This window comes from Rhea pennata, chromosome 2, assembly GCF_028389875.1.
Source record: "Rhea pennata isolate bPtePen1 chromosome 2, bPtePen1.pri, whole genome shotgun sequence".
In the NCBI taxonomy this organism is placed as follows: domain Eukaryota; kingdom Metazoa; phylum Chordata; class Aves; order Rheiformes; family Rheidae; genus Rhea; species Rhea pennata.
In genome coordinates this window covers 117,291,758-117,363,846 of record NC_084664.1, presented here as the reverse complement: position 1 = coordinate 117,363,846, position 72,089 = coordinate 117,291,758, and positions in this window count along the sequence as shown.

The window sequence follows — 72,089 nt, the reverse complement described above, 5'->3', positions numbered from 1 at the left end:
CATGTCATGACAATGTCGGATACATTCAAGTGACAATGTTTTTTATACATGCCATATCAAATACATGTTATACAAAATCTCATTGCAAAGAGCAACAATATAATTTGGATATTTGCAAGAGAAATATAGAGTCAACATTTTTTGAATATACCAACGTACACTAAAATGTTCTCCTATACCTCTCCTACTTTTCTTTTACTAATGCTATACCAATAGGTCGATAATTCCATTAGCACTTCCATCAGGAAATTCTAACAGGTAAAATTGTCTAAAGTGGTTTGGATCGTGGTTTACAGATCATTTAGACCGTGTGCCTGATTGGATTGCACTTCAATTCTGTTTTGTGTTCATGACTCTTTCTTCCACAAAATTGGATATGTGCAATGTTCTACTAGTTTCAAGGATTTTTTTTTTAACAATTTATAGATTTTACTGCTGAGTAATACCTCCTTTGGAGGAAGTACAGTCAGAACTATCCCTCTAGACTAAAGTTCAAACCTCACTCTGGAATGACAAAAGTATCTCCGCTCTGATTCTCCTCTTAAATTTGGGTATGAATCCATCTTAAAGGTTTGTAGCTCTATCTAGAATAAAATGAGAATGATATAATCTGTTCCTACTCAGCTTTGTTCATAAACATCATCATCTGTGCCTGTGTCTTACTTCTATCCTTTCAATCATGCAGGCTTATCATTTGTGTTTGTTGAACTCTGGTGAAGGTTTCAGTAGGAGATTTTTTTTTTTTTTTTTTTTTTTTTTTGAGGTGATGAACTTACTCCTTTGAAGTGCAGCACAAGTTCTAATAATTCTGCTGAAGATGAGGAGATATCTGAATAAAGGATATGAGAAAGATTATTCCAGGTTCTTGAGACAGACATATGATGGAGTGGGAGTGTCTGTTTAAGGTACAAAACATTTACAATATTAAGTGAGGGGCAAGCGTCTATTAAGTAAATTGGGGATAATAATACAGATCTACTTTGTAAACTGCTTTGAAATATATCAAAATGCTATTTATAAAGTTACAATGCATAAAGTTATGATACTACTTGAAAATACATACAACTTAACCATTTCACTGGAAGTAAGGTGTGCATTTATAAGCTACACTGCATAGTGATGGATGCTACTGTTGAATGAAAACTTCTGAAATATTTGCTACAAGTATTTGTCTTTGTTTAAAAAGCATTTGATTATGCTTTGCATCTGCTGTGGAACCAACAAAGGTGGCATTACCCATGTCAACTGATAGAGGCTACTGATGCTATCAGCTATTACAATTATTTCCTATGGTTTTAAAAGATAATTTTCATAGTTTTGAAAAAAAAGTCATGAAAAGTCTATATAGAGAGCAGACACAACATGATCCACATTAAAAATAAGGATATTAAACATTTAATTTAGATTTTAAAAAACATCACGCACAGCTCTTCCCAAACAGCTTAAGCAAAGAAGTGCTGCTTTGCAAAATTTCCTGAAACAGCTATCATATTCATGATTCAATATTCATTCACTTTTGGTTATTTTCTTGGTTTTATGATTCTTTGGAGTTTACTATATTTACATGTTATTCATATCCCAAATTTCACAGCAGCCTTTTCAATATGTTCATAATGTGCTGTTCAGTGAAGGAGTAGAACTACCACTATCTTAATTTCATGAATAATTCACATGAATGATCAATGAATGATCAAATATAAAATTTTCAGAAAAATAAACTTTGACCAGTATCTGTGCTCTTGGCAAGATAACATATGCAACCATATAGCCCATGATTTCAGTGGAAATTCAAAATGCTGAAAAATATATCTCTTCTGGTTATGTTGAGTAAACAGAAATTATATTTTAAAATTTTATTTTAACACTGTATTTTAACATGAGAAGAAAGAGGCAGAGCTTTGACTTTTTCCTTTTTTCTTTTTTCTTCCTCCTGCTTTCAGAACTGGATGGTAACCGAAAAGGAATATTTGTAAACATTATTCTGAAGAAAATCTGTTAATCAGTTTTTATGGTATTTTCCAGGCTTTTTATTATGTGCTGTTACGAATATTTGTGCACCAAATTTCTAAGAGGTCTGTGGAAAGAGAATAAACAAAAAAGATGAGCAAGACTATGACCTGACAAACAATGCTGTTGATATGGATTTGTCTGAGTATTATGTCAAAAGTATTAACTTGGCCGCCTTGAATCTCTTGATCGGTTTAGAAAATATTCTCTCCCAGAGTAGCAACAGTATTCCCTGATTTGGATGAGCTTTACATAAAATAAACAGTAGATTATAAAATATAGCTTTCAGAAAGAATAATCACTGCAGAAAAGTTCATAAGCAATCCTCAGTGAGCAGGATGCCATTGCATCAGTTTAATCAATTCTCAACAATGCTGGCAATCAAAGTAAATTAACTGGCAGGTTATAGACAAAGAAAAGTAGAGATTTACTGAGTAATTGGAGTCATTATGAGTAATTTGTATAGTATTTTCAGATTCCATTATATATTGTTTTAATGTAAATATAAATATTTATCAAAATCAATGCACAACATAACAAAATAGACTGAACATACCGAAATAAGTATACCAAAGATATTATTCCTAATGGTTTCCCTTCATTATGTTCAGACTAGTCCATGTCTTCAAAGGAACTTCAGATATACACAGCCTCAGGTACATGTATTTTATCAAACAAGAATGCTAAAGGAATAGACTTAAATTACAATAGCTGTAATTCTCAGACTCCATCATCTATACTACTATTTTCTGTAGACCTCTTTAACAAGAGAATAATAACTGTGCAACTTTGTCTAATGAGCTCCTAAGTGAGGAATGCATTAACAAATGTTTAAAATTCTTAGAGACTTAAATCCCAATTACATTAGCAATTGTGAATATAAAGAAAATCCAAGAAAACAGTAAAAGAACACACTCTATAAAAAGCATAGAGGCCACCTGAAGTGTAGCATCCATTCGTTTTTTCAATTTTATACAATGTTCTTTTGACCTTCTGCACGAACAAGAGAAAATAGAGGACAAACTTACTGTCTTTTCGTATCTCATCTTCTCATGTAATTCATTAGTCACATATCTGCTTCTCAGATGATTATGCTCAGGCACTTTATTCATCTCAAATCTACATTCAAATATTTTTGCCTTCTACTCAGAACCACTCTTATTTACTCCAATATTTTTGCTCTTATTTATAAGCAATCTTTGTTTCTTCACATTTTGAGGTGTATAGAAAAGTACCTGTCCTTTATGGTTTCAATTACAATTTTTTTATTAACTTTGTTAATGCCTGGACTTCAGTTCTGCAACATCATGGAGGAAGGCAGTTAGTGAAACATAAATGTTGATAAAGGCCCCTTAAACTTTCTAATCACGAAAATTACCATAAAGCTAATATGATGAGAAGGGGAAGGTGAGAAGTAGACCAGATATCAACACTCAAGTCATTTCTTGATGACAGATCCTAAATCTTCTAAAATAAAACATGGCTGTATTATTCATGAATACTCTAGGACAGGGTCAGTAGGGTGATTCTGTGCTGTTCATTTATTTGATAAATTAATAGTATCTTTGAGATTATTTTCAGAACATTACAATTTGATAGTTTTGCACTATCAATATATACTGAATAAAGGTTTAAATTGAAATGTCATCCAAATCTTCCCCCGACTATGAGCAGATGATTTAGAGTTGCCAGTTAGGATTCAAGTTTCAAATGCTTTCTTCCAATATTCATTGCTCTCCATTCTATTACTTTATGAAGTCCCTCAAAGTACTTTCCTATTCAATTTTGTCAGTAATAGTTGGACAACTGTATATTTGCCCTTTTTTCCCATATTTACTAATTACAGATAAATAAATTAAAATCTAGACAGGAACTTTGAGGTAATCCACTTCCATACTGAAGGAAGATAGCCAATTGCTTTTGGATTTGCCGATTTATAGAGTAGTCTATTTGTAATCCACGGTAATATTTCTCTTTCACTTACCTTATGAAAATGCAACAGAGATATAGCCAAAAATTAACCATTTTTTATCTAAATTTTGCTGAGATATTGTACTTCTATAAAAAAGTAGATTCTGAAGAATAATGTAATTTTACTGGAGTATATGATTTTAGGGGAAGTGTTGTAATCTGAACCTATCCCCAAATCTGAATTTTTTCTTCAGAGGTGTGCCAGAAACAGCCTTTTAAAGTATGAACAAACTTCTTATACTTTAGAAATAAGTAGTAATTATTATACTGTTCTTAGATCAGTAAAATTATCTAGAAAATTTTGAAAGGATAGGAATGTATTTGAATCATATGATCTGTAAGTAGATCTATATCCTTTTGATGAACTCCTGTATTGCAGAGGTGATCCAGCTGGTATTCATGAATGAGAGAATTATCAAATACTTTTCTTTCAACTCATTTGACCACACAGAGATTATAATGGAGCCAAGGAAGAATATAAGCAATCAGTCATGACATTTGCAATGTAAAATATCACCATGCTTACAAATAAGGCCACAACATATTAACTGAGAACATACAGAATGATTTAATGCTAGCCTGTAAAGAATTTCTGCCATAAAAAAAATCCCTGCTGTCACATGAGCACACAGACTATAACAAAAACAGGTAAGCGAATGCGCTAAAATGAATTCTCTGAACATGTATTCATAACTGCTTACCAAAAATGTATTGCAACTTCAGTCAGCTGTCTCTGCCAGTCTCAATAATCAAAACGATGTTGTATGGTCAATCTGGGCGCACAAGACAGCTGTTTTGTGGAGTACTTGCTGTGCCTGCAGGGAGCTGAGTGACCACAGCTACAATCAACAGTAGATGCAATATAATAACCTAACACTGCTCTCCTCTACACACAGCAAGACTTAACATGCTACAAACAACACTAGTAACATTGCTAGGTTTTCTCTGAATTGTTCAGAATATGTCTGTTGAACTGCAGAGAAAAGCAGAAAAAATGTCAATAGAAATACGAGAATGAAATATTGCTTTTCTCTTTCATTTTTAACAACTGTCACACTCTTTTCATTTAATGACTGTCTAATTCAACCAAAAAAATGTGTGTAGGACACAAATCCAGAATATACATTTACTTCTTCTTAACAAGCATGTACTTCTTGATCCTGCCATAAAAGTCTCCCCTTGAGAAAATCAGTGCAGACTACCTTTCATACATGCAGACCTCACCATACAGAAACATTCTGCCCTGATGGTGACAGGAAGAAAAGGACTCATAGATCTCAAAAAGGGATTCAAGAGAAAGAGATAATTGCTAGGAGATTAAATCATATTTAATATTTACCTCACGATTTAGAAATTTCTTTCAGAAATGCAAGATTTTTTCAGTCAGAGAAAACATTATAAGCCCTTTTGAATCTAAAGAGCAAAAAAAAAAAAATGTTTATCATCTTGCAGTGTAGATAAAGATGCTCTTGACTGTATGGTACATATTTGGTGCCCTTCCTGTACACACTTTTTTTTCTCCCTCTCTCTCTCTTTTCTATCTCACTGCTGCTATATCCCACTCTCAACTTTTATTTTATTTTCATTTGAGATAGACTATTCAGATAGATTGTTGCTTATTCTGTCTGTTTAGTTGGTATGTTCATGTTTCAAAAAGAATTCTTCAGCAGACTTGTGTTTGTGTTTCTTTTGCAATCTTATAATATCTCCATAGGTTTAGGATAGAATAAATCAGAAAAGGGATCTTAGAATGACATCTAGTTCATATCTCACTTGCAAAAGAACAATCCTACACTTCTCCAAATGAGGTTTGGTCGGATGCTATACAAATCAGAAGTCATTACTAGCAGCAATCGGTGGAGATAATTACTACAGTGGAAGATAAAATATAATCTCTCATGACATCACTCCAAGCATTACTAGAAACACTATGTAATGTTTATATATTTCTGTCAAATATATAGTAAAGAAAATAATTTCATTAAGTAGGATAGAGAGTCTTTGACTGTAAGGTAGATGTCATTATTTTCAGTGAAGTCCTTCCAAGCCAAAGAAACTGCACAATACATGTTCAAATAGCAAACTATTCTTCTTCTTCAATTATGTAATCTACAAATGGCTGAACACCAAGATTTCCTTTCAGAGAGGTTGTTTCTAATCTTATAACTTTTGTACCAAGTTTCAATAGTCTGCAAATTTTTAGAACCCAGAATAACAGGGTTTATAATGGAAACACTGACACCCTTGGAACTATAGATGTGCCAGCTACTGCAATAATAATCAGTAGATAATTGCTTTTAGCTTTCCACTCAGTGAATTAGGACAGATGAAATTTTTCATTAAAAGAGTTTTGCTGTAAGAAAGTTCATCTCAGGACATATCCACAATAATAAACTTACTGAAGCTTGCTCTGTGATTTTGTAAACTTACTTTATTTTATATTTATATTTATTTTTGAATCCAGAAGTGCTAGTGTGGTTGAAAACATTCAGAATACAAGGCTTAATACCTAACTGCAGCTCATCTATCCATGAAACACTTCATAAGAGTGTTATACTAAAGCTGCTCCCTATGGCTAAGTAGTCAGAATTATGGCACACATTCTAACAGAAGGAATGGGTTTAGCAAAATTCTTACCACTGCTACCATTTACCACTCTCTTGGTTAATCAATCATTACTCAGAGCAGCAAGTCCCCGAAATAGAAAGTTTTCTTCCTCATGTTAACTTGAACTACAGGATAATGTTCATTTAAACTGTGCCAGGTAATGATTTCTTCTGTCATGAGAGTAGCTCAATATCTTATCTAGAAAAAACTTTCTTTTTAACAAGCTTTTCAGAGAGTAGACATGAAATCATTAGAGTATTCTTTACTATAACCTTTTCTTTTGCTTCTAACTGCTGGTTTGCAACTAAATTTTACTCTTTTCTTTTTCCCATTTAAAGTCTCTAGAAGTGCTGTGGGCAGGAAAAGCAGTGAAGCTGGCATATTCTGTGTTTGCATCTACTGTCTTCTGTATCCTTATATATCGATATTAGGTGGCCTGCAGAGCCCAGAGCTAGTTAAAATATATATATATAATAGATACAGATAAGATCATCTTGCTTTTTCACTAGTTTAGGAATACAATTTTATTAGACTTATTAGTAAATTTATAATAATTTATATTGAGCACCCATCTAAGAATTTGAGAATGATTTCTAATTTCATTCACTTAGGTTTAAATTTCAAAGGTCCTAAAATGCTTGAAGAAGAACAGCTGCTGTTATTACCATCTAGTTTGCTTCCTCTTCCTCCCACAAGTAAAATAAAACAAAACCCTCCATTCCCACTCCAGATCCTACCAACCACTTTTAGAATTAAGTTTCTTAAAATAGGATATATAATATGATCACAGTGATTGCAAAACTATAACAATTATTGAGACTGCCATATAAAGGAATCAAGAAATGGTGGTAACATAATTGGGAAAACGACTAATTTGTCAATATGCAGCTAAGAGTCACATTACCATATAGTTCACTAATTAATCATACCTTCAGTCACATTGCATTCAGCCTTGCTTTTCATTCTCTCTCTTTTTTTTTTTTTCTTCATTTTGTGGATACAATGTGTTCTCCTGTGCAGTGTCAAGTAAGTTTTTAAAAGGCTATAATTCCATCATTAACTTTTCAGTTACACAGCTCCTCATGACTCATTCTGTTCTTTTTTTTTCTCTTTTTTTCTCTCCTCATTTACTCTGCTAAACCTCCAGCCCATAAAGCTATACATATATGGGAAAAGTTCTCTTATCCAAACACTCAAATTGGAAAATAAAGATTTTTCAGAGTTTATCAAATTACGTGTTATAAACGTTTTTAGTGAGAAAGAAAAAACAGATAGGAATATCTTGCTGTTAAAATCAGACCAGAAACTTACACTCCTTCTTCATCTCTCAAAATATGATTAACTTTTCTTTTAATTCATGTGTGGGTCTAATCTTTTTAAATGCATCATATGAAGTATAAATAAAATACTATCCTTTTACAGTATGGGTAGAGTAAGTTCTGTATGATATACTGTCTCTAGTATTTTTATTTATAGGTATATTTTTATGTGTGATAGGTATATACATGTATGTGGCAGGTAAATTTCAAGAAGGATAAAGAACATTCTTAAGACAAAACATTTTTTCTTTTTATCTAGCACTCTTTCTGTCACATTGGAGCTGCACAAGACACTTTTCATTGGTTCAAAAGAAATGGGACCAATATGATGTTTTAAATGAGTGAATAAGCTGCCACAGGAGTGTTGTTAGGTTTTACTAGGTTTGTAATTTATCCAATTAACTTAATTGGAAGGTTAATTTGTAAACTAGCTGCACCCAGAAACACAAAGAGCCTATGAAAGACTATGAGGAATTTTCCCTTTCTGTTGCTTATGAAACAACTTGAGAAGAATGAGTCCCCTGAGATGTTGCTCCTTCAAGTTGTTATCTTCATAAGACATTTAGTCTCTTTTTGATTAAATTGTTATCTGATCAAGGCAATTGCTTACTCCAGACAACAAGATAAAGGGCCTTGATGCTGCGTTTTGCCTATTTTATAGTTTATTGTTTTATAGTTAAAGGTAGATCACATGGCCCACAAGCAATATATTCTCCCCCGAGATCTTTTCTCGCTCTTTCAGACCACAAGAAACTATTAATACTGGATTCTTCAGATTGTCAAAGCAAATAAAATATGATATTGTCCATTTTCTTTGTTTGCTTTGTTGTTCCCAATGGACTTCTGATGGAGCCACTGCTCTAGTATTTTAAATAACTGAGATAATCAAACTATACTGACGTAAGTGACTCTGAGCTTTATGGACCACAGACTAAGACAGTAAATGTATTTACCTAATGATTAGGAAATTCAGATTTTGCTATGGAAATTCAGAACTCTTGTGTCCTATATTTGTAAAGCATCTGAAAATAAAGAAGGGGAATGGCAAACTTTTTATATTCCTTTTTTTGTAAGTAAGATTCAAGGTCTCTTCATTATCCTTAATATCTAAAAAAAAATCATAACATGTAGAATAATTTACAATATTTATTGATATTAGGACAAAACATATCTCTTTACATCATTTTTTTTAACCCTGTAGTAATCTATCATGTCTATAGTGATAAAACATTATTAAGCTCATTGAATTTCCAATTGCCTCATGTATGCAAGTTGTACCTTTTTTGGCAAGGAAAGTGCTAGACTTGAGGAAAGATTATATTGATCTCATAGTTTGCTATTAATTCCCACTAAAACTACAAATTTATAACACCTATGGGGATTTAAAGTAATTTTGTGACGTCTGTTAAAGTCACTGCCTGTAAAAATTCATCCATTCATTTGTATTGTTTTAATCTATGAACATTGTATAGTCAACACATCTTCTAGATATTAGATTGCCAAACGTACATAGTTTCTAGAGGAAGTTTTTAAAATATTTATCTTGAGGACATTTGACTTCCAGCTGAAATCAAAGACCTGTTCCATCAAAGTTGTATGCATAGGTGTCTTCCTTCTTTTCCAGTACTGTAAATAGCAAAATTTCAATTGATAGTGGCATGAAAAATATCAGGCATCTAATGAAACTTAAACTGTCAGGCTATCAGGCACACACATTTCATCTTCTCTGTGATAAAGCAGCATATTAAAGCTCTATGTGGAGATAGAAATTACACAGAAAATTACTGTAAGTTTGTTGCATTTGACCATAGAGACTAACTCAGCTCTTATGGAAATAAAATAAAATAAATTAAAATCAATGCATGTGTTCCTATCTAACATTTGGAATCTGAATGGATAAGGATAGTTCTCAAAGGTTAACAATGATTGCTTGTAATGGAAAGTGATATTATGCAATTGTTGTTCAGTTAGGACAAAATGAAATAGAAATGAACCAATAACATAGAGAGTACATTATTGCATTTCCATAATGCAGTTTAATTTTGCAGTCCTTCAACAATAAAAGGAAATGATTCAAGTCCAATAGAAAAAAAAGGAGTCAAAGTGAATGAAATATCTTACTTTTACAGCTGTGAGGACAATTCATAATGTAGCAAATGCAAGTGCAGTAATAAGATATGAGAGTAAAACTGACAGGAATGAAATTATTTTATAGTGTTAAGATTGTAAAAAAAATAGAAATGAATTAAAGTCATTAGTGGAATAGCATCAGCCTATACTTTAAATCACATTAACAAAATGATTTATATGCTGAATTAGTGTTACAAATGATATAGTATTTTTTTCTCTGTCATATATATATATATGTTTGTTGCTTTATTTCCTATACCCATTATAAATGCTTGATACAGTAAGAAATATGTCTAGACACAGCCCAAAGCCCACTGATAATGAACAATATGAAAAGAAGCAGTTCTATGAATTGTTCGGTAGCCTACTATGAAGACAAGGCCCTAATTCTGCTTATTGCAGACTACGCAACATCTTCAGCATCCATTGATGTTCCTGAAGTATAACAGCGTTATGTTACATTTCATAGTACCAGTGAGTCCCTAAATGGCTTTTGCATGAATCAGAGTCAACTCTAGCCTTCTATTGCTGCAGATGACTGTGGAATTTACATAAGATGAATGACAATACTTCAGTTTGTGCCCATTGCCTCTTGTCCTGTCACTGGACACCATGGAAAAATATCTTCTAAATATAGCTACCTGGATAAATAAAAGATACAAATAAAAATAAAAGGATGTGGGGTAAGTTTGGACACTGAACCACAGTTTATCTGAACTGCTTAATTTTTGCTCTCAGGCTTTTGATTGAACCATCTTAACCAACTGTCTCCTAACCAAGTTGAGGTATGATTCTTGGTATATCTCTCTACAAGAGCTTCTTCTAAAAGTCAGTACTAGTGATGTAGCACTATGTTTGACTGCCTGGGGAGTTTTCTAGTGCTATTCAGTAGCTAGTACTATTTTTGCATGCCACAGCTTCAAATCAGTGCTGTAAAGTACTAATCTGGAACATTATATCAGGCACTTTGAAGTGAATAAAAATACTGTTTGTGTTGTAGGCCCACAGAAGAGACCCAGGGACAAAAGCAATGTTGTCTGACATAACTACCTTGCACAAGCCATAAACCACATGACTGAGATGTGCTAGTTGGCCTCTGTTTTTTACCTTTTAGATCTCTCAGAAGGAGCCTTATGCTCATTTCATGTACATTCAAAATATCTGCAATAATGTGAGTGTATCTTAGTGGTTGGCAGATCTACTCCATCACACACGTCTACTGCAAGTGTTTCTCAGCATCTGCACTTGGTGCCTCATAGGCTCCACTGAGCTATCCCCTAACCTCTTCTCCTAACTGCTGTAGGAATGAGAAGCAATAAAGAAAGTGAAGCTACTCAGAAAAAAATAGAAAGAGAAAGAGTAAGAGAATAGGGAAGTGGATTCCTCTCATGTTTTCTCTTCTTAGTTGGCAGCCTTACACTTGTTTTGGTGTTTTGGAGTTTGGGCATCTGGCAGTGGTCAGAATGGAGACAGCCTGAGTGATGCCATGCAGACAGCTGCCATGGACAGAAGTACTTAATATTGTAGCCAAGAAGCTTGCTTGGTCTTGATGCTGAAGGAAGAACCATATTCAGGGAGACACCCTGCTGCTACTGCAAGACAGAACTTTGCTGACACAAGAACTGAGGACAGAATAGAGAATTCTACCTACCTTGCAAGAAAGCCTTTAGTCAGCTCTCCTAGAGTCTAAGAGCCAGCAACAAATACTTGGAAGCACAGGAGATAATTTCTAATCAAATATCTCATGCTATGTAAAACATGGTGAAAGGTTTGTGTCATTTGTCAGCCATGTAGATAACAGGAATTTTCACTCATGAAAAGCAGACAGATATGCTACCACTAACTGTAGATGAACCTGATGAAGTGCTCTGATGAACTAATCTTTCTTTTCCCCTAGAGAGATCTTGCAGGAATGCAATATTGTCTTCAAATTCTACAATTTAGTGCTCTTGCTTTAACCATACCATAGCTTCTACTCAAAACAAGGTATGTAGGTCTCAGTAAAAGAGGAATGAGCTAAACAGTCCCAGCTACTCTGATGTATTGAAAGCACAATTGAACATAATGAAATAAACATCTAAATAGGAAAAAAGGAAAAAAAAAAAAAAAAAAAAGAAAGAAAAAGAAAGAAAAACACAAGGAGACTCTTTGTCTAATTCCTTCAACTCTTCTACAGATCACTTAAAATAAAGAATACAAGAATGATACAACAACTACTTGGGCCTTAATTTAACCCTGAAATCCACAGTCACAAATATACATATGTATGTATGTATGTATATGTATGGCAGGTATATGTCATATATATATGTGGGGTGTGTGTATGTGTGTGCGTGTTATGTATATAATTTTACAAGGCATCAGATTTTAATGTTCTCCAGTTCAACCTTCCCATGCACTGAGTTTGCAGAATCAGAGACTGCCTGTCTTTTTAATCATCCTCTATCCTCCTGAGAGCTTTTTGAACCTCTCATGACACCTCTGGATGAAACTGTTACTAGCTTTTACTTTTGCAGTTACATGAGAATTCTTTGCTTTATATCATGCTATTTTATCCATGTGCTGTAATTTTTGTATTTTCAATAGGTACAGAGATAGAGATTTACATTTTTATTGCATTTTTATTTTGGAAAAGATGTTTATATCCTGAAAAGTATCACATCATCAATTTTTTTCACTGTAAACATGATAACCTCTAACATACTAATGAAATATACTTATATTTAGTAGCTGAATTTAATGTTTTATAAAATGGGAAATTTAATGTTACATCAGATTTTCACAATACCTTTCAAAATTTTGATATATAGAATAGAACACTGATAAAAATGTGCATATCTTATATCATTCCATTCCTCATTATTCTAAACACATATTCTTGCTGCTCTGTTGCCTTCTGATTTAAGCCTTTATGAATTGTGCAAGCTCAGCAGCCAAGGTGTCTACAGCTTGTCTACCGCAGCATTTACCCAAATGTACACATATTATGGGCATTCTTTATGAAATTAGATACTGACCCCTCTGTAATAGGAGACATAATCCTAAACTGTGATCTGGAGAAGGGAATATATTTTCTTTTCTGTGGAAATATTATTTAGTCATGTCTGGACGTATAAAATCTGATATTAATAATATCTTAAAGAGACTGATAAATTTCTAGTATCTAGACATGTCAGTCAATCAGAAGCCCATGGTTAAGCCTATGACTGTGATCATCAATTGCCTTATCAATTTCAGGATACATCATCTTACACAACTTGAGCAGCGCCAAATGCCTTTGGGAGACTGAAATTGCTGCCTTGTTGTAATTTTTTCTATTTCAGAGTATCTTCCTGTGCTCTTTCTCTTCACTTTCCACCTCTCACAGCAGTATACTTACCAGTTCTTCTCTACTTTAAATTTTATGGATTTTAGTTTTTAAGGATAAAATCTTACTCCAAGGATATTGATATTATTGTTACTATTATCATTAATTTGTGTTTACAAAGACTTAATTCATTAGTCTACAAGTACTACTGAAGTTAAGCATTTGATTTCTCTCAACAAAAAAAGTGATAAAAATGAGATGTGATCTGTTTTTTCCTTTGCTTTGCAGTATAATGAGACATCATATGATAGAAATATTATAGTAGCTTATAGAACTCTATAGTAATACCAATTTTAAAATACTTCTAATTCTCAGGACTAACTTTTACATTGTGAATAAAGTAGCCTATTGGTCACCTAGGCTGAAAATTGATTTTCAGCCAGAGCACACTGATCTTCCTGTATTTTGGACTCACATTCATCTACTTATCAATTTATTTGTTTATTGTATAGGGTACAGTAAAGAGGTATAATTGCCTTATATATCTCTAGTTTTCTTTCCAGAGGAAGGATTCACTCTGTGATACTACACAAAATATGCCTGTCTACACTTATTTTTTGTATATGCTTTAAATATTGCAGTCCTAAGTTTCTCATCAGTTCTGCTATCACAGGCATGTCATAATCCTCCTCCCCCCACCCCAAGAAACCACAAAAGGATACAAAAAAGCCCTGTCAGCAGCAGTATTGTATCAATAAATAAAGCATCTATTAATCAAAAAAAAAATCTTTGTGAAATTCCTTCTCAGATGACAAACTAACTAAATAAAATATAATAAAGGAGATATTTCTGACAAAGATTTCAGAAAGGAAAATAAGCAAACAAAGCAATTCTAATTCGCATTGCCTACATTCAGAATGTAGGTCAATGGTCTCGATTTGCTCCTAGTGCCCTTATTGCGACAACCTTTCCTGAGCCACTGTCTTACAAATAATACTTAGTCAAATAATACTAATACTCTAAATTTATACAGATATGAAACATACAAATTTCATTTTGTATATTCTACTATTTGGAACAGTGGTATGGCTTATCTGATGCACTCACCAGATTAAAATCAGTTACTGAAAACGAGAAATCACTGAAAAATCATTTTCAGTAAAGATCAAATTATACTTCTGTTCAAAGAGAAGTGAAAATACCTGCTAGTCTGTTCTGGTCACTGTACTTTCTTATGCACTGTGTGCAGCATTAGCTGTCACAGCAGAAATCATGACTCCGACTGCAATGGAGTTGTAGCGATAAAATTCCCATGGCTATTGAAGATATCCCAAATATGAACTTAACATCTTTTCAGTTTGTTTTCAAAAGTTATAGAAATATAGAAGTTTTCTTTGCCATTGCTCCTGATGTCATTCAGTCAACATATATAAGATCACCATATTTTATAAGAATTTGATCCTGAGCATGTTACTGAACATATTTGAGCTCCCTAATCCTTTAAATTCTTGTGTGAATATGCTGTGTATACATGTAGAGCGACAGCCAATCCTGTTGCAAACGGAAGATGTGGGCGGAAAGGCAATGCAGGAGAGCAGCAAGCACTAGAAATAACAAAAACCCTGAGGTAAAGACAGGAGGGGAGACGTTATGGTAGAAACTGGAAAATGGGACTATCAGCTATGTAGCTGGATAAGAGCAACATAAAAAGAGAGAAAGAGCAATTCATAACAAAAAGGTCCAGTGGGACAATAAAAGGCATCAATAAACCTATATTTTATCATTTTCTCTGTAAAATAGTCTCAAGTACAGAGAAGAGTACTTCTGGGATATATGGCCTCAAGAGATAACAATTAAATAGAGACCAGGGACCATGAATGGAAACAATATGTGAGACTCCCTGGCATATGATAGGCTGACTGGGAATAAATTTCTTTGAGAATAGTTTCAAATTGTTCTCTAGGTTTGCCAGGCTCGTAAACAGACTTGTTTACAGAAATTCAGTGGAGCATGTTAAAGTTAGACTGAAAAACACAGTCAGTTTCCACACGGGGGAAGTTAGAGTGGACCAGTGTCACTCATCACTGCCTCTCAGGGTGATCAGGAATGCCATGAGAAAAGTGTACAGGGAGCTCCAAGAACAGGTAACCTCATATGAGAGAGGAGGCATCTACCACCTCCTTTCAGCAAAGATGGTAGCTCTACAGCTGCTAGTAGCTGGGTCAGCTCTGTCAGTGGCAAAGGTATCGAAACGACACTCCTGAGGATTACCTAAACATATACCCTATTAAGATTTTTGTGGAAATTAACTCACTGAGTAACCAAAGTAGTGATGGAGAATTAGAATTTTAGTGCAGGCAAACTCAGATACAAGCATTTTTAAGTTTTAAACTCAGAAAGATTGCCAAATTCTGCCAACTCCACCTTTGGAAATTTACAAGTAATATATTACGTGATTGGCTCTCAAATTACAGGAATGCCACTGTTCTATACAAGGCCTTAATTTTTGTAGGTATTTGCCCTATGCCGTGTTTACACATACATGTATACAAACATGCAGTCTCACTACCTACTATCCACAGAAATCCTCATGTTTAACCTTCAGTCATTCTCCCTTCAGCAAACTTTAAAAAAGCTGACTCTGTCTCCAACCAATTTAAACTTAGTGCCAATTATCTCACCGTAGTGTCCAGAATGCCTGGAGAGCTCTATGAAACTTTGGTCAGAAATCACAACTATTTCTACGTTATATATACCGACAAGGGCTTCTCTCAGTCCCTGTGACATCTTCCACTGCATAGACATTCATCTTTATTTTTCCAACTCTGGCTCTTCCCAGTTTGCCTCAGGCTTAAGATCTTGCTTTGAACCTATAGTTCTTGTCTATGACTTCATTGGTCTAAAGAACATACTACACTTTTCAGATATTTCATAAAGAGGAAAAGAAAAGTAAGAACAGAGACAAGATCGATTGTCGACAAGACATTTTCTGGAGCTTCTTGAATTCCTCCCCATTTCTCACCCCGCTGGGAACTACAAAACCCCACCAAACTTCTGCATTGAGCAGTACCTTGTTCTGAGAAGACAATTATTGATTCAGTCTATTTGCATTAAAAGCTTCTTTTTACTTTTATTTCTTTTGTTCCTCATTGTCTCCCACAGCATGCTTGTATTTAAATTGGGATATTAAGATCTTAGATAGCTGGACTACTAGATGAGTGAAAAAACGGCTAGATTATCAGGCTCAAAGAGGTAGAATACAAACTTCAAAGTCTATTCTGAGACCCATTAATATCTTTAATTCTGTTCGCTATCTTTATCCTAGAGGAGCAGATAGAGTGCATACTCATCAAGTCCAGGAACAGCACCAAACTGGGCATTCAGACAATCCTGGACAGGCTGGAGAAAGGGACAGACAGGAACATCATGAAATTTAATGCTGAAAATTACAGTAGTATTGAGGGACATGATTGTTCCCCTCTAAGTAGCACAGGTTAGATCACATCCAGTGAGGAATATCACATCCAGTTTTGGGTCCATCAGGACAATAAAAACTGAAGTAAGTCCAATAGAGGGTCACCTGTCTGGCTGGGGGCTCTTCACAGTGCTCCTCCCTTCTAGGAGGGCTTGTTCAGCTGGGAGAAGAGATGATTTTGAGTGTAACTAACAGTATCTATATGGATGTCATTTAGAACCTCCATATAGGCAGTAAAGGACTATTGAGGACCAGGTGTTTTACTGATGTGTAAATGGGATGGTGAAGAGAACATGAGACAATGGGGATAATTTGTAATGAAGGAAATTCCAATCGGATGTAAGAAAAAATTTTCACTCTGAGGATAACTAAGCATTGGAGCAGGTTACCCGGAGATGCTATGGAAAATCTGTCCTTGGAGGTTTTCAACGGACAAAGCACTGACCAAACTGATCTGAATTCCTCATTGACTCTGCTTGGAACAGGAGGCTGGACTAAAGACCTCCTGAGGTGCCTTCCTAATTGAATGATTCTAAGAATAATAGATCATTCTTAAGACATTAGCATTGCTGTAAAACAGTAGGAAGTCTGTTACTCTCCTTTTATACTTATTGTGACGTTGAAGTGTCTCAGATTGCTGGAGTTGTTCCTTGAGAATGCTTATCTGCCTCTCTCCCTCCTATTTAGTTTTTGGAAAGATGTTGCCTATATCTCCACAAGCTGTGTTTAGAAGGTGCAATACTTATTTGACTGTGCAACTTTACTGTGTAATTTTTCTTTGTAGCCATAATGACATTCTTTTCAAGAAAGTGATGGCGTATCCTTAAATCCCAAATGAGATTAATATTTTTTCTTGCCTTATGTTTCTACCTACAAGTCCCCAGTGATTCTAACATCAAATTTCTAAGTGAAACCACTCCTATTTTTGGCTCTGTTGAACAATATACTGACAACTGACAGTGCTTGGTTCAATGATGCTGTTCATTAATTTAATAGCATTAAATATTGACCAGAGCCCTAGTCTACAGACCTGTTAGCAATTTTTACCTCTGACAGAGGTTTCTATCAAGCTGCTAGACCAGGTGTTATGAACACTAGCACTGATGTGATTAAACTTCTACTCTGCAAATTGCATGAATTCATGTTTTATGCAGTATGATTTGTGTTCAGAAGTTACTATGTTTGTCATGTTGCCTTTTCACAACATTTTGGCATAATAGGTTTGGTATATATTATCATTTGTTTCACTGAAGCATTTTCAAGTGAGACTATCTCAGGGAAGGAAAAATAATAGTATAGAACAAGAACACAATTTTTCCCCATCGCCCATGTAATCTGTGTCTTCTTTATCTCCCCAAGGAGATAAAATTTTCTGCACTACCAATATAGGTTCTTCTATTTGACTTTTTATTTCATGAGGTTTTAATAATTTCTTGAGGTTCTTTGACAAATCTATTCATTTCAGACCAGTACAAGAAGTCCTTCATACTTCTCTTATAGATTTTTCGATATGTAAAAGACCTACTTGTAGTTACTATTTTTATTCCCTGTAACATCCTAGGAATCGCATTCTCATGTTATAGAACAGAAAGTGGTACTGAGAGCATCTTCAAACTGATGAGACATGCTGGAAAGTAGTGTTCTAACCATCATGTGATAACAGTCTTAATGGTTTTCTGCAAGTACTTGTTCTCATGTCTCCTTACAACAGAATGAGTTTCTGTCCACGTGGACTAATAAATGGGCTTCTATTTAAACTATTGACTAGTCTTGTTTAAAACATTTGTTTGAAACATTTTAACACTGATGAGGTATAGCATGCACAGAAAAGACCTTCACAGTTTTAAGAACAAGGTAGAGTAAAGAGCAAAATCAAGGGCATTTTTGTAGCTCGGTTCCGTTTAAAGGAAACAGAACAAGAAATCAATCCTAATCTACCATTTAGAGATTTCTTAGAAGTAGTTAGTTCCTCTAACTTCAATTCACTGCTCGGTTTCTTGCTTTTCTTCCTTTTTTTCTGTCCTTTTTTTTTTCCTCTTTTGACTGAAAATGCTCTGAAAACATGTATTTATTCATTAGGCAACTCTTGGTGCATGATGTCAGAGAGACAGTCTGGCTCCAAGCCACATTTAAAGAGCTATCTAACAGCAGCTCTAATGGTCGTAGCCCTTGATCATAACCTCATCTGAAGACTCAGCTTCAACAAGCCATTTTTGCCCCATAAAAACCATTATACTATCTCCTTCATATACTTTTTGTCCATCTGGGTTATGATTTCTCTTTCACATTATATGAGGGCAGAGAAAAAAATCAAATTTTAAAAGGCAAGGTGCTGGTACTGTGAAATCGTTTTACGTAGGTTTCAGTAGAGTCAGCGGGTGTTTCGTCTGCGCTGGGAGAAGAACTGGGCGCTGCATGCGCACTGTAATTCGGTGGCTCTGTTAAAGAGTGCACAATGTCACTAATAAGCTTCTATCAAGCAATAGCAATGGGAAACTGGTTTCCTAGCACTAACTGGCTGCCTGACGGTACCCGGCTACTGCTGAAAATGAAAATGACATATGAATTCTACTGATCAGAACATATTACGGCAACGTGCAGAAAGGAGCAAGTTTCATTTTCCACAACGGAAAAGAAGGCACTTCGTAAAGGCTAAATGTTCCAAAGGACAGGTATCTTGGGTGCACTGTGGGTAACGGATGGGTGTCCTGGGGCCACTTCGCGTTAAAGAGAGCTGAGTGTCTGGCAGCAACACAGGCATAGCCAGACAAGGGAAGCTGCCTGAAACACTAAAGAAAAAGGCTAATTATGCATTTAATTGAATCCATGATAAACACGGGATTGCTAAGATTTCTTTATTGTCTTTTGTTTGTGTTTTTGTTTGTCTGTTTAACTGAGTTTCAGTCCTGAAAGGACAATCTTATTATTCATCTCAATCTACAAGACGAAATCTCAGAGGCAGGCATATCTGTACACTATTTTCAGTGCCTCTATAGGCTGCCTTTTGAAGGTTAGGTGAGCACCAAAATGTTACCTTTTGTTTTCTTTTTTTGATTTTTTCTGTGTACCACGAGATTCCATGTTTTCTCTTTTGAAGCTTATGCTGTCTGTTGCTTCTGTGTTGTTTGAATCCCTATCTAGTCCCACTTGCTTTTTCTCTCTCTCTCTCTTTTAGCTTTCTTTTTCTCTCCTAGTTTTTATCTGTGCAATTCCTTGGAGCTTCATGCTGAAGAAACATGACTTGACTGCAAGCTTTCAAGAGTCACAAATGAAATGAGCTTAGGAACTCTGTGTCTCTTGATGCTAAGTGCAAAAAACTTTCCTAAATGCTGTAGTTTTGGCAGTCAATTACTGAAGCCTGAGAGAAAAGCATGCAGTAATAAAATTATGGGCAATACTGAAAGGAATACCAGAAAGTAGAAGCAGTCTTGATTTAGTGGAGAGGAGCATTATTGATTCTTGTCCTGCACAACAGAGTTTAAAAGCAAATAAAATCCATTCCTTTCAATGGCAGACATTTTAAAAGCCACTACCTCTGTAAAATGTTTTAAATCATATTGCACTGGAGTTGCATTGTCTCTTTATTCTTTGTCATTTCTGTCATTCCAGCTGCAAAGTTTTGCCATTACCCCATTCCACGACCTATTTCCCTGATGGCTATAATTTGTATATCCAAAGATCCAATTGCACCAGGGTTGTGAGCACGTTAAGCCTTTTCAGCCAACAGGATCCAGCACTTCAAAATAAAATCCCTAAGGAAAACCTAGAGCTTATAGGAAACAATTTTGGACACTTGAAAAATCCCTGACTTTAATTCAGTGTCAGTTTCAACCACCAACATGTAGCTAGGGAGAAGCGTGATCCTTGAAACGCCTCTGTTTCAACAGAGATAAGCCACGATCACCTGAGCTCCTTCAACAGCTTTGATTTATTATGGATTACGTTATTGTCAACTTTGTTTTCTTCTTCTTTCTCTCACTTCTCATCTTCCAACAACATGGAAATACTTCTCAGTGAAAGGTCCTTGCTGAATTAAATCTTGCGAAAGATTCTTTGCCTCGTTTTTTAAAATGGCCTCCATTTCTTCCTGTAGTAAGAGATGCAGTAGAAACTTCTGTGCATGAGTAGCAGAAGAAAGTCTGGCAGCCTTCACCTCCACCTCCCTCACATGAAGATAAACTACTGTCTTTGGCACAATGCTGTAGGATTCGCTTGGACAGAAGAATTTTATAACTATAGGATATTATGTTCAATTTTTCTTCTTGTTTTTCCCCTGATTCCAACTCCCCCCCTCCCCCGCCTTCTCCTCTAGGTCTTGGGGCACTAATTATAATGTAACCAACACTTATTTAATTTTTACAAACAAACAAAAAATGAAATGGAAAAAAAAAGTCAAAATTCTGTTTTGTATAAAAACTGATTATTTATTTCAAACAGGACCAACTTGCTCCTTCAGAGTGTTGATGCAAAGAGGAAACACGTGGATTTACCAGAGAACCCAGAAAGCTTTCACTCCTGTATTAGACTCAGTTGGTGCATGGTGCATGAACACCACGTGTGACTCACAATCATTTGACAGAGAAATGGCTACGCAGCTGCTTGATCTGCCATCTGCACTATAACTAGATCTGGCTTTGCATACACAGATGATGGAGAAATACTCCCCGTTATACTCCCAGGTAGTACTGTTTGTTGTTTTCAATTACTGCAGATTTTTTTTTTTTTGATATTTTATAGGAGAACATGCAAGAAGGAATGCTGTATAATCTGACAAAAATGAGAAATCAAATTCTTCACCTTTCCACTAGAAGTTTGATAAGTAAAAGGAGCTTTTATCCTTCCTGAAGAATAAGTATCAGTATAGACTCTTCATAGAAGCAGTTAAATCTATACAATACCTGCCTGATCTAGACCTTCCTCAGCTTGCGTACTTCTACCCATCTGCAAGGACTGAAGAAAGATCTCATAGGACTACATCAGAATGGGCTTGTGAATAATTTTGTTTTTTATTACATATTCCTACAGGCTTTTTACAAGAATTGCCAGGCAGGACCTCTATGCAGTGAAATGAATGAAATACAATAACTTGCATTGCACACTTCCTTCTCCATAGCATATTACAACTTCATGGTACACATAACTATGACATCAATCTACTTGAAATCCTCTTTGCAGACACTTGCTCCATTCCCCCTCCTCCTCCCCCTCCATATGTCTGTGTCTGTGTGTCTGTGTGTGTGAGAGAGAGAGACCTAAAGAACCTCTATAGCTGTCAGAAATATTCCTTTTAGAACTCTGCATAATATTTTGTGATATATGCTATTTTCCTGGATAGGTTCCAAGTCTGAGTTGGTGCTTTTAATTGATGCTTTTAATAGTAAAACAACTAAGTTATGGAAAATGCTTATAGACAGCTAACACTAACTTCCTATAAGCACAGCTAGTCTGTATCCAGTCTGTATTCAGGGGGCTATCAACAGCTTGTCCCTTCTTAGTGTCTCAGAAGTGGAAAGAGCTGACCCTATCCAAATGTTTTTAGCTTCCAACATTAATTATATTTTCAGGAGGCTTGCTAATTATATACACTAGTTTTCAGACTTTTGGGTAATATTTCAAAAATTTTACTCTGTACAAATTAAGAATGCTATTCTTCTGCATTTTATGCAATGTGGAGACCATTTCTGTAAATGACTACAGAGAGAAATGATTCTGAACATTTAACATTATTGTGAAAAGTAAATTTATAAACATATGTAAACACACACACACACACACACATGTAGGGGAGAGGGGATATATGTATGTAAAAATAAAAATTCCAAATATGCATTCTTTCTTGCAGGAATATCCTTGGCATTGCCAATTTATGAACCAATAAATCCAATGTAGGTAATATAAAAAATCTTTCACTTTTTTACAACTTCACTACCACTATTGGTCTGCAAATATACACTTATACAACTTATCCTTTCAGTTTTGAAATAAAAGAGAAACTGGTTTGATAAAAGCATTTCAAAATAGATATCCAGTAGATGTAGATTAAAATAAGAAATAAATAAATAAAAATATAATTTCTCAAAATTCTGAAATAACTGTACAGACTTTATCCATTCTGTTACCTATAGGTATCGAAGTCTTTAAATATAGCTCATGTGTGTACCTATGATGATGCTGATCATCATTTCTTTTAAAAATCTCCTGAATTTTAACCTTCCTCCCTGTATAGAAGAAATCTCTTAACTTTGACCTCTATGTAGAAAATAATGACTACTCTTAGTGATACTTTCAGCACTGTTAATCTCTGTTGTATCTAGCATAACCTAAAGTGTAACTGATGAGCATTAGCAATAGCCTCTAGTCAATTGTTCTCAAACTCATCAAGCAAGAAGCTTAACAGCCTTGATTAAAATATCCATCTACCAAGTGTACTTGACAGCTGAGCTTGAGAAATGTGCTATAGAAGAGATAACACTGGGAATACTTTAAATGGGCCAATACTTCTGATCAATTTGTCAGTTACAGAACAAAATGAAAGCTTAGATAACTTTAATATTTAGATAAAATTACCTGATTAAATCCATACTAGACGGACATTGTGAATTATTCTTAAATCAGTTTTTAGTAACATCTTTTAAAACTAGGCAGAGGAAGTAAGAAATACTGTTCTGGAACCTTTCCAGTTGTGACAACAGTTTGTACAACACGCCAGAAAGGGAAGATTTACATTTCACAATCCACAAGACATTTGGAATATCACAGAACATTTCTGGCTTTGTTCCACGGGGTGCAATATCACAAAAGCATCTACATAAAATTGCGGTTTACATAGCAATTTCAGCTCTTTAATCCTTGCTACTGGTTCATTTTTGTAGATCTCTTCCTGAAATTAATCATTTAGACATATGTAGTTCAAGCTGTGACCAAAAAGCTTTCTACAGTCCACTGTACCCCACATTTAAAGTAATGAAGCCAGTATCAGCGATACCAACTTTTATCTTTTCAATCATCCTGCATATTTATATGTTTTTGTGACATTTTTTCTATGATTTTTCACCACTTTTAATGCTTTATTATAAAGTTTTCTATTTTCTTGCACTTTAAAGAAATTTGATCTCTTCTTCTGCCTGTCTTCATATTGTTATTCAAGTTACCAATTTTACTTGCAATCGGTTTTATATTATTAATTTTATCTGCAATCAAGTTCTGATATCTGTAAATAAATAAAAAAACTTTATTTTTATTTCACATATTCACAAAACAGCATCTGTCTTCAAGGACTTAATTTCTTATTGTATGGTTTGTTCACTTTTAAATAATTGGACAATAATTTTTTTTTTCACATCTCCATTATAATGGATCATAAATCTTGAACTGACAATAAGAGTTTTTCTTCTCAAATAACAGTGTATAAGATATTCTGTAAAAGTATTTAAACCTGTCCAGGTCTTTTTCAGATTAGGGAAACAAGTCAACTGGATTCAACATTTTTGCAAACTGTATGAATCTATTTTCAGACTCCAGATTTCAGAGAACTCACTGTGTTCATAATGATGGAGTAATATGTCATAATAAAGTGATAAATATATGATAGTAAGACAATATTAGTGAGACAGAATTTTTGTATCCTGACTTCAGTCATATATACCTCTAGGTACCCAATGCTAAGAGGGCTACTGCTGCTGACTGTAGTCATTGCAGAGAATTCCTTATTTTCATACTTTTTACCTGAAATAATTTTATGAAATAAAGGGAAAACTTCAGTGTTTCTTGGCATTAGAAATGAGAATGTTGGAGTTAGGAATGTAAGTTTTTATGTAAAATTTTACATGTCTTCTTACAGAAAAGAGTTTGTACTTTATGGCCTAGTTTCTGACTGCTGCTGCTAAGTCTAGGCGTGTAATTGATAAAGGAGAAGAGAGATCTTCACTGGGTTCAGGAAATCCATCCTTCATAGTGATGCTTGTACTAATGGAGGAAAAAAAAAATCCAAGCTCATTGAACTATTTTTATTCTATGAACCTCTAATACAAAGAAAATCACCTGCTTAAGGCCTTTTGGATTGCAGACGTTGGATTTCTACCATTAACAATATACTAGAGATTTGACATAACTAGCTATATAATTTATTAAGAACTTCAGATTAGAAGCAATTGTAGTACAGTAATGTAGTAAGGTCTTTCACTATTACGGGACCTTAAAATAAAAATTGCATTGTGAGATAGTGTTGAAATTAGAGCAGAAAGCGGGGAAATATTCACAAACAACCTATGAATCTCAAGCTCCCCTTGAGGCAAAATAATGGTAATGTATATGAAGAGCTAGCTTCTTACAACAAATTTTGCCAGGCTCTATGCAAAGCTTTTCTGAGCAGGCTTCACTGTGACTATATCATGAGATTGTAGGCAAGTTGAAGAAGTACTTTAGCATTAAATACCATGGGATATGTCATCTGGAAATTCCCAGTACTATACAATAATACAAGAATAAGAAATTTAGTTTAACTGGGCAATATCCTATTTGTAGTTTTAAAAAAGGTGGGAAAAGATATGAACGGTAGTTCCCAATTAAGCCTTTAAGGAGCAAAAGATAAAAATAAACCTGATTTGTAAAAATCTTCCAGCACTTTTCTTGAAAATTATTTCATCTAGTATGCAAGAAAAGTCTGATAAATATATATATGAGAATAGCAAAGGTCAAAAACAACAATAAAACAAGTTTTATTTGGAAAGGAAGCAAATACTGAAAGGTAGCTTTCTGAACCTAAATTTAAACTTCAATTTTTGAAAATACTGCCTGAGACAAACAACACTGGCAGGAGAGATTGTCTTTATTGGAATTGCCATTTGTGTCTTTTGAAAATGTTCCCTAGTGAACCTCTTTCATGCAAGGCAGTCAAAAAGTGAAACTTGGGAAAAATCTCAAAGCAAATTGAGGGAGATGAATCCTCATAAATCAAAACTGAAAGTAAGGACTAAATCCTGCAAAGGACTAACAAAGGACTTGCTCTTTTTTATCATACAAGCTAACCAGCATCCTATACATTAGAACAAATCAACTACAATTCAGTGATGTATGTGTCTATATCCCAGAGAGACAATTAATAGGTTTTCCTTTTGAGCTCTCTGTTTAGCAATCATAAGATAAAAAACACTAACTATTTGTGAACAGTGAAATTTACTCCTATTTCTGCTAGTTTTCTACTTTTTTTTTTTTAATAAATTGGAAATTCACTTACATGCTTTTAATGGAGATTTTCAAAACCAATTTAGAGGGAGTAAGACTGCATTGGTAAAACAAGCAGCTATAAAATACAAACAACATTAAAGTTAATGAGTGCCAAATCAGTATTTACAGGTTGCTTGAGAGTCCCTCTAAACAGTTCTAGTTGCTACAGGGCATAATAATACCCACATCAATAGCACAGTTGTTCTTTTGACATTGATTTTCAAAATACCTGCCAAGCAGTTTACGCTGTGTTACCATACAAATGTCAGTCAGAGGTAGGAAAATGGCCGCTTGGGATGCTGGTGCTGAAATGTTGCGTTGCGTGGAAATGCTAGTGTCGGTAACAGAAAATTTAGGATTTTAATAAGGACCAATAGAGGCATTGTTTAAGGTGATAAATATGGATCTTCCTCTCCTGTCCTCACCTCATACTCCCCCCACCAAAAGCCCTTGACGTACAGATTTAGTGACAATATTGAGTTAACAACCACTAGCAGTCTCCTAGGTCCCATCTATTCCTCCTTTACATGTTTCTACATACGGAATGAAACTGCTGTGATTCAAAAAACAACAAATGGATTGTCCCACGTTGTCAATCAGAGGGAAACTGATGCCACTGAAGAATATGACCTTATAAAATGTCAATGTTTGGTTACAGCAAGTAAACGAGAACAGAGTCTTTGGAGACAGAGATTGAAATTCAGATTCTAAGTGCCCTTAGATGCAGCAACTTTGCCTAGTGATTTATAGATCTATTTGAAGGTCTGTTTGGTACAAGTTACAGTTCTTGATCATGAACAGGTAAAAATCAGAAAATTGCATGTTTAAAAGGAATTCAAGCCAAAAAATGATTTTTAAATGATTTTTTATTTATTTTCAACCCTTAACATGTTATCTTTCATACACCCAGATCATAATTTCAGTGAATTTCTGTTTCAACAGAAATTAGAAATAACAAAAATTACAGTCTTTTATTGAATATTGCAGTTACATATGCCTGCAGTGCCAAGATTCAATAAAATCATGGTACAGTTTACAGTCATGTGGTCATTGCATTTCTAAGATATGCTAAGGAAAGATTTCAAACACACACACTCGCAAAGAATGCTATACAAGAGAGAGAGAAATCATGCACATATTCACTTAAAAAGGAAAGAATATGCACATATTTTAAATCATCCTGCATGTCTTTCTAAGATGAAATTTCACCTATTCATAAATATACATGTTTTAGTGTTTAAATAAAAATTATATAAACAGAGAACAGCACACAAATGTAAACATACACATACATATACATGTGTCCATAAACAATAAAAATAGTGTGTTGGACAATGACAGTGATTTTATCAGTAATTTCACTTTGATAAGTATAGAGTCATGACCAGAAATGGAAAATTATCCATGGCTGTAGGACAGCATTTCAGTAATTAGACCTATAAACAATTTTGGTTTAATAAAGAGTACAATACTATTGACCCTGTTACACTTCTCTTGGTGTTATAAGATTTCTAGTGTTTATTGAAGGAGGTAAATACAGTTTTAAGAGATAATGCATTTATAATCATTACTTACCAAGTTCTTCATTTAACTCCTGCTTCAGTCCTAAAACTGTGTGTCAATCTTGCAAGAAGAGTGCAAGAATTGTCTGTGGATTCCCATTTGAAGTCTAATCCACATTCCCTAAATGGTCTTAAGATTGACTTTGAATATGATGAGCATTTATAAACTTCAGCCCTGGGTAGGGCTGACTGCACAACACACTGTTGGAACGTATAATGCCTAAAGTCTTAGACAGAGCTTCCTTTCAAGTATATATTTATCAGCATACTCGATTCAAACTATTTCCAAGTATCCCTTTTGTCTTTAATATTGTGTCCCATCAGAAATGCTGAGCAAAAAAAGCTGGTGCAGAGTCATACTTCAAAGAACTCTAAAATCATCTGCCCCAAGAAGAGATGGAAATTTCAGGGAGCTATGGCTGAATCTAGGCAACAGAGTGACATGTAACCCTGCTTGGGAATCACCTGGAGCTTTTTATCCTCTCTGGGACCCTCACATAAGAGTCAATAAAGAAGCAGTAACTGTACGGAGGCTTTGTCAATTGTGGTGAGATGGTAAGCTGATGATTTATGAACACTTAAAGGGTTCATAAGACAAAGATTAAAAAAAAAAAAAGGCAAAACCTCCTCTTTTCTCAAAATTGTATTCAAATATATTTTCTCCTCTTTTGCTAACCATTTATCATTTACAAATGCAGATACTTACAGAATTTTTACAATGATTTAATTAATGCAATAGATCAATACAATTCTTTCATGTCACTTCACAAGGCAATAACTGAAACAACATATATATATATGTATAGACACACACATATATCTATACTGCATACAACCAAAAAGTTGCCTTTTGTTCTCTATTATATGAATATACTCTAGTAATATTTTACAAAGTAAGCTGCTCCTAGAAAAGTCACCCTTGCATATGTATCAGAGCCAGTTCTAAGTATTTATCTCAGGCTTACTTTAATTGAAATTCACTTCTTTAAGTTGATTTACATTAGTATAAGTACAATACATTAGTATTACATTAGTATATACCAATCTTAGTATAAGACTGGTAAAATGTGAGCTAGAAAGAAAGAATCAGGTCAACATTTTTTAATCAGAATTTTAATATTCACACAGTCAGTGTGGTATGTAGGTTAACTTCATAACAGCTACATGAAGTGAATTGATATGCAGTACTATATCATGCCAGCATACCAATACAATCTATAATTTAAAACTTTTCCTTTGAAACTAGCTAAATACAGATTAAGAAGATAGATGGAAAAAGTCTCATCATCTATCAAGTAAATAAAACTATACATCAATGAACATGCATAGGCATTCTTCTTTGTCATCTCATGTGCTCTGTGAGAGCAATACGTTCCTGATTAGCTGAGATAGTCTTCTTTCTTTTCTTTTTTTTTACAGTTCAGATATTCCATGGAGTAACATAAATTGACATCTAATTATACTGACTATATGCTGTAAGAAACTTCATTGATGATTTCTTCACAGAACAATGAGTAGGTGCTATAATTCTTAAATGCTTAGTAACAAACTTTCTCCACTTCCTTGCAGGATAAAAAAAGATTGAATATACTAGGTTTTGGAAGTGATATTTATAGATGTTTGTAATATATCTTCAAAGAAAATAGCCATATATATATATATTTTTTTTTTCTGGAAAACAGAAGTTGTACTAGAATGCTTCAAACCTGACTGAGAGCTTTATTGAAAAAAAATCACAAAAGATTAAGGACTTGGGTCTGATTTTGAGCAACGATGTGATACCCTAAGTGTTCCCAGGAAGAATGAATGTGTGTGGTATCAAGTATTGGCAGTTTATCTGTTAACTAATGCTGGGGTGAATGGCATTTCCTAGAACCGGGGAGCAGAAGGAACCCCCTTGAATAATAAGAAGAATCCATTGGGTGATGAAGAAAAAGATCAGCTAATGTCTTATAGTATTCCTACTTTGTTTACTTTTCTTGTTCATATCCCTTTCACCATTTGGGCTTACGGCTTAGCACGCAGCTGAGCCACCCCAGGTCCAAAATGACCATGCAAGTTCAGTAAGCGGATCTCCAAGGCATTCCTTGCTTTCTCCTTTCACCATATTTCCCACTTCAACCTTGGGGGGTGGAGGGTTTTTTGGACTTCTGCCTTTTTACAACTGAGCTCATATTCTAGTCCTACATAACTATCATCCCCATCTCTGCTCCGACTACACTTAAGACAGAATATCTCCCTTTTTTTTATCAGTCATTAGCAGTGAGCATGTATGTGAGAAACAATGTGGATAAACCAGGAAGGAAAATAGCCTGTTTATCTGGCCACCATTTTCTTTGAAGTGGTGAAATAAAGCATTACTATGCAAGAAAATAAGTCTTTGTAAACACTGATAAATATGTGAGGTACGGAATTTGTGAGGATAGCAGCTAACTCTTTGATTAGCCTTCCTTTTACAGCATGAAAACTCTTCTAAGCCAGAGATTTCCTACTGTATTTTAAAACTTTTTGCAGTGATTTGTAACTTTCATAACCTATTACTGGACTGTACTGCAGAGATCCAAAGAACCACTGGAATTAACACTCAGTTATGACTATTAAGTAACTATTTACACAGTTATATTGTTATATAGTTATATAGTGCTATAACTCTTTATGTAAGAATTAGTGTTTTGATGTCTAAGGTTAAACATAACATTGCACGCATATATTTATTATTTCAGTTCAACTTTAACAGCATGATGGCCAGCAGAGCTTCTATGACATCAATTGAAATGGAGTGGAAGGGGTTAAAACACAAATCAGTTTGAAATAATATAAAAAGGAAAATAGTCCAAGTCAGTGAAAAATAAAATAAAAGCTGCAGTCAGTATTGCCATCAAACCATCAAATGCTTCTGAAGAGACAAACAGTATCAGGTGAGAAATAGTTCTCTAATGAAAACCAAATGTCAAAAACATATGACATTTCATCACATTCTTTAAAAAAATCTACTAGAAAGAGCTGCATTGAAACCACCATCTGGTGAAACATCCATGGCATCAAAATCCAGTCTTTTGATAATGATTTTTCAATATCCTCTTTTGAAAAGCAGCTTGACCATACTTTAAACTGCAATTAAATAATATGCTCTTCTTAAATGTCTTTTATAGCTTTGCACAGTAAAAATTGCTCTTGTATTCTGCTTTTTTTTTAATAAAAAAGTGGCTTAAGATACATAACCTCCCATAATGCTTTGCAAAGCCAAAGACTGGTTGATTTGATGGTGAGAGATACATAAAGCTTCTGAAGCTTTAATTAATTAAAATAAGTCTCTTCTGTAAAGGCAAAATTATTCTTCCCTACCAAAATTATTCTTCCTTACCAGCTCCAACATCCTTGAAGTAGTTTGTATTAGTCCAAAGAAATGGAGGTACAGTCTAATCTGAATTATATCCTTCGATGTTAAATAATAATAGCATATGTCACTTGTTCAGGGAAAGTATTTTCTTATTCCATAGATGCATATTTTGCCAATATTAGTTACTACTTAAGTGAATAAAGAATTAAAGTTTCAGTGTTAATTTCAGTAGAAACTTGTAAGGGTTGTCATTTAGTTTCCACCTGTGTCAGGTTTTAAAGTGTTCATGTATTTGATATTGTTCAGGGTTTTATTTTATTTTATGTTGTTTCCAGTTCTGCAGAGCTGAAATCAGACTATTCTCTCCAAATTTTTAGAAAAACCTTAGAAAGTATAATTCCATGTCTTTTAAGTCTTTTGATCATCAGGAGGCAGTTGCAATAGTCTCAGATTCTTTCCCTTGGTTCTACTTTTTGAGGTTCCACTTTTTTGTACAAAATAGAAATTGTCTTAATCAATGCCCCATTTACCTTTCAGATATTTTTCCATTTCTCCTGCTGTCATTTGGAGAAGATCAACTGTTGATTTACGTTTTCCTCTCCATTCTCCAACATATAGCTTCTACCCTTATGATTCTGAATGTAGTAGAATCAATTGTCTCCTCTACAGTTTTGCAAGTGAATAGTAGTGAATAGTTTATTTTTATTTATTTAATTATTTATTTAAGTTGGCAAGGAAGGTGAATTTATTGTAACAGTTTCTGCTGCTCTGCAGCAGCATGGAATTCACATTTCTTGATTTCATATGTTCCCTCCAATGAGAAGATTCTTTGCCGTCGTTTCATATATTCTCATACAGGGAAGAGACCTCTGTGTAAAATGTATTGACTTAAATGCTCAGAATTACATGAAACAGCTAGCATTCCTAATACGTATGTATGCACGCACACAAGCCTGACGCTAAGTACAGGCAAATTACGTACTTGCCTATGGAAACCAAACAGCCAGTTTGTCTGCCTATTTTGGATAAGTAATTAAAACCTCAAATTGACTGCTACTTTTGCTACTGCCAAGAGAGGAACACTGGTTATGGCCACTGCTCAGGACAGCCCCAGCAGCAGCAATCGCTGACTCTCCCCTTTCAATGGAATGGAAATAAGGAATAGGAAGCTCAGTTTAGCTGCAATTCCCTCCCTGCTTCACTCTTTTCCTCATACCTACCTTTTTCAAGAGCACCCCGACACTGGCCTAGCTCTGGTAACTCGTTCTTGGGAAAACAAAATTCAAGTCCTGAAACAGTTCTGTGTAAATATGAGTTTTCACAGTTCTCCAGGATTTTTGGGAGGGAATGAGACACATAATATCTAACAGAAGCTTTGTAGTTTGATTGAGATATCATAGAATCACAGAATCAGTAAGGTTGGAAGGGACCTCGAGATCATCTAGTCCAACTGCCCTGCTCAGCAGGGTCACCTAGAGCATGTTACACAGGGTTGCATCCAGGCGGGCCTTGAAGATCTCCAGGGAAGGAGACTCCACAACCTCTCTGGGCAACCTGGTCCCGTGCTCTGTCACTCTCACAGGGAAGAAATTCCCCCTCACGTTCAGGCGGAACTTCCTGTGCTTCAGTTTCTGCCCATTGCCTCTTGTCCTGTCACACAGGACAACTGAAAAGAGCTTGTCCCCGTCCCCTTGACACCCTCCCTTCAGGTACTTGTACACATTGATAAAATCCCCCCTCAATCTTCTCTTCCCCAGGCTGAAGAGGCCCAGCTCTCGCCTCTGTTCCTCACAGGGCAGGTGCTCCAGCCCTCTGATCATCTTTGTAGCCCTACGCTGGACTCTCTCCAGTAGCTCTATGTCTCTCTTGTCCTGGGGAGCCCAGAACTGCACACAGGACTTGAGATGAGGCCTCCCCAGGGCTGAGGAGAGGGGCAGCATCACCTCCCTCAACCTGCTGGCAACACTCTTCCTAATGCACCCCAGGAGACCATTGGCATATACTGATTTGGACTGCTGAACTGTCATATCATATAACGTCAAAGCTTTGTGATATGATTAATGTATCTTGATTTAACATATGTCCAAAAGAATTTTGTCCATGACTGTTTGAAAAACTTGCCTTCTGCAATTTATTGCTAGATGGATAGCTGAGTTCTTAAATATTTGGTAGGCATTTTGTTAAGTGGTCTCAACTGACATAAAATAGCCAAATCTATGGCAAAGATCTCACACACAGACATTAGGACATTATCCTTTTTTCTTCCACATCAGAATATGATTAAGCTGAAGGGAGGAAATAGTCGATGTGGATAAAATAGACAATTCTTAGTTCTCTACACAATCTCTGTTCATCATATTAGAAGCCAAGTGCCCTCCTTGGGCACAGGAAGGTAAGCTTTGAAAACTCTCTTCTGGATTCTTAACAAGTGACTCCATTATCCTCTAAATGAACTATAATAGTTTCTCTGCTGCTATCCATATATTTGTGATTTAGATTATTCTGTACTGATTGTGACTGTATGTGCTTTCTCGGTAGCTACTCAGACAAGCCCTGTCTTCTCTCTCATAAATTTCTGGGCTTAAATATACAGGACAAACAAGTGCCCCACCTCCCCCTCCCTCAAAATCATATTCAGCATTTGATGCTTTTCTATGATAAAAAAAGTATACATTATTATACTAATGGCATATATCTATATATATAATAGCATACTGCTATTTAGACAAGGGTTCTGAACTTACATGTATGTATTATAAAAATAACATTTTGCATTTGTATGTAAACTTCCTAGGCACTGAGGAGATATTCATCCAGGGTTATAGGCAACATATAATCCTGGTATCCTTATTTTCGTTTCATTACAAGTAGACCATGCCACTTCTCATCCTTTATATTGTATTTTATACCTCTGTTCTCAATCTTAACCATTTGTATAAAGTCACAAAATGTATACAACCATCAGCACATATATAGCTAATCTTTATTTTAATTATTCTGAACATCATATTTACTAGAAACATTTAATTCTGTCTTATTCATTAAGCCCATCTGCATGCCAATTATTCCATATTCTGCTGATCCTTTTACTCTTTTTCATGCTATCCTTCTCACAAATAGCCTCAGAGGATAGATAGGATTTGTAGCTACCTTGTAGATCAATAAATCCAAGCTCCAAAAGGCTGAGGGGGGAAGTGAATCTCAGTGTTTAAGGCACTGGCCACATGTAGATGCCAGCTGCTTCCATGGGCAGATTGGGAGGCAGAGTAAACAACAATAACAACAATCTCTTCACTCTTGTTTATTCAGAAAGGGAACCAAACTTTAAAATGACTAGAAAAATCCAGATCTTCTGTGCATGAAAACCAGTACCTTGAATTAAACTATGAAATGAGCATAAATCAGCCAAAACTAAGTCAAATGGATTACTTTACAATTTTAATGTAATGTTGACTATCTAAAAAGGTACAGAATGTTACCAATTGTATGTTTTATTTCATTTTATTTTTTTAACTTTAAAACACTGTTTGCTCATCTGTCACCATTTCTCAGAGACAGAAGCAAGGTCAGCTACCTGAAACCCATTGTTTTTACTGTTATGACTAATCTCAGTCAGTGATGATCCATAAGCATTAATTAATACCATTTTCATGCCTGTGTACAGTATCTAACTTTATTCACATCAATGTTTATATAAAATATAATGTTTAGCACGTGAAAGAGTGCCCGAGACACGTATGGTGCCTCAAGAGGAGAAAATCTTCTCCGTGGACTACTGAACAGCCAATTGTTTAGTCAGGCATAGAAAATGCATAAACTTGTTTAACAAGTGTTTTCAAAGAGGTGGAGATGGTTGAGAACCCAGAAGACAAAATATCTGGAATACTTTCCCACAGTTTCATGACAAGGAAGTAGTGCTGAAAGAGAGGGTTTGAATTGGAATGGATTGAGTAAACTCTAAACAACAATGTGAATGGAGGACTTAGTGACCTATACCCCTTAGTACCTATGGGTGTAGCAACTTTTAAGACCGCAGCTCTGGATTTCTTCAAGATGTTCAAGGTTAAGATTGTGGACAATTTGGGAGATAGTAATAAAGTCTGTGTGCATAAAGTTTTTTTCAGAGGCTAACACTTGCCATACAAGTTCCTTGGCTGCAGCATGTTATCACAAAGATCTCTTGAGGAGTTCTTGACTCCATCCTCTTCCCCATTCCAGCTAAAGTTATTAATAATGCCTTTCCTCTAACTTCACATAATAAAAACACCATTTTTATCAGTAGTACAGAAATAAAACTGTCCCAAGTTTATGATTACCGAGCATAATTGTGTACCAGATTCTCCCACCCACATGGTCTCTGTGCCTTGTCTTACTCTATAAGTAGATGTTTAAAATAAAAGAAGCTACTCTCAGGAAATAGAACATGACTCTGGTAATTTTACATAAATATTTTTCTTCTTTGAGGGAAGGTCTGTCTCCAGCAGGATTTGAATGGATGACTGCTTTAGACTGGACATAGACTTTTATGTTTCAAAATTCCATCTATTCCATGGTGCTCTGAGTAGCTGGGTGTTTTAAATATTTCCTGCGATACAAAATTTCTCTCCAGATCAGAGACAGAACGTAAACACTTTGGAAAACATTATTAAAAGAGAGAGTCAGTTATAGGTTTATGCAATATCTTTGCATATGCTTAGTTCAGAGTAACTATATTTTGCCTTCATAAATACTGCTGAATGAAATTCTTGATTTATATTCTTAGCTTAACATAGGTACTCATATGACACATGAGCTTACAAAGTTAATGAAAAATGGGAAGCAACTAAAGCATCTCAAATGACCAAGTAATCATTATTTTATTAATATATCATGCATACTGGTATAGACAGCTGACAGCTATATTGTAATTGTAAACAACACCTCAAGATTAGGCAGCCCGTGGGTTGCCTTATGTTTACCATCAAATAACAAGAGTTAGTTTAAGAGCAACACCAAATGAAATAGAGTAAAAGTGATTTCCTTTGCAGATGTTATAGTCATATGTGCACAGTGTGTCAAGATAGCCTGTAACTGAAAGAATCACAACATAGCTTAACCTTCACTTTAGAACTGCAAATAGAGGTGAGACAAACCAGCATTCCTGGAATCCTCTGCCCTCAGTTGAAAAAAAAACCCACCTGTTCTTTCAGTTACAGACCCTTCTAATGAGCTCATTTTGAAGTCTTTCCTACCTATCTTTCCTCCTCACACACTTATTAGACCTTATAAAGCCACAGTAGCTCTTTAAACCCATCTAAAGATGTTCACAGCAATAAATTGGATTACAGTGCTCATTAGCTGTGTAAGCCAGACATGCAAACACAATGGATCATACCTTGAATTTAGACTCTTTGGATGTAATCAACTGAACTTAACACACTATGTCAAAAGATTTACAAATTTACCAAACCAGTTTTCACCTGAGCTGCTAGGCATTCATCCTTAGTGAAAACTCTCTCCACAGAAAATTTCTCTTTTCAACTTCCAATAATTTTATTTATAGAAATGTTTATAAAAATATAAGAATTAAATAATTTAAGATTTTTTTCACCTATGAATAAAAACAGAACTGCCCTTCCTCAATTTTTTTGAAAAATTAAAGCCCAAAACCCTCAACAACCAAAGTGTGAGTGGTGAAAAAGGTGGGTATGAATAGAAAACACTAAAAAAGCCTAAAAAAGTATGTATAGCTTTTCTTATTACAAGGTTCATATTACCCATCACTGAAACACAGTCTTTTCAATGAATGTTTAATAGCAAAGAACAGCAAGGTATAACTTAAAATGAATGATATTATATCCAGGAAAAGCTACAAGGGAGAATTTAAGATGAGCAACATACTCATTTTAGGTCAAAACATTATCTTTTATATGTCGCTACTGGAAAAAAAAAAAATTAGAGATGAAGAATTCAAATTTATTTGTGTACTTAAAAACAAATTAAGTCAAAGAAAATGTTTATCCAATTGTGAACTTCCTTATGGAATATAATTTGTCAAGGTTTTCACTGTAACCATGTAGAGCTAAAGTACAATAAATTCTACTAAAGTTTAATTTTCTCAGACAGAATGTAATTACTGATTGCTATCATCTCCCCAAATACACAGTTCTTTATGCTGTTACTGGCTAGGAGTGTCTGCTTTGTGTAATAGCAGTCCAGTTATTTCTCAATAACAATACAACATAAAAAATCCTACTTTTTAACTGGCTGAGATCTGTATAAACCAATCAGAGCAGAGAGATGTATTTAATCCTCTTGTGACTACTTCTTAATCACTCTGTTACAAATATGCAAACTGCAATGATCTGAATGGCTGCCTTAAATATAATCTTGAGTCTTTTTCAAGATGTTTAAACTCTTTTATGTCTGCAAAAAGGTGAGTAAGGCACAGGCGATAAGCCCTTAAAATTAATGTTTTGGAAATGCAAAGTAGGTTTTGTTTGTTTGTTTTGTAGGTGAGACTTTGCATAGATAATTTGTTTTAAGTGAAGTTGTTTTATCTTCCTTTATTCTCCTATCTTCTCTGTTATAATCTGTCCATGCACCTTACTATGAAAACCTCCATGTTGTCATTAAGCTAGGATTTGTTGTACGAGAAGCTACATCATTCTCCATCTTTCTATCCCATATATCTATAGATCATGACCTTCTCTGACTAGAATGGAGGGAAGCTTCTTGCTCTCTGTAGAGCTCTCTTGCAGTTCATGGAATAATTAATGTATTAAGTTACTTCCTTATAATTTCACAATAATCTGAAGAATCTGTGGATAGCTGCAACTCAAAAAGTATGGGGGACATTTTTTTTTTCTAAATGGGTGTACTTTCTCCTTGGTTCTAGCTGAAAGCGAAAACTTACCTTTAGTATTTAGAGAAGCACCTTCACCAATGTAATATAAGATTCTTACAGATGGGCAAGCAGACATAGGGGATGAATTTAATGAAGAGTGTATGTAAGAGAGAAAAAAAATGGCAAAAGATAAAATGTCTAATATATATATATATACACACACACACACATATACATATATATATATATGTTTTCCCATAAAACCAGGTTTGGAAATTTTACTTTCCTCTTTCTGCTTAACTGAAGAAGGAAACGAAGAAGAACAACTAAATAGAGTGGGATGGGAAAAGGCACAGCTTGAAGGCAATTCTCATTTGATCAAGGATAGCTGTAATAATCACTTCTTCAGCCCTTTGTGTCCCAGGTTGCTCAGTGCAGGAAATGTCTAGCACCTCCTAAGAAAGAAGTCCATGACAATAAACAGCTGATGCTTGCAGCCAGCTTCAGTGAGACTATTCTTGTGATAATGGATCAATAGTTTCTGTAAGGGTTGTATAACAGATTCACAGGATTTCCTCTAAAAGCAAAAAGAAACCTTCTCCATTGCCAGAGGAGGTAGGTGTAGGAATGAGTACTGCTAATGAGTAGAAAGGAAGACTGAACTCTCACATTTTACGGATAGTGCCCCAGATCACAGTAGTGATAATGAGTGCCACTGAAAAAAAAACACAGCACATTTGGTGAAACAGGAGAAATAAATCCATATTGCTGCTACTTATGCTGTACCTGTTGAGTGGATAAATACAACAGAGAACTTTTGTTTTGCAAGGCTGTCAGTCTAAGCAACTTTCATGAGTACTAATTTTCAAGGGAAAAAATTGCATTTTATTACTTCACTTATCTTCTCCCTGTGATATAAATTGTCGAAGAGTTTCCTGGGGTTTTAGCTGCCTAGTTTCCATTGGCTTTAATGACAAAAGCATGGCTAAAACTCTATGCATCACTATAAAAAATTTACTCCATGTGTTGTCCTAACCATATCTGCTTAGTTTACTGACAAAAACAAGTTGTTATTACTGTCAGTTCAGCACAGCCAATATAACCGTCAAAGAGCAAACTGAATTGCACTCTGCCTCACATATTATCGACAAAATTGTCAGCCAGCTTTTGATTCCAGAGATTTTACTGCTAGTGATGATTAGTGTTGTGCACAGCTAAATGATCAGGCAGTTTAGTTTATTCTGGATGAAGCCCCAAAAGTTCAGATAGTTCTCTGAACCTCTTCCAAATCCCTTGTTTCTGCAAAGCTGAGCTGGCGTTCTTGTGAGAGCTGTGTGCCCAGATACCTTACAAGTTCACTGGTGCTTCTTGTTTCAGGTCAGGCAGAAAGCACTGTCAGAACCACTTTTATTAGAATCGCTCTGATCCTGCTGTCAGTGTTATCTGCAGCAAAGACAGGAGGAGGTTAATGAACGCTGATTTTGTATCAAAGTGTGTGTACATGACATGTTCCCGTGAAAAGTGAACTTTCATTTGATCTGGAACAGATGCCTTTTTCCTCGCAAAGCCATAGAGTGTGTCCTCAGGAGCAGCAGATGCACACAGTCAATTCATAGGAAGGGTGGTTGTGAGGATGGATGGAGAGTCAACAAAATATCTACGAGTTTCCTCTAATAGAACGGAGTTAGTATTTTGGTCTGAAGGCTTACTGGTTCTAAAGGAAATCCTCACAGGCCTTATTAAGGCTTTTTGACTTAGTACCAGCTTTTCCCCATCTCATCCTCTTGATTCTGTCAGCATGCTTTCCCTGGGACCCCTGCACTGGAGCAATATCTGAGTTTCATCCACTACAAGTAGCGCTCTGTGGAAACTGTGCAACAATAGCTTTCTTGATGATATCTCACATGTTGTTTAAAAAAATAGTAAAAATTTGTGAAGGAGTTAGACAACATGTAAAATCTCAGAGCACTTACACATATACATTTCATAAAGATAAAATGAAAAAAAAATTAACCCACTTTTACCAACTGAGATTTCAAGCCAGATCAAAAATTAGTAGCAATAAATTATACAGGAATTTGCTTTCCTTGTCTTATTCTGAAATTTGTTATTTGTTGTTCTTTTACATTGCTACTAGACTGTGTGACAGAGATGCCTGAAACAGGAAGACTACCTTAAATAATCAGCCTTAAAGATCAGACTGCACTTTAAACTTTGTGTCTGTCACGAGTCTTGCAATGTCTAACGGGGAAATACAGAGCTAAGAACACAGCTACAACATCTAAAAGAAATGAGCATTGTCACCTCAGTGTGTTTGCTTTTAGGATGCTACAAGCGTATGTGTGTTCAGTGAGGGCAGAGAGGTTGTTTAAAACAAGTTTATACAAAAAAAAAAAAAAAACAAAAAAAACCAAAAAAACACTTTTTTCTTCTTAAGATTTTATAATTATGAAAGACAAAAAAATGACAAACACGATTGAGAGGAATGAGAAAGGAAACAGCTATGCTCACACACAGCACTATGCACTGTTACGTGCCCATCTTGTCGGTTCATTGTTTTTTTTTTCTTATAATTAGCTTTTATGATAAAATATTTTGGCACCAGAGGAGATGCAAATCAGAGATGTCATTAGTAGACAGAGAAGACAAGTCAGGAAGGCCAGGACAAGCACAACGCACAAAGAGGCGTCCCAGACAAAGAGGACAGGATGAGGTTGCCTTTGGAAAAGGAAGATAATAAAGGATGGAGACAACACCACATCTATTCTTCCTAAGCCTGGTAGGTGGTAGTAGGGTGGCTCATAACAAACTGTTTCTTTTGTACATGTTATTTTTTTCTAGAATGCTTGCCAATTTCCCTACTTCTTTTTTTTTTTTTTTTTTTTTTTTTTCAAGATTTCTTATGCCTAAAACTAATCCACTCCAAGTCAGATTTTTCTCAAGCTTTTTTGGGGGTGTGCCAGAGTGGAAACACTACCTCTCTCACTACGAGATCTTCATGAGTGGCAGGCAAGATCACACTCTCTGTATGTGGTGCAAGGATAGCTGTGTTCTCATTCTTTTTGTGATTTAAGCATTTAGTGATCAGGATCCTCCCTTCTAGTGCAGATGACTAGCTGAACGGTGGGTCACAACGAATTCTATAAATTCTGAGGAAATTTATTCCTGTGTACCGAGGTGTTCTAAGCGAGTGGTAGCTTCCATTTGCCTTTGCTCAGATGACATCACCTAGCCCTCCAGAAATAACGTTTGTCCATATTTATTCCTTAGCTACCACAATTCAGATCAGGTCTGTCTTTTTGTACTAATTATGTCAGCTTTCAACAGGAAAATCTGGCCTTCAGTTCTTTTCTGCTTTAAAAATAAATAAATACATAAATATAACTTGGGAAATGTCATGCAAGGATGGACTTGAAGTTAACGGAGTATGGAGTACTTGAAAATGCAGGTCTACAACATAACATAGCTTATCAAAATCTATTTCTTGAGCTAGAGCTTCAATTTAATGAGCATACTAACATTTCAGCAGCCATTATACATTGAAAGAAGTTTCCAATAATTAAAGATAATTGGCAATGGAAGTAAAATGAACAGATGATAATGACTCTGCAGCAGACTTCAGCAGCTTGCTCTTTCAGTATGTGTTGGGTAAGACAGCAGAGGCGAAGATTTTCAAGTGGTCATTGTTGTTTTAATTGTTATTCACCTAAATTTTTATACTCTGTCTCTACCTCAATTTTTCAGTCACTTTGTAAGTTTTTTTTTTTTTTTTTTTTTTTTTTTTTTTTTTAATACCTAGGCACAGCATAATATTCCAGGGTTAATTACCAGCCAAATTAGGTCTATATTTAATGATTATACACTATCATAATCTAATTTTCTATTAGCTTTCCCTCTAATGTCATCAAATATAAAACAAGTCACTTTCAGCACCCTAACCTATAATACTAGCTTTTATTAGGTTTTCAGAAGAAATAGCCATAATATATAATAATGTTGTTGAATACACAGGGATTTTAATAGTTTGCACAGCATTTTCCAGTTTACTGACTCTTTTTATGATGGAGCAGGGGGAGAACAGGAGGACTCTCCATTGCATTAGAATAATTACACTTTTTGTCATGGTTGCGCCCACTAGCTCTACTGTGGTTAAAGTATTTCCACAATATTACATGCCATTTTCATTAATTTAAATTCTAGCTGTAAGAGTGCACTGCAGGATAGAAAAAAAAAATACAAAAGGGACAAATTCAAGAACTGGAATCACAGCCTTTAGTTTTTGTTTTGAAAGTAATATATTTACTGGCCCTTAAATCTCACTTACAGTACTGCATACAGAAAAATGGTGCTTTTATACACACATACACACACCCACACACCCACCCAAACACACACATATATACACATATACATGCATACGTGCATATATATATATATATTTAAGTATATATATATATATGTGTAAGCAGTACTTCCTTTTTCATTTTAAGCTCAGAGACTGCATGCCTGCACATGGTTCATTATTCCAATCTGCTGTCAGCCAAAATGACTCCAAGAAATCCCAGTTACACAAGCATACAGTAAAAATATGGAATGATCAGATGTGTTTATAACATTATAGTGAGTATTATCTAAAAATAACAAAAGTCTTTACTAATTTCAGTGAAATTTTGGAAGATGGTGGCTTGAGGATATAATTTTATTCTTGAATAAGAAAGCTTCAAATTACTTATGTAAGTCATTTAAAAAAAAATGACAAGAGAACCTTTAAATTTCAAAGCATTGTTATGTGTCTGAGTACATACTACCTATGTTAAAAAAAAGAAAATTCTAGAGAGAATTTTGCATTTTTTTAATTGAAAATCTCTTTTTATTTATTTACCTCTATTTGTAAAGCTAAAGACTTTAGTTACCTTAAGACCACTTTACAAAACTCTAGAGGAGAAAAATCTCTTTTCTGTTCATAATTATACCATAGTTCTAAAATTCAGTGTCATGAACCATCAAAGAGATAACAAATTCAATGATTCTCCACTTTTTAAGAGGATAAATCTTATCTAATGCAACAGTGATTCAGTATACTGGAGTTTAAAGTCACTTTTAGCTCTACAAGCTAACCCTGTGAGGAGAACAAGGTTTTGGAAGATTGCTTACCTATTTTAGATATAACAACTATTTATTTATTCTCAAAGGAATTGTCTGTGAAATAAGTGAATTGTTGAGTAGTACAGCAGAGAAGTTGTGGAAAAGGAGGGACAGATACATTTATTTAGGTCTTACTGATTCATTTTTTCACTTTTTGATAATCTCATTACCTACACAGTAAACTGTGAACAACATTTAAATTGTAATGATTGTTCAGAAGGGTGAAAGATGTATGTTAAAATTACATATGAAAGACTTCCCTACCAGAATGACCAAGCATCAAAAATAATACAAGAAAAGCAGTTCTGGTCTCCATTAAGAGAAATTAAGATGTAATAGAAGATAATGCATCAAGTGATTTATAATGGGAAGATAAGAATATAATCTACCAAAAATTGTTTAATAGGTATCCTTGTACACATGTATCTAAGAATTAGATATATAGGTACAGAAAAACAATTTGCAGAGCACATAGTGATTTGTTCTTTGTTGGCTGCTTCAAGTTATATCTTGCAGTTTTCACTACAGATATTTTATGTATGAGTTCTGAATGAATTCACTATCTAAGATTTTTTCCCATTTTCTTCAACCACAAAAAAAGAAAATATATATATATATTAAATGTAGGTAATTTGGAGACCTGAATGAGTCAGGTTTCTGCTAGAATATAATTCTTCTTTTCAGTGTGAGTAACCACAAGCGACTATTCTTTTTTGCTACTGGGCATTGTAACATCCTTCACACGGCATGGGTGCCAGAGTTCAGGGCAAACTGAAATGAGGGACCAGATGACAAACTTCTTCCAAATGTCTTTTGCTGACATCACAAACAAATGAACATGAACACAAGGATCTAAGTTTATTCAGTGGAAAGAATGAGCATATCGTTTGGTGACAGACCATCTTCTGTTAAAATATATAGTTTACCTGTTGTATGAATGTGAAAGATTTTACTGTTCAGTGACCTGCAGTTAGGTTTTAACATATCTTTTTGTCTTGATTATAACACATGCATCTTGCTATAGGATCACAGGATAATTCAGGTTGAAAAGAGTCTCTGAAGATTGCTAGTCTAACCTCTTGCTCAAAGCAGGGTCAGCTGTGGTTTCAGACCATGTTATTTGGGGCTTTATCCAGTTTGAGTCTGAAAACCTCCAAAGATGGAGATGAGGCAAGCTGTTCCACTGCTCACTGCCCTCAAGGTGAAAAATTTCTCCTTATATTCCCTATAAACCTCCCTTGCTAGAATTTATGACCTTTTTTTCTCATCTTCCCATCATGCACTGCTGTGAAAAGCCTGGCTCCATCTTGTCCCCAAGGGTCCTGGGTGCCCCAGAGCTGGGGGCCTCTCCTCCAGGTTGAGCAAGCCCCTGTCCCACAGCAACTCCTCATAGAGCAAGTGCTCCAGTCTTGACTATCCTGGTGGCCCTATGCTAGACTCTATACATGGTAATGAACTACTCTTCAGCTTATTTATGTTCATTGCTTTCTTTAAAAAAATGACACACAGGCAAAAGTTTTATGCATTGACTACAGGGAAAAAAAAACCACCTAATTGCAACTTACACTGAGGCTATAAGAGCATACGCCTAACATAAAGAGGTGATATTAAAATTCCTAGTAGATTCTTGCCTGTGCATGCTCTTTATTCCAAGAAATAGAATCAACCAGTACTGAGTTCAGAGGTGGTATGTCATGAATTTTCACTTATTGTACCTTTTTTCATGCTAGAGATATGTCATTTTGTTTATTTGAGCAGATATGCTGAGTCACTTTCTATCAATGGACCTTTGATTTAATAGAGATAGTGCTAGTATGACCAGATTAGCTTAAGCAGAAAGTCGTACAAACAAAATGCTCTTCATCTTAATGTCCTCTTAAGTATGTCAAAGAAGAAATACAACAAAGCGATGGCTGAACAAACTAGATTAACCTGTTTTTATTCATACTGTGTGGCAACTCATTTGAGAGAGAAAAGATATAGCTGACCTATCTACCCCATCTAATTTATTCTACTTACCTTTATAGCTTTGGCTATCATCCTTTCCACCACATCTTCATTTTAATACAATTGTTTGGAAGAAAGTGAGAGTCTATGCTAGTTAATATCACCAAAACTTTGCCTCTGAGACTTTCTTGCCAAAACTTAGTTTTTCCACTGAAGCCATTTTTCCTCTTACCTAATGTCCCTAATGTACAAAACTCTCTGACTGAGACTATTTGATTGGGATATTTCTGATCTTTTCATTAGAGAGTCACCATACCCATAATAATAATATATTTACTACCCCATGATCATCTCTGAACAGGGAAAAAAAAAAAGTCTGACATAAAAAAAAATTCACTAACTAGTGTTTTTTCCATCCTATTCAGTCTTTGATCGTATTAATATGAGTGTTTATATAACTACCACTTAATTTATCTTTCTCACTATTTTGTAATTATCACATTAAGATTTGACTTTCGTTTCAAGGCAGCTAACTTTGCACCTTGGCTATACTTAGATGAATAATTACAGAAGTTTGACCCTGCATTCAGAAGGAGCATCAGATATCAGAGGAAGTGATGGTTTTCTTATATCTAAAGTCTTCAAGTGGTCAGTGGAGAATGGCAGCTCAACAGTAAACTCCCTTAATATATGAGTCATGTTATGACAACAACTCTTTCTGCATCGACTGTGAAGAGACTTGAGGAAGATCTGGCTGCTAACTTAAAACACAAGACTTTTTAAATCCTTTCTCACCTTAAAATTGATGAAAATCTATTAATCAAATTCAATGAAAGTAATAAAAAGAACTTTTGATTATCCTGCTTCAATGGTGCTCTGGAAATGTCATCAGAATTAGCGCGAATTACCAGAGAAGTTCCAAACTGCTTGAACAGTTTAAGGTAAAACTCATGTTTTTGACTCTAGAGGAGCTTATTTTTTCTTTTAGATTTCAAAGAGGCGTACTCTCTGAAAACAGATCCACTGCTCTGCTCGTAGTTTACTGATAAATTTAAATGGTAAAATGTAAATGGTTCTTTATCTCTTTAGAAACAAAAAACAAAAAAAATCCATATTTGAAGGGGATACTCACATAAAGATACTTATTCAGACAGACAAAATGAGCAGGAGCTGATTCTTAGTTTGGAATGAAAGGACTGATGTGAAGAAGGCAAAGGTGTGTTTTTGGTAATTATTCACATATTTAAATGATCAGTTCAATTCATCCCAAAAGATTATGACTGAATTCTAATTTACATTAAGTCCTCTTTATACCACTTCACAAGTGTAAAGAGGCTTTGAAATGCATGTAACTATAATTGATGCTAGGACAACATAAAGTAGACTTAGTGCAGTTGAGAATAAGACACTTAATTTGGAACGTTTCAGCTATTTTAAACTAATAAAAAAAAGTTTTTAAAGTGTTTTTTATAAAAATATAATTCAAAATCAGATTTAATCTGAAAAACTAAATGTGAAGTGATTAGTTTGCAATATGCACTAATCTTTTCTGGTAATTTACCTCAACTTTTAATAAGAATTTTTACTATAGTGCATAAAACCTAATGTTCCTTACGTATGTTTACAGCATTCAGTGTAATGACTCTGAAAGAGCTCATATGGTTTATTAGAAAGAAACAACTCTCTTGGCCTTAGATAGCATCAGTCTAAATGTAGAAGTGTAGGTACCAGCTTTAGAATTTCAAATATTAGAACCTTTTAGAAATGTGGTTATGGATGCTCCTTGAAATCTTATAGCCTTAGTTCTAATCCACCATAGGGTGCCTATTTATGCATTGATATATTCACTTGGTACCAGATTAGGAACAGTACCCAGTCACTGTGAAATAATTTAAATTATTCAAAATTAAGTACCAAATATTACAGATATGGAATTCATATTTCAGAAGCAGGTTCCTATGATTGAGACTGGCAGCACGCAGACTACTGATTACCTTTCTGAGTTCATTTTATCAGCCCAAGAGCTTTAAAAGCCATAACTTTCCATTTCTAGGGAAGTACTCTACCCATCAAGTATAGAGTAGGCTGTGGAGATGCTATGCCTTTCACTGAAACTTGGTTGCTTCCAGCTACATATGCAAGAATTGCAGGGAAAGAAGGAAAGCAAGTAAAAATCCTGTTCTGCTGAAAGCAGAATGTGGACTGCTCAGCCTCAGTAACCGTAGTCTAGCTGTACCAGTTTTATACTAGTTTCTCATGGAAGATTTCCTAGTTAGGAAGATTTCCCGGTTAGGACTTCTACGCAGGTAAGATGTTTTGAACTACTGCCTTAGACAAATTCTACATCCCTAATCCAGCCTAAATTTAACTTCTGGATGCTTATGTTCTTTTACATCTTGTTCTTAACCTTTACACATTTCAGCAAGCATACAGCTAGTTTGAATGATTTAAAATTTTTGCTACAAGACCAAAGATATAGAGAGTGTTTTGTTTCTTCTCTCTATTCAAGGAATTCAGTTCAGGAAAGAACAAAAACAATTTGATGTAATAAAAATTAAAACCATCTTGAAAATGAATTTTACTTAAAACTTTAGTGATTTTGAGCCATGAAATATGGAATTTCTTCTGTAGGTGCCAGAAGGAAAATTTAAGAGAACATTTCCAGAGGACCTCGAACATGACATTGTGTATAACAGTGAAATTCATTTAAGGGTTGAGTCTATTAAGTGAATGAACTGATGCCAAACCTTTAAGGATATTGGATTATGGGACAGAAAAAAAAAACTCTAGAGTAACTATAAGTAATGGTCAGAATATCTTTGGTTAAAATGAAAGAGTTTAGAGCTTCAGCTGCTCTAGGCAGTCTACAAGTGCGGGTACTGAAGTAGGCTCAGATAGTAAGTACCAGGGCAGGTTGCAACAAAAACAGAAACTGATCAAACATCGTCCATGTTCCACATTACTGCCATGAAAAGGGGTGTAGTCTGATCACTTTATCATACCTCTTTTTGTGACAGCATAAGGTGGTAAAATATAGATTTTTTTAAAAGATCATCTACATGGGAATCAGTCTTGAGAGGTACTCTAATAAACATCTCTGGTTTTAATGTTTCACAAAGAAGTGAGCTTTGGGACAAAGCCTGTAATTAAATTGTCTGTCACAAGAAAGCAAATATACTGCGCTTTAGCTCACTAATGCAAATAATTTAAATTTTAAACAATTAATTTCCTTTTCAGGCAAGGAAGAATCTTTATCACTGTTTATCAGGCCATTCTGTATATTTCATAAATACTAAATTTTGTGTCAATCCGTGCATGATACTCATAAAAATAATTCAATTAAAATTTTTGCTGCTGTTCTGGTTTGCTGGTATAAAAGTTTTGTTCTGCTGGTGTTCATCAAACTTCAAACCCTTCGCCTTTCTATTTCAGTTGTTGCTATTCAGTCACATAGCTGGGAATAAAAATTTTCTACTACTCAGGCCAAAGCATGCTTTGACTCCTTGCATCAGATGGTGGTATAAGAATCTGTAATCTACTCCCATTATATGATGTGACATGCGGACGGTAGTTCTGTATTTCAACTACCTTAGTAAGTTATGTTTTCTATTTACCTATCAGGGAGCAGTCACACTCTTGCACCTACAATGACTTGGTGGCTTGGAAGTTGTTCTCTGACAGCTCTGCTAAATGGGTAAAATGTGCTGAATATACAATATAGATTCTGGACTTAAAAGTCTGAAAAGTCACTTGTGTCTGCCGCCATTTTCTCGATGCCAACTGTCTCTTTCACATGTAATTCTCAAAGCGAGGGCTACAGTATCCTCAGCCTTTCTTCCTCCTCGTGGCCCTCTCTTGCTGCCTGCTCAGATCCCAGACACCTGCCTCTACTTCTCTGGTTTCAGCAGCTTCCCAGTTCCTGCTTCTGCCACCTCTAGTAACATGAAAGTGGAGCTCAGACTGATGATATAGCAGAGCTCATTTACTCGGAGTTCACTCAGTCTCTTACCTTTGATGTCAGCTTCATGGGCAACAAGGCATGATGTAACTAATCCAGATTGTTCTTAAACAACAAAGGTAACTACTTCTTAATGCAAATGCTAGAGGGGCCAATCAGGAGCTAAATCTCTACTTGACCTGCTGCTTACAGACAAGGAGGAATCTATACCATGCATCATACCAATCATACCAATCTATACCCATGCATACCAGTTTGGGTTGTAGCGGCAATGAGGTGATTGAGTTCATGAACCAGAGGAAGGCTGAGAGATTAAGCAGCAGACTTACGACTCTGAACTTTAGGATCTCAGACTTTATCATGTTTAGCAGACTATTAGGCAGAATCCCCTGGGAGACCACAAAGAGGAGCAGAAATGCCATGGAGAGTGGAAAGATTTTTTTTTAAAAAAACATATATTAGAATGCAGGAAACAAAGTATTCTGTTGCACAGAAAGAAAGGACATTTTGACAGAAGGCTGAGCTTTCTGAGCTTTTCTTTAAAAAATTAAAGTGCAAAGAGAGAACAGAACTACAAGAAGAATCAAAGCCAGATCTGTGGGGTCAGATGGGATGCACTTCAGCTGGCTGATGTCACTGGTCTTCTCATCACCCATGAAAAACAATGAGCAAGGAAAGTCTCTGGTGACCGGAAAAATGCTAGTATTATGCTCACCTTTAAGAAAGGCAAGGAGGATTGAGAGAACTATGTGTTAATCAATTAGTTCCTGGAAGATCATGAAGCATATTCTCTTGAAATCCATTTCCAAATCTTTGAACAAGAAAGAGGTAGTGAAGAACACTCAATACATTTACCAACAGTAAATCAATTAGACAAACTGATTATCTTCTGTAATGGAATGACTATCTGTGTGTATGAGGCAATGGATGTGATATACTTTGATTTTAATACATTTTTTTCATAGTCTCCCACAATGTTCTTATTTGTTCTCAATATTGACCTGGAATACTGTGTTTGGTGTTGGGCTCCCTGTTCAAAGAAGAATGTAAGAAACTGGAAATATTCCTCAAGATGAATACCAACAAGGTCTGGAGTCTGGAACATATGGTCTACAAGGAGAGGGTGAGGAAGTTCAGCATGATTGATCTAACCCTGAGGAGACTAACAGACTACAACTGCTTGTTGAGAAGTTACAAAGATGACTGAGACAAACTATTCTCACCAGTGGTAGATGATAAAACAAGAGGCAAGAGCCTACAAGTTATGGCTTGACATGTTCAGGATAATAGTAGGAAAAAATTTTTCAATATGAAGTTACGGAAGCAGAGGAACAGGTTGTCCATTGAAATCCTTCCTATGCTTCAACAAGCCAACAGTTGACCTGAAAGTAGTCCTGATTCAAGCAAAAGGATCCCTAGATGGCAGCTTAAAGTCCTTCCAGACAATATTTCTATAATTCTTCAAATGTATAATTATAAAAATCTTACTGGAAAATGTAGCAGAAACAAAATTAATCACATTTAACACAAAGAAATAGCAGAATGATGGTGTACAGCCTCTATTTGCTCTTTGTTACGTGTGAGGTCATCCTCCTTTTTACTATATCAGTCTTGCTTGCCTCTCTTCCCTGACTTCCCTTTTTCCACCACATCTAGTTCATCTTCTTGTTCTTACTTTTCCTGCTTTTCAAAGCTCTGACTCTCCCTACCTATTTCTTCTCAAACTATAATGAGTTGCTCTTTGACATTTCCACTGCATCAGAGATAGTATCCCAAACTATTCACTTGGCAGTTTCTGCCACAGGAGTCTTAGCACTTTTACAAATAGAGTGCACTCCTTGAATTAGTGCATGAAGCCATTAACCTCTCATCTTTCAATTCCCTTCTTGAGAACAAAATGATTTGGAAATGGCCAACTGATAATGGCTATGTAAAAGGCCAGTGGGGATTGCTGATACCTATTTTAAAAGTTTACAGGGCTATAGAACCATCAAGTTCAAAAATGCTCTAATAGATAACATTTTGTTATGGTTCCTGCTCTCATCTCCTGTCTCCTGTAGATTCACTGGTTACTTGCATTTTGTCTTGTCTCACAAGCTCTACAAGCTAGGCAGCACACTTTTTACTGTCTTCATGCAGCACTTCATAAAAAGGGTCCTGAACCTTTTTTTTTCCTCATGTAACTATGTGTAATGTAGTCTTGGTGATATTTATTATTTGTGTTTAATGACGTGGGGTTTTTTTTTAGTATTAACATTGAATGTTGCTTCAAGATTAAAAATAATTGAAATATTTGTGAATATAATTTGAAAAAAAAAATCTTTTGGTTCAACAAAGAAGCTGAAATGGCCAACTGTTTTTTTTTATGAAAAACAAAACATTTGTATTTAGAAAATATTTCTTTTCATGATAAAATCATCCAAAAGACCTGCAGATTACAGCATATATAAAATGGAAGATGGTTAAAAACACTATACATAAAAGGGAAGGCATGTTTGTCAATGAAAATGTTATAGGTTAAACTGTGCCAAGGTAGATAGCCAACTAGCCAACTATCTGCCTTGAACAGCAGCAGTTCAAGGCAGCAGTATCCCAGCAGACCAGGGAATAAATTGTGGCTTAGAGGTCACAGTACTTCCTGGCTTTCTCTTTGCTCTGATGGAGACATAAGTTATTTCATTATTCTGCATAAATCTTTATCTTCTTAGAGCATAAGGTCAGCTATGTATAGAGATTTTGCCTCCCAGACTTCCTATTCCCTACCAACATGCATGCATGCAGAAGAATTGGGTGCAAAGTCCTTTTTCTCTCTGCTGAGGATAGTCAAAGCAAAAGAATATTTTGCTTCTGAATGAAAGAATCTATTATTTCCCATAAAATGTATATTCCATAAAATAGACATAAAAATGTATATTTTATGGAAGGAACTTTCCTCCCAACAAGGTTCATCATTACCTTAAGTGGAAATTTGTAAAACATATAAGCAACAGAACAACTATGTTTAGCCAACTGCTAATAGCCCTTCCTCATGACTGATGATTAAAAAATTGTCACAAGAGTGAATATAAAAAAGAACATATTTGAATACAATTGATAGCTAGTTATGTATGATAGACAACACAGACAGGGATAGCGAGCTGGAAAATTTTGTGTTTTATTCCATATACTCTTTTCAGTAATTTTGATCACCTCCCCATTCTGTATTTCTGTTTCTGCATTTATAAAATGTGGACAGTAACAATTAATGGAGTTTTTTTAAAAAGGATATTAAAAAAGGAGTTTATCTTACTGAATAATATAAATACTCCTTTTTCAAATACTTTTTCAGATTTTCAGATTTCAGAGTGATCTTGTGAAACATTTATGAGTAGTTGTTAAGGTTTTCCAAAGGAGTAAACATTCTCATTTGATAATGTTGTGATTTTCTGTATCAGGTCCATTATTCTTCAGTGTGCTCGAGAATATTTCCAATAGGAGCCTGATCTTTGGCTTCTGAAAACAGATCTTTGTTGAGTTTATATTTTGATCTTCAAGTTTCTTTTTTTAATGGCAGGCATTGCTACAAGAAACAGTAGATTTCAAAATGCATTCTGTTCCATTAATAAAAGAGGCTACTGCAAATGTCTTCCATATGTTACAGCTATCAGAACAGGAATCCAGAGTGAGGTCAATCACATGATGTTTTCTGTCTATTTTCCATTATTCCAGAGTCTCAGCAAAGAGAATTCTGTGTGTTTGCAAAAACAGGAGAAAACAGAAGCATGAAGCCTAGGTCCTTAGAAGCTGTTATTGCAATGGTCAGGCATGTTGTAAAACTGTAAATGCAAACATTGTAAAACTGAAAAATGTCACCCATTTCTATAGCTTTTGTGACTCCTCAGCTCTTCAGCTGAGCTATAGGCAGAAGATATAGTTTCCTAGCTTTGGGTCATATTTCTGATGGAAACTGTTCTAAAGCCTGCTGCTTCTTTTAATCTCAATGATAAAATCCAACAGCAGACAGCAGTAATGGTAACAGTTCCTTGACTGCAAAAAATGAGGAATTAAATGCTGATCCCCAAGATCGCTGAAACATACTGTCTGCCAAAATTAATGTTCAATAAATATAACCTCATCCTTTGTTATTATCAGATAGTATGCCTTCAAGTGCTGTCTCACATTTATTGTGTTTAAGTAGGGATTATCTGTTGGGGAAACGGAAATCAAAGCCATCATCAAAATATCATCAATCATATCAATTTTATAAATTTGATCTAAAAATCTTACGTCATTTAAGCACAAGATGGTAAATCTGTAACCATCAGGAGTTGTCTCCTATACTTGTCTGTCAACATAAGATCATCTGTACTGCTTAGGTCCTAGGCTTCATAGCTCAATATCTTCAACATTGGCTATAAGGAAATTTCTAGAGAAGAACAAAAATGTCAAGCACATTGACATTTCACCTTAACTCAGAAACTTTCAGCTTAGAAACTTGTAATGGAATGGAGCTCACCCATGACATGACTGCTTTTATTTGCTTTACAGCCTACAGCATGAAAAGTTTGAGAATCCCCTGACTTAACAATGTAATGAATATTTGTAAAAAATCTGTAGAGGCAGTATTGAAAAATTATTTGGTTTTATCTCTTGCTAAGGTTGGGTAGATTACGAAAGCATAGGGAAAAGGTCAAGCAAGATATGGTTTTACACAGGTACATCCTATTTTGATCATTTGCTAATGAATGTTATTAATGTGTGGCTTTGGGGAATTTACAGTGGTGGAAGAGAAAGTTCACAAGAATCAGTATAGAAAAGTCATATCATTTCATGTAATGGGACTTCCTCTTTGAGCTGTCACTGCACAGCTTACAAGTCTTAGATACAGCCTGTAATTTTAAGAAAAAAATGAATATAATTTACAGAATAAAAAATGAATCAACTCAGTAAATCTTCCAAAGCCACAAAGCTACCAAGGATTCTCTTTCGATCATTTCAAAATGATGGGGAGAATTGACTAGCTACAGTTTCAATCACCTAATGTCCTCAAGACCCATAATAACGTGCTGAGTGTTATTAAGACAGATGTCTGTAGCTGTATAAATTCCCTGTGATGAAAATGTATCTGAATAAGCAGGAAATTAGTCCTGAAATGTTGTAAAATCCTGCACTGTTAATATACCCTGAGGAGGATGTTACAGCTGAGGTTTAGATGTGCTTATATAAAGCTCCCTATCGCAGAGCTAATGAAGAGATACTGACAGTTTTGCTGCAGTATCTGTGAAGTGTTTTAATGACTACAGATTAATCAGTTTCTAAAGCAGTAATCCCTAGTGGTTCCCCACCCCAAAAATCTCAACTCAAAACAAGCAACTGAATGTCATTAATAATTTTAAACTAAAGAAATAAAATAGCAGGAGAAAACAAAACAAAACACCAAACTCCTCACCTCTTCATGCAGTGAAAGCTGGAAGTATTTTCAGTCATAATTATCATTAAAAAAAAAAGCCAGAGATGGCACTGGATTTAGTGAAGCAGTCAGTTAATTGTTATGGTGAGGATTTTAATTTTCTTCTCAATGTAAATCACAATTGAGGAAAGCATCTGCCACCTCCGATATTTCCTGTGCAGTAAATTTAAATGGATTAATCACCCTGCTTATTCTGAACTTCTGAAGAATGATCGGCACTTGCCAGTGGGCTGTGGAGTCCCTGGCTCATTGATTTTTAGATGTCTGGGGGGAATTAGTGGGGCTGTGGAATGATTTAAATAGAAATTAAAGAATAAATCATGCTCAAACATTTGTGCCCACCCATTTCCACGCCCTATCATCAGAAACTGATTAAAATATTTTCCTAGAGCCAGAATGGGTTTGCTAACAGACTATTAGGGTAGGACTTGATCACAGTCATATGAGGATTGTCATGCTGAGTTTGCACAGGAACACTTTTACCAGTCTAACCATAATTCCTTTACATAGTTCCTGATACAGAAAGACTCAATCAGTGGGAGTCCTTCAGAAAGCTTCTCTGATTTTTCTATACCATTCTTAGTATGGGACCTCCTAGGAAAAGGAGGTCCTGGAAGTCTGGCAGTTTGCAGAGCCCACAGGAACAATCCATGAACTGTCTTGTCTCATGATGCCTTTCTCTTTCTCTAGAGTCGCTACATCACATTTAAAAACACCACCTTTCAGAGTCTGCCTAGACCTACTCTTTTAGCTAAGCAATGGCTATGGTTGCAGTAGGGTCCTGCACAGTTCTGGATGTAAAAGAAGGTACAAGAAACAGTCTCCCTGCACTGCTTAAAAAAAAATTCCCCATATACAAAAAGATAGAGAATAAGAAGCTGGGAGCTAGAAGACATTATAATTCACTTGTAAGGAACCCATTGTTTTTCTAATCGGGGTACATGCTGCTTTCGTGTTTCTGGTCTTTATTCACCTTTTTAGAACATATCTTGGCTTTATACTCCTCATATTCCTTCCCTTCACTTCACTTCACTTATCTTCTTTGCATTTCCCTTCCTTACATTGTATTTCAGAAAAATAATATATATATTTTGCAATAAATATGTATCCATTTTTTCTCAAAATGTAACTATTCTATCAAGACACATTTTTCTAGTAATTCCATCTAGATTTTGCAGTGAAGAGGACTCCCCTTCATCAGTTTTTGCAGGGAGGGGAATTCTTAGCTGAGTTTAATCATACTAGAGGTATATAAAACATTTAAAAACAAATGCTGCCAAAACTCATCAGGCTTTCTAAACTGAAATCATATGAGGATAAATATTTCTTTGGTGAGACTTTTTGTATATTTGTATAATAGATTAAAAATCATATAAAATTAGATCATGAATCTTCTGCATTCATTTTCTAACAGAAGTATTGATTTAACTTTTTTTTTTTCATTTAAGCAGCTTGTGAAATGGCATAAAGTGTAAGTAGATAACTGCTTTGACTATACAAATTAATTGCTTTTAATGGAATTAATGTCTACAAAGGTATGATAGAGAACATCTTTTGCCTAAGGATCTCAATGTGCTGCATGTATATTCACTAATTAAGCTTCACAATAAGCCTGCAAGTTAAAAAAGTATGAAGTGATTTTTTTTCACACATTAAGCCATAGCAGGTTGGAAGACAACAGCTATTTATTGGTGTAGACCAATGTTATTCAAAAATTCAACAACAAATAAAACCTCAAATGAAGTTAAACTAGACATAAGGCTCGTATATGAAGTGCCTAGAAATGCAGGTACCACAAAATGGATAATGACCATAAGGAATCAGAACCTGTGTGACTGTCCCAACCAAAAGACTTCATTTGTAAAATCATCATTTTTTCAATTTGTTCTTTCATTAATTTGTTCAGGTGAATCAGGGATGATTCCCAGGAAGGATAGCCAGCTACTGCATTTTCCCATCCCAGTGCCAACATTGTCTAGGCACATAGTTTCTTATTCAGGTTGAAAGTGCAGCTAAAACAAAATGGTTGTTTGAACACGGAACTTATAATTTACAACATAGACGGAGAGATAGAAATGACTGTGATTTTCTTGTGAGTTTCCGAATACATGGAATAAAGCAATGAATAATAGTCCCTATGCCAGTAATATGTAATTTAATCAAGACATCACACAAAAAACATCTGATCAAATGATAATGATCTTTCTAAGAAATAATAGAAATGTCTTTCTTTTTCTTTTTCCTCAAAAAATCCTTTATGTAAAAAATTGGAAAAAGTATGATCTTTTCTTTCAGTGATACATTTGTTCTGACCAGCTCTGTTTCTTCCAGTGTTGAACAAACAGTGACATGTTTTTCCTCAGGAGGAATTTTGAGGTAAGATTTAAATGAGAAGAGATTCATGGTTTGTCAGACAAAGGGGTGCAGGAGTTGAAATGACAAAGAATGGCTTGGAAAACACTCAGGAATGGGAATATGATTTGTTTGTCAACCAAGCTGAGAGGTACAGAATATTTCTAATTAACAACACAGACTTTCTAAAAAAAGTAAAAAATATTCTTACAAAAAAAGCCAACAATAACAAAAAAAAAAACTCAAGCACCTCTTGCTCAAGAATTATCCAGAGAGTCAGGTTTCAGATGCTGTGAATGTATTAAGTCTCCCTTGGTTATTCTGTACAGCTTTTTTTTTGGACATGATTGTTTGCCCATTTGTCTGCTCAGGTGTCTGTCTGGAAATGCGTATGATATATTTGCATAAATTCCTTGGTAAAAAAGGTAAAGAAATACATGCTAGTAATATGAGACTGACTTATCTGGATTACAAGATGAAGAAAATGATCTTTAAATAAATGAAAAAGTAAGTCATCAGATAGAGATAAACAAGAAAGTTACATGCAGGAAACTTTCTTTCTGGATTTATGTAACTGCATCTGTCCTGTTTGGTTAGCAGGGTCCAGCCAGCTTATGGCAGCCATGCCACATGTCTTGGGTTAGCTGAACCCATACCATGCGCAGGGACAGGTCTGGGTTCAAGTCAGCCCATTTCACCTCATGCCCGCAGGTCCGTGGAGGAAGATGGTTGGCTTCACCTCTGAAGCAGAGTAAGAGTCAATTTACAGATAACAGCTAATCATTCATGGGAAAGGATGGTTGTGCTAAAGTGACAGTTTCGGCCTAGTTCCTTATGCTGTATTCTGTCATGCATAGAAGATAAATATATTTTTGTTGTTGTAGATACACATCTATGATAATTCTAGGTAGGCAATAATCAAGCATATGGGTGTAATCTGTGAGTTTATCGCCAAGATAGCTGGGAAGGGTAGCTGAGAGTATGGCTATGTAGCTTAGGGTGGTTTTATTTAGATAAAGAGAGCAATGGGGAACAATATCAGAACCTAGAAGTGGCAGGTAGGAATGCTATAGACAATATTATTAAGACAATATAACTTAAATTTTCTCTTTGTTAAGTGGATCACAAAAGGATCAAAGGCAGGTAAAGTGGTTTTCTGAGGAAAAGATCAAAGATGTAAGGAAGACGACTAAAGCAGGGTAACTAAGCCTAAGGAATCCATGACTGATCTCTTGATTTGTGTTTTCTTTCTCATAACAGCTACAGAAATTTCAAAAATCTTGAGGCCTCAGCAGTGGACCAGGTTTCATTTCACTTCATTTTTGAGCCTCTGGGAAGACTTTCAGCATGTTTTGTCCTGTTGAGTAATAGATTATGCTGCATAATGGGACATGCTATAGCTCCTACTCCCTTGCTTTTCTAAAAGACACTGACTTTTAGCGTGTCTCCCCAGATGATGCTAACAATTTCTGTCCTGACATTTGGTAGTCGCCGAGCTAGGCACTGGTTTGATCTCTCTCTTTCTTCATGTCTGTTGTTCATCTGTGGAAAGCAAAAGCAAGGAAGTGGAGTTCCTAAGATACACACTGAAAACGATGCTGGTATATGTGTAATTTTTACTTTCTTCTTTTCATACTCCTAGAGTATAAATTAGAGTGACTAATTTAGTTAGGAACAATGTAACCCTTACTCTGTAGGCTCTTCAGTGCTTTGAATATATTTTATTCCGTTGTTCTGCATGTAACACAATGTATCTCTGATTTTGATGCTCCCACCACTTCTGTAGTAGAAATAAATAATAATAATTACACCAATTTGTCTCTGAGAAATTACTCTTTTAAAAGTAAAATATGTGCTCATTTCAAACAGTTTGTTATTATACAAATATGGCACCTGTTTTCAGCTAAGTGCAGGATCACAAATGCTATAATTCAGGGAGCAAAGCGGAGACTCAGGAAGTTAATAAAATGTGTTGATTGCTTTATGAAGAAGTTGCAAGCTTATGAATGCTGAACACTGCACAATTAGTAACTACCAGTGAAAACACACCCTCCTCAGGACATCAGCAAATGCATGAATTTCAATAAAGTGACGAATAAACCAATTAACAAGTGAACACAAAATCAGTTACTGCAAAAAAGGCTAGAACAAAACAATGACAAATGCTAGTTTTGAAACAAGAACAGGAAAACCAAATTAGCATTTCAAACATAAGTGATAGTATTCTACACATATTGATACATTTAAGAATAATGTATCCCATACATTGATTCACATACATATATACACAATACTTCTAAAAATATAGCATTTATAACAGAACCCAGAACCAATCCTACCTATACACACTAGAAGATGATATCTCTTTGATCTTCTTTTAGTGATTCAAGAGATCCTAAACTTGTGTTTCAAACAAAAAAGAAATACTAATGAGTGGAATGTAATTAGACAAAAAAAAATGCATGCACATATGTCATAAGTGTTTGTATTTTATCAGAACAGCTTATAAACAGAGTAAACTAGCCATTTATAAGGTGTGCTGCAAAGATCATGATCTTCCTTAAAAGATAGCACAGAGAAACCTTGTTGGCTTTTTAATTTTTTACAAGTTTTTTTTTTTTTTTTTTTTTTTTCAAAACAATGTCCCAAGTATGAAGTCTCTGCACACCTGCGTGTATGATGCCACTATCTCAACTAATCATAATCTTGGTCTGGCGAATGATATCAGAGGACTCATGGTCTGTGGTCAAGTCACTACATCTTAGCAGCAAGGAGTCCTCTTAGCTGCCTGACAATTATGGAGCTAATGAAGATATTCAGAGATTCACTGCTTTGTATCAGATGGCTCCTGTTGATTATGTTTCAAGGGCTAGATGGCAGCATTGTCAATTCTCATGATTTTTATCGTAAGTTTCTTGATATTTGGTATTTTTCTTAAAATGCCAGCTGTCAGAATACCATCTTTCCCTAAAAAGTTCATTGTTTATTTAAAACTACATTTTTAACTGTCTGATGGTCAGAAATATGGTAAGAATGCAAAAAAGAGGGATGAGAAAACTGGGCAGGTGGAGTCTAAGAATAATTATATGTATCCAGATAACTAGCAACAAATCTTAAATCCCTAAATAAACTACTATCATTTAACAAAATCATACTGAGAATGAAGGAATTGTCTAGTGTCCCTCTCATAAATCAAAGGATATAGCTCATTGTAGATGAGGAAAATTTTTTCCTTCTTTTATTCTCAAGATTAAAGGTTATTTTGGGGGTATCAAGGAGAATCAGTCATCCCAGTCATCTTAGTATTCTCCAGACGTTTATCAAATTATTATTCTTAGTCCTTCTCCACTTTGGCCTATTGTCATTTTATATAGGATACTCAAGTCAGGGTTTGTCTGTTTTTATATCTCTGCCAAATGCCAGGTACAACTCCAGTGTGAAATAAATAAATAATTGAAATATTAATAATGTCAAGTATTCATTAAAAACACTGCCATAACACCCTTCCAGGAGTAAATTCTCTTTATACTTGTAATCAGTTATGAAATATTCATCTGTTGTTGAACCTGTATACTGCAGTTAATTTGTCAGTAATTATACGAAGAAAGTTACTAAAATTACATGACGCTTCTATGCTAATGCTGCTACCAAACTTATACTTGGATTATGAGATATCCAGTACCTAATATATTTTATCTTCCAATTAAATATCTCATTTAGAGCACATTACCTGTATTTAAATTACATTAACCTTTCCTACACCCACATTAAATTTATTCATTTATTTCAAATACATGAAACTCATTATGTGGTAAAAAAATTAACACTATAATTTATTGATATAAACTCTGTCAAAGATGTACTGTTTCGGCATGCTTAAATTTACTGTAGATGAATAATGCTCTCCAATGTCATAATGAAATCTTAACTGAAGAGTCTAGTATATGTTCTCCTTGGAAATGCTTTGTCATATTTTCAAAAATAGTGTTTTTGCTCCCTTTTCACACTAATTTCACATTTTCCTTTCAACTGCAGATTCTGTACTTCATCCTTTGCATGATGACCCTGTAATATTTTTTTCAGTCTTCTCATATCTTTAGGCACCTAAAAACACTTGCAGACAATGTGTGCTTCCCAGTGTAATGATTTTAAGTTATATATTAATTTGTTTAAATTCCTTGTAGCCACAGGCTACAAGCACTATACAGTCATTGATTGAGGTACAGTCACTGATTTTTAGAGGCATTAATGCCAATGCCCTCTCTTCATAAAGAAATTGAATTGGATGAATCTTTAATTTTATATACTCTTTATTTCAATTTTAGTGCAAACACTTGTTGCTATTGTTATTTTACAAAAATAATTGCCTAATTCTGAGAGTGCAGAATACTTAACTAACTACTTGAAAGTAGTAGTTTACAGATAATTAATTTGTTAAATAAATTATGAATTTTAAAGCCAACTACAGAAAATGCGTTCCTTCTGTTTTAAACACATATCTTATATGTGTTATAAGATGTCTTATGTCTGATAACATATCAATATCTTATTTAACAAAAGTATATTGATATCTCTTCTATTATACATCTTTATTATACATGCTTACGTATGATATTGTATATCTATACTGAATATGGAAAGATGGGGGATATGATGGTTGGCAAATAATTTATCCTTAGAAAAAGTTTTCTTTAGAAAATGAAGTTGCCATTATGTATATGCGTGTACATACATATATATACACTTGCAAGTGTGTGTTTTTGTGTGTGTGTGCATGTGTCTGTGTATCTGATACAATTTCCCCCCCAAATTTAGAGTTTCTGTCAAGAAAATATAATCGGAAGTTTTATTTTCAAGATATTCTGACCAAAAGACGGAAGTTTCAGTTTATGAATTAAATATGTTCTTTCAAATCCTCTCACATCTCACAATAAGCTGTGTCATCCTATCAGGGCATTACACTATGATCATTGCTCTTGTGGACCATGCTCCCTCAGGGTTAACAGAGTCTCACAGCATGGATTGAATTTTCAGTTGTTTCGGTCACTGTGAAAAGCACAATATTCAGGATGAGCAATTCAGACAAAATGGGCGGCTAGCCCTGCAGGAGAACGCGGGCACGAGGCTGCCAGCCCGCAGCTCCTGCCGGGCAGTGGGTGAAAGTCGAGATTATGTATTCTGTGGGTTTGATCTAAAGGCTGCCTTCAGACTGGTGACAAGCACTTGCCGATGTTGACTGTACAGGAAGCTACTTGGGGTCAGAATCGCTTGTCACTCACAGGGGCTTTAAGGTGACTCTTTTTTTTTTTTTTTTTTTTTCAGTTCAGTAACACAGAACAAAGCTTTTAGATTTTAGAAATATCAACATATTTTAATGTTTCCATTTCCAACTGTATTTGGCTTTACTAACACTTATTTACTTCCTATTAAAAATTGCAGTATTGCACTGTGGAGAAAAAATCTTAAACATCCTAAATATCTTCTGTTTATTGAACAAAAATATATACAAATTTTGCATGTTTGTATATTTATTGAGGTTTTTTGCCCTTTAAGTATAGGTTTTAATAAGAGGGTCAATATCTTTTTCTAATGCAGCTGAGATAAAGCACAATAAAATATTATAATTACACTCAGATTGTTTCATAATCTATCTCTTAAAAAGACAATTGTAAACTACAAATTATATTCAATTACCTGGCTTATCATAATAGTAAAGGAAGAATTGATTATTTTGATTTCAGCCCATATAAATGCAGATATGCAAGATACTAGACTTCTTCCCCAACATCTTATTAACTTTAGGTAGTTTCAAATAGAAATAGAGGGTATTGAAAAGAACTTGAAGAAGAAAAATGTGAAATCCCTTTCAATTAAACTTAGGATCCTCTGTCTTTAAAGCATAGTTTGAAATGAGACTTAGGTTTGTTTGTTCAACCTTTTTATGTAGTTTTGCTTTAAAATGATTGTTACTCAGTGAAATAAAAGTGTTCCGAGCCAGATTCCTCTCCATCTTCAGCTAGTACCCTGGAAATCTTCCTGGAAATGTCAAATTCACGTGGTATCCCACCTAATCATTTCCAGCTATTCTAAGTTAAAACAACTTTGAGGTTACTCTAGGTGGAGGTTTAGCTTCCAGCACTCTTTTTTATCCCTCTTCCTTGCACTGAGCATGTGCTTGCAATGACTGAAAATAAAAACCTTTAAAATAGAATTGAGGTGGGATTTAGGACTTTTCCCCTGCCACTCAGATAGCCCTCTGCTGAGGCAGTTACTAAACATCAGCTAGCCAAACCCAAGCGAGTGTCAAGGGCAGCAGGGCCAGCTGCCCAGGCAGGGAAGGGAGCCAGGAGGGGCAGGAAGGCTGGAGGGACAGTGCTCCCACCCCCAAGGGAGGCAGGACCACGCTGCGCGAGCCAGAAAAGCAGGGCAGGCTCGGTAAGGAGAACCAGGGTCAGCCAACAGCTCATATTTCCAGGCAAGACCATAGTTGCCTATGTTACCCAGTTGCTATGATACTTGCTGACCTCTGCTATTAAGATGAAAAATTATTAAAAAAATTAAAAAATTCTCAGGAGCTAATAATCTAAAGTCTATATAATGAAATACATGCCAAGGTGTAATAAAAATAGAATTTTGGTTGATGAAAATGAATGTGTAAGGAAAAAATAATTTCTCATTTAACTATCTTGGTACACCCCCCATGCTTTTATCAAAGTTTTCACAAAGCTACTGGCCATACCTCTATGAAATGATTTTGTGTGGATCTCCAGAAGAACCGCAGTGAGTTTCATTCAACATCAAGGGGGTGATCTTTGAGGAGCAGTGAAATAAATTGGGTATATTTAGTTTCCTCACACAATGGTAAAACTTTTTTTTTTTTTTTTTTTTTTTTTTTTTTTTTTGCTGGAGGTGGAGTGTAATGAGGCCCACTTGCTGGCCCGGTGCAGTGCCTGTTACTCTGATCAGTCTTGAGAGAAATACAAAGAGCAGTACAAGATGTACAAGCAGTGAAAGAAAGAAAAGAGTATGGAGCCAGAAATCAGTAAAAAATGCCCAACAGTCAGGACATTAAAAGATTTAAAGTTATTTAGTTTATCTTTTACACCAGTGGGATTGTTAAGCAGCACACAGAGATATCTCAGCGGTTTCAGCTTCATTGTATGTGTCACTTAGGCACCCCAGGACAAAACAATTCAGAGAATACTGTTGGGAATAGCTTAGCATTGGAAAAAAGAATGATTTTGCAACCTAATTCTTATGGCTTCTTCTTCTTTTTTTTTTTTTTTTTTTTTTTTTTTTTTGTGTGTGTGTGTGTGTGCCAGTGGCAACTTATGTGAGTAAAAAAGGGTGTGGAACCTTGGAATTTGGTCATACTCCCCTCTATAGCTGTAGTTTTCTAATCCAATCTGAGTCATTACAATGTCTCTCAATAACTATCACACTTCATATGACCCCAGGGAATGCATATTAAGACTGTTATTTTTAACTATATTCTCAGGTTTCAGGAAGACACTGATTTAATTTTATACTCTTTTCTCCACTCCATTTTTTACTGAGCTCAGCTTCTACATTCCATCTAAATTTTAAAATGCCAGCTTTCCTGTTAGAAGCTGAAATGAAGGGTATGAACTGCAAGGCACTTCTCCCCTCATTTTTTATAGAGAAAAAAAAATAGTTTCTGCCCTTAATACAATCACATTTTGATGAGCCTCCAACACACAGGGAGATTACTCCATGTTACATGAACTTGAACCAATGCCCACAAATGGTTACACATAAAACAAAATGAGCAAATAATGGATTGATACCAAGAAGGCTTAGAGCTTTAGCTTCTTGTTTGTAGTCAGAGACCAGAAATGATTTAATATTAGAATCATAGAATCAGTAAGGTTGGAAGGGACCTCCGAAGATCATCTAGTCCAACCTAATTTTCTAGTCCAACCTAATATTCATTTAAAGCACATGTGTAGTATCTGCCATTTTGGTTTTCATTCTCTATGTTTATAATTTTGCTAACATTCAAGCTGATAAAAGTAGATTTCTAATCTTAAACCATACCTTTATGCATTTAATGCCACCTTTAAAAATTCATTTCCTTGTAATTGCATCTAGGTTTTCATACCTTTAATAAGATTCTATAAAACATTTCTGATAATTTCATCAACACCAAACAAGATCAACTCATTTTTGAATTTCTCAGTGCTACCTGGGCACTTGTGTCAGGTTGTTTACTTTAAAAGTGGCCTTTTCCTCTCCAAAAAAGATTTTCCTTTCTTGTAAGGAGATTCATAATCGTGTCCAAACAGACCATACCAGTCTGATAATTTGAGCTTTAGACTGGAAATGAGTGCCTCTTTCAAATCCTACTTGACTGGCAAGTCCTTTCTACCCCAAAGTCTGACATAGGTTCATTTTAATTAATATTTTAAGAACATTCATTATAAAAACTACCATTTTCACAAATGCATGTTCAACTGTTTCTCCTTGGTTGTATTCAAAACGTTGAATACTCTTTCTGCAGGAGAAATTAGGCATATATGCAGAGAGAATACAATAGACCCATTTCTTTTATAAAATTGCAACAGTGTGGCTTTGAATTTTCCTCACATATTCCAAAATACTAAGAATATGATAGCATTTTAGTGATCTATATAATATCACTTCTCACTTTAGCAGCTCTTAATATTTCTTCTGCATGCAGCATTTTGAATTTCTTGATAGCTTGCTGACACAGGCTTCCTTCACTCAAGAGCCTAATAAGCACTGAGGCTTCTACAATAAAGAATGAAAATATCAAGCAAGCTGAAGTAGATCTCCAAACAATTTAGTTCAGTCTTATATCAAAAATCAAGAGCCTGGAGTAGGCCTATTTTACATTTTCCAAATTATATGTAAATGTGTTAATCAAAATAAAACAAATTATATTGGAAATTGGAAGAACAGGGGGTTCTAGTTAAAAAAAGCATCTATTTGTACTTTCTGAAAGGGTCTGTCATATAGGAATGTAATAATAGAGTAGGAAGCAAGTTTGGTTTTGTTTGTATGTTTACATATGTTTGTACATATGTCAAAAATAAGGAGAAGATTCAGTGGAGTCTATGGGGTGTTTGTCTTGCCTGTCTAAGGGTAAACAAGCGCTGACCATGACCATGCAGCGAAATCTGGAAGGGAAAAGCTCTGGAAGAATGCTCTCTTACTTCTTAAAACCTGGCTTTGCACTGTCAGAAAATATTTCTTAGCTAAAACAATAATTATCATATAGTTATTTTTCTTATGAATTTACCTGCAGCAAAAGTTTTCTATAGAATGATTAGCATGGGTCTTTTTTTTTTTTTTTTTTTTTTTTTTTTCTTTAGTGACAGTATAAACATGGAGGGCTACATTTTTTTCCTCACTTCCAATCATTTTTCCTTATTATTATTAAAGATTCTGCATTGTACCTTTGAAAATAATTCTGACAATGCAGCAGTAGCCAGAATAGAAAGCAACTTGTTCTTATTTTCTGTGCTGTACTAGTTTCTGTAGTACAATGGGAAATATTAGAAATTACTTCTCTACTCAAAAAGAAATCTAACTTCTTCAGATTGAACTGGGCCTAGAGAGAGAAGCCAGATGTGCTACACAACTTAGCCATATCTGACCTAGTTTCAAAACACAGAATTAAATTTCTGATCAATTAGTGCCCAGTGCATATCCCTATATATGGGGATAAATCAAAAGGGAAGAAAAATTACTAAAAATCTTTCTGTTATTAAAACTACTAATTGTTTCTTATTCATTCAAATGGACAAAGAGCACTAGGGATCCTGAAACTAAGTAAGAAACTGCAGACCTAAATATATATCTACTTATATCTCAAGTAGGTCAGGTTTCACTCTGTATTTAATTTTCCTATTGGAATGAACATTAGTGAAATAAGATATGAGGTGAATCCTTCCCTTATGCAGCTGCAGGCTAAAGGAAGAATGTAGCTCTGTACAGAATAGAGAACTTTTCTTTGGAAGTCCCCTGGGATACCTAAATTCATTCCAAATCCCTGCCCCTCATCAGTAGAGAGCTAGGAATTTTTGAAAGTCTTTGCAAAGTGTTGAGTGGAAGCCAGATAATAAAAATCATTAGGTCAAAGGATTTAGGCAGAATTTTGACCATCTCTAGTTTCTAATGATCCACGTGAGAGTCCAGAAAGAGCCTCTTCATACCCAGTAAAAGGAAAAGCCTATATTCCATACATGAAAATTGCAGTGACTTTGGAGTGCTCCTTAACGGTCTGGTGCAACATGCTCCTTCGTGCTCCAACTATGTACTATCTTTCTGTGAGGTTTGTGCAGTGTCTTTGCTTTTTGTCTGTCCTTCTGATATTTCTTTGAAAATACCATGAGCTAACTTGTAATCTTCCTGGTAAATGAAATGAAAGTAGTCAATATGTTGGGGAGGAGGAGTTTGAAAAATTTTTCTTCAGTGAATGGAATGACACTAAAATTGGTTATTTTTCATAATAGCTGTTTTCTTCATGGCAATACCAAGTGGGGTTCCAGATGAGGTAGGAAATAAGAGGAGAGAAGTTTCTGTTAAGTATTTTGCAAATCTGATTTCATTCTTACAATTGAAAAGCAAAATTTTGTGTTTCTGATTAAAACCCTCTTTTATATTCAAAAATGATTTTGTTTATATAGAATATTCTTATACAATATGTATATACATTCTTATACAATGTATTTTATGATAAAAATAGTTTGTGGTATTTAAAACATTTTAATAATACAATTATTATTCAATTCAAACAAGATCAGATGTGTATATTTGGGCACTGGCAAAAATCCCTACAAAATTAAATAGTAACAGTGAAAAATTGAAATATTTAGACTAAAAATATAAAATAACATATTTTATAGTATATGGATTTTTTCAGTAAAAACTTTTATATCAGTTAAAGCTCTTTTAGGATTCAATTAATTTATATAGGACCCCAAAAATTTCATGTGTAATTATTTCTATTTACGTTTTTTAATTATCTCTTGGAAATTTAACAGTAACATTTAAGATAGTCTGGCTTAAATTAGAAAGACAATCAGCTAATCCTCTATTTTATTTCTCTAAAGTGTCCTGATTTAACATAATGGACAGGTTAACATAATGGACTAATTCTGGTGATTTTTCTTCAGCCAGCTCTACTCAGCTACTTGGCATGGTAACTTACAGCTGTGCTGAGTTTCTGTTTACACTCTACGATAACCCACATAGTTTATAACTGTGAAAGCATCTCAGTACCCCAAAGCAGGAGCTGGGGTCCATGTCTTTAGCATTAAAGATCGTTTTCCAGGTACACTGTACTGCAGTTAACACTTTAAAGCCAGTTTGAAATTTTAAAAACCACCTAGATGCGGCTATCCCAGGACTAGAGCCAAGGAATAATATTGTGCAAGAGATAAGAATCACAGTGTAGATCCTTGGGACAGTGAAAAGCTTGAATCTGAAAAACTAAGGCTCAGGCTGCCTATGAGTCCGGTCTGCCTTTGCAAAAGGTTATTTTGAGGCTTTTCTAGGAGTGATACCAATATATATCATATGCCAGTGTAATATATAGAAGAACCTTGGCCGACATAGAAAGCTTAGCCAATTCTTTTTTTCTGGGTAAACGTGTATGGGGACCCATGCCAAGAGGAAGCACAAGGCTGGTATTCCGTCCTTTTCTTTGCTAACCTTCTTGTTAACAAAGCACTGAACCTTACATCAATATCAGTATCCATTTGAATGTGTACATGAAACAGTCTTATGTCTAGAGTATATTGGAAATCTTTTTTCAAGATACTAAAAATCCTGGTTAGATGTTCAGAAGTGGCAATGACTTCAGTTGATGTTAACGCCTTTCATAAACAGCAGGTCAGTTCTGAAACTTTAACATTTCAAGTTGTTGAATCTAGTGTTAACTGTGAAGTAAGTTTCTCATATTTCTAGACATCAGCAAATATGCACCTGTTATGCTCAGAAGCAAAAAGCTCAGCATATGATTATGTTCATAAAGGAATACTGCTGTGATTCACAGCTACTCCTGTTTACTTTTGCTTATTATCCGCTGAAAACATTCAAAGAAATTAACACAAACTGGCTGAAATTGGAAAGAAAACCTTTAGTCCTCCATTTTAATTCTCTGAAATCTTTTGACTGAATATAATATCTAGGTTTAAGTGTGACTTAAAATGATAACTGAGTTTTTTAGCCATTTTGCCATGTGCAGTAGGCCTAGCAGTACCCACAGCAGAACTGAAATCTGAATTTTTGTGGCTGGAGACAGCATCTTGCTCCTCACCCACTTCAAGATTAATAATATCGCTCCAACAAGATTAGATCTATTATTCTTCCTGACCTGATCCAAATGGTACGAATGGGATTTTAAAGGCAGTAGCTACTCAAAGATCCAGTAGAATGATGAGGTGCACAGAATAGCTACCATGAGGAATCAGCTATGATAGACTGTCACTGTTATAAAGAAGATATACTATTAGGCTTAGTTATTATCCCAGAGAAGATTATAGTTATAGATCTTGACCTTTAATTAAATGAGTAGCACAAAGACAGAGAGAGATAAACAAACTTGTGCAAAAAGTGGCAACTTCTACTGCCTTGGAAGTAAGTCTACGAGAAGGGAAAGGGACCGTGACCAGTGGGAGATTTTACAGATTTCTTTTTCCATGCTCATGAAGGGACAAGTGATGATATGACACAGACTAGAAAATCATGAAAAGTTCTCCCTTATCATCTATACAGAAAGATAGCTCTATATTTCCAGAGTGCTAGAAAATAATAAATAAATAAGTTGAATTGGTTGAATTGGAGCAATAAATATTTTTAAGGAATCCTTATTTTTACTCTGTAGAGAACTAGGGTTCACTTGCAGCTGGTGAATGTGAATAAACATAGCACTAGCTTTGCATCCACTTGTCCTGAAGTGTCACTTCTCTTGGGCAGCAGTATATTTGAATGGCAGGGTGATAATGACTGTTGTATTCTTACTTTACACAGTCTAACTGCTGAAAAAGATATACCCTGAGAAAAAATGTTGCTGACTTCTGAAGGTCACAAGAAGAAAAAATATTTGCCTATGTGCCTGGGGCAAGTTTGTTTTTTAAATTTTCATCATTCAAGGATATTTTTATACAGTAACTATGTATCTGGATCTAGTTTTAAGTAATTCATGTTTATTCAGAATGGACTATAGTTTTCTTCATGACCAGTTGTAGGATAACATTCTACTTGTAGAATAAGATTGTGTATGCATGAGCAGCACAAAGCACAAGCTAATCTGTCAATTATTTGTTAAGAAGTGTGATAAGAATTGCCAAGTTCTCATAATCAAATGGTTCTTCAGAAAAGACAAAACTATTTCATTTAATAACCCTTGAAATCATGATCAATCCAAGTTCTATTTGCTTTTAATCTGAACATCTCTGTATAAGGAAGGTGAAATTTAAAAATTCTGGAATTTTATGTCCTTATTTATTTATTTTTTTTAGTCCTGCACTAAAAATGTTGTAATATATAAAAAACAGACAGGAATAAAAACCTTGAAGATGACAAGACTGGAAATGAGACTCTATTTCAATGAACTCTGAGATGAAGCTTTGCATACAAAACAGGAAAAAGATATAAGTTCACAAGTAATGAACCTTCCCAGTAGACTTAAAACTAGTTCTACAAAAACTACAAAAAATAAGATGATCTACATTAATGGTTGGTCTTATGATGCTTATGAAACATATTCTGTTAAATCTTTTTTTGCATTTATCAGGAAAGTAATTAAAATGTATCCAATATATTTCATTATAACTTATTTGGACTATTTGAATTTAATTCAGTTACTCTTCTGAGTACAAAACAGTACTCTTCCTTTAGAAGAGATTCCCTAGGCAACAGGGAACAACCACGCTTTTCAAAACTGACTCATAGTTGACTGAGAAATGGGATTTTTCTTTTCTAACAAAACAAGGAATTGCTGCCTTGAACAACCTGGAAGTTTCAACCATATAATTTTAATCCTCTTACTTCAGCTCCTCTTCCCCTTCCAAGTCAGGTCCTCTAACTTTCTCCAAGTTGAATACTTTGAAACACAACCCACTAAAGATCAAACATAATAGTGGCTTCTTGCATTTCTGGGTTCAGCTGTAACACATGGTGCAGTCAGTGATACCTCTTGTCGTGTGTATAAAACCATGGTTTTATTACTATTGCTAACTGCAGGGGTCAGTCCTGTAGCTCCAGCTGTAGTAACTAAGGCTGTTATCAACTGAGGACCCATTTTTTCAATTCCTGATCATGACCAAGATGGCAGTTGTCATATAACACTACTACTTATTATAGTAACCTAGTGACTTTCATCTGAATGAGAAAACAATTGTGGACTTTGAAATGAAATAATGGCAAAGATATGTGATATAATAATTTGATGAAACGTGTTTTTGCGTCTGAAAGCCTAACTGCAACTTTTGAACTGGTCATCTGAATCATACGTTAAAATGAGACCCTGATCATTTATTCCTCAGTGAATATTAGTTTTCTTCATGAAGTCACAATATACTGGTAGCCTTTACATAAGAGAATCAGAGGTCTGGAATAACATATATGTTTACACTTTAGGGTTAAGATATTTAAATATCCGTGTAGATGAGTAAAGTATCTGCCTGAAATGTTCACTCTTCCAAGCTTTTCATGGTAGTGTATATCTAATATACACATACATGTTCTCGTTCATATGAGGACTAATAAGATATTCCATGATTAAAAATAAAATATACAAAGAACTAGTTGAAGCAGAGAACAAATTTTTAAATCATATTGCACAGAAATTTGAGTTTTGAAAATAATTGTAAACACTTATGGACTTATCCACCCACACGATTAATTTTAAACTAATTCCAAAAAAAAGGAGAAAGTTAAAGACTACTAAGACACAGAAATGAGATCTGAAATATAAGAGTTTACTCATACAAGCTCTTTTTTACATGAATAATCACATTGGCCTACATCAGAATGCTCAAACAACTAAAACTTTGCAAGATCAAGCTACTAGCTTGCTAACTATCTTTAAAATCAAGGACATTCAAGAAATGAGGGACACAGAGCAATGATTCCACCGTATTAAACATTAAATCAATGATCAAATATTAAATGGAGGATTACAGAAAATGACTAAGATGTATTGCTCTTAATTGAGTAAGTTATGGACCCAATTGCTGGTTTCATTTGCAAAAGGGAAATCATTTACAAGGTTAATTGCAGTGTTACCTCACAGCCCTAGTTGTTTTTCATGTTGTATAAAAAAAGTGTGTGCAGATGGACAAGAAGAACATCTGTCAGGGAGAAACAGAATCAATGCTGCTGACAATCTTAACTGATTTCTTTTGGTGTAATCACAAAATAATTGGTGACAAAAGGGGAGTCAGAATTAAAGCTCCAAACCCAAAGCAAACCTCTG